The 50,815-nt window shown below is 44.3% G+C and overlaps 1 non-coding gene and 1 pseudogene across 1 annotated transcript; one reads left to right on the forward strand and one right to left on the reverse strand.

Annotated features, from left to right (window-relative positions):
- Positions 1-40,984: 40,984 nt before the first annotated feature.
- Positions 40,985-44,261, reverse strand: LOC147450779 (25S ribosomal RNA). The gene has a single exon (XR_015189330.1). It is a non-coding gene; the product is annotated as a 25S ribosomal RNA (ribosomal RNA).
- A 4,568-nt stretch (positions 44,262-48,829) lies between these two features.
- Positions 48,830-50,240, forward strand: LOC147450780 (uncharacterized; annotated as a pseudogene).
- The last annotated feature ends 575 nt before the right edge of the window (positions 50,241-50,815 follow it).

Here is a 50,815-nt window from a genome sequence, read left to right on the forward strand (position 1 = left end):
TTGTTTTGTGTTGATCCTCTATTGCAATTGCCAATTGTTTATACCCTGAAAACCCATCTAAAAAGAAATAAGCTCATTTTCCAGCCATCCTCTCAAGCACATGTTCTGTGATCGGCAAGGAATAATTATCCCTTATTGTGGCTACGTTCACTTTTTTGAGGTTCACACACACACACACACGCAGCTTTTCATTCTTTTTGGGGACAACCACAATGGGTGACACCCAATCTGTATGCTCGATTTCATAGATGAATTCAACATCCATCAACTTTTCAATCTCTTCTTTGATTCGTTTAGCGAATGTGTCATTATATGTGTAAAGATGATGTTTGCTAGGTTTGGCATCTGATTTCAAAGGAATTGTATGTTGGCATATCGATGGATCAACTCCTTTGAGGTCTTTGTAGGACCATGCAAACACATCTTTATACTTTTTGAGAAGTTGTGTTAGCCGTTCTTTTTCTTCAAGCTCTAAATCAGTTGCTATATAGACAGGCTGAGGCTCTTAGCATGGCGCAGTGAGGTCTATCCGTTTTTCATTTTCCAGCCCATCGTAAGATTCCTGGTTTATTCTTTCCCTTATTGGTGATGTCATTATGATTTTTCTATCTTGGATGGTGAATTTTCGATAGTGGGATGGTACATTCATGTTTCCTTTTTCTGAATCCTCCTTACCGTCACTTTCTCCCTCAGTAGTCCATACCTCTCGTAACGACCGTTTTAGTTCTTGGTATTTCTTTTTACGCTCCATTTTGGTCCACTCTGGCTCTTTTGTCTTTTTTCGCTTTGATTGTTGAGATTCTCTTGATTTTGTTTCTGTTTTAGTCTTCCGTGCTTGTTTTATTTCCTCATGTGTTTGTTCCCTTCGAACTCTTTAGAATCTTCCTGATATTTGGTCTTTTACACAATCCTCTGCCTTGACAAGCATTAAATAGTGAGTTTTATCTTTTATCCTGGGCATCAGGTTCTTTCTAGTTTTGTTTTCTGCTCTTTTTTTCTATAGCCTTCCTGGCGTCTAGGGTGTTCATTTGCAAAATCATAAAACTTGATATTCGCTGTTGTCTCCCCATGCTCACTTGAACTGTCTGAACACTCGTTATCTGCATCGTTACTTAATTCCAGATGCTCAGAGGAGTCATAAAACTCTGCTTGTTTTGGTGAGTCTACATACTCATCTCCTGCTGGTATAAGGTTTACCATGTAATAGGGTAGCACATCATAGCCATCCTTATCGCAAACCTTTATCGTTGGACTATCTGTAATGGTACAAACATTCAATGTTGCTAGTATGTGTTCCCATTCCAGAGGTTCTAAGGCATCTTCGGGAAAAGGTTCCGAAATTTAGTCCTTGTCCTCAATAGCTCTTTCTAAGATGCATTCCTCTCTTTTTAAGCTCCCACAATGTGAAGCTCCGCACATCCATAGCTCTTTTTTCTGCCCTAACCATGTTGGGAGTTCGGACCCTGCCAATGTTGCTGAATCAAACTCTTCCACTGGTGTCTGGTTCACATCCTTGTAACTATGGTTTTTTAGGTATATTTTGGTTTTCGTCTCCCCATGTCTGAGGTATATGAGGTCGTAACCCCAATCCTGGACCATCTTTAATTGTTTCATGAATGGTCTTCCCAAGATGATCTCGTAATTGTTCTTTTTGTCGAAATCAACTATTGCAAATGTATGCTCATACTCGATTCCGTAAGAGGTGACAATTAATTTTTCTAAAAGCCCTAGAGGCTTTTCCATGAACCCATCTGCTAGTTGCAATTTCATTCTTGTAGCTCTCAAAGCCGGTTTTTCCCATTTTTTCCAGATTTCTTTGGTGGCGATAGCGACTCCCGCTCCACTGTCAAGAATAGCTTTGGAAACTACTCCCTGGAATTCTACTGGTAGTGTGGTATTTCCATCTTCTCCCTTGCAATATTCTCCAACCTTGTTTAAAGGTACTGGCCTAGTGTTTAGTTGAGTCTTGTCCAATTCTCTGATCCCTTCTTGAAGCTTCGAGGTAGGGTCTTTTACTCCAAATTTTTCTAAGCATTTGCCTACGGTGGTCCACATGTTTGGTCGTAACCTCAGGAGTTCGACTAACGTGATTGTGCATGCCATAAGTGTGGACAATAACTCAATCAACCCTTGTGAATCCATCACTCTATTGGAAGAAAGTCTTTGAGATGGGATTGCTCTCACCTTAGACTTAGCTTCATACTCCCCTAGGTAGGAGGGTAGAGTTTTTAGTGAGTCTGGTTGGCTGTGCCCCGAACTAATTGAACCCTCGTCTCCCCCTTGTGAATGCATATCAAAGTTCATTTGTGATCTTGCCTCGAACTCTTCAATGGGAGGTAAGATCTCATTTTCCTCCTCTCTCGTGCTATTTATTTGGTGGTTCACCTTGTTAGCTTCATTTGCTTCCCGGATTTGCTTCCACAAGTCATCTAGACTGTTACAATCCTTACCTATTTCTACCAATGTTTTAGGCTGGAAGCCATCAATTGTCTCATCTGTTGTATTTGACACTATGATAGGTTCTCTCCTAGACTCAGAGGCAGTCATGAGTCTCTCCTTCGTGTCTACTTGTTTCTCTAGAGTTGGTTTGATAGGGGTTGGAGCTGGTACCTCGTGCCAACTTGCAGGTTTACCAAGAGGATTTTCTATCAAGGATTGGGCCGTTTCAATCATCTTTCGACACATTTCCAACATCTGTTTTTCTATTTCTGCATATGGATAAGTCATCCATCTTTGCTCTTGGGTTTGGTTGTTTTTGAGTCTAGCTTTGTAAACTTTTAAAAGTGCGTCCAACTGCTCAATTACTTTTTCTACCAGCACTGATCCTCCTGATCCTGCACTTTGGGGTTCCTCTACTTCCTTGGGCCCTATTGTTGCCACAGTGTGTGAGCTTAGTTAGATCCTCTAACCGTGCCAATCTATCCTTTGTGTGTTTTAACTCCGCGGATAGAGCCGTTTGCTCTCGTTCTCTCTTGGCTTTCATACGTGCCTTTCTAGCTTTCCAAGTGTTTCTCTGATTTTTCATTTCTGCACTTGGGGCATCGGTCTTTGGCTCTTCAATTATGGGTTCATTTGTCATTCGTTGAGCTTGTGCTCATGTCCCTGCCTGAATAGGTATTACTGTCTCGTTTTCTGACCCTCCATTGGAAGGCACTGGTTCGAGCATGTTCAAAGTAGTTTTTTCTCCTTTGCTCGGGTTCTTAGGGCAATCAAGAATCAAGTGAGTAATTCCACACTCGGTGCAATACGTATTGACTCTAATGATTTCATCATGAGGGCAACTCCTTAGCCAATGATCTCCACCACACTTGTAGTAGGGACCCTTAGGCTGTTGAGGTGCTCCTTGAGTTCCTCTTTGTTGGGTATGCATGCCTCTGCCCGCGCATGCCTCCCTTGGCTATGAACAACAGTTTTCGTTCATCCAAGCTGTATCTTCCTTCTCCTGCTGCTTGTGCAGCTGTTTGGTGGTCCTGTACTTCCAATCATGCTCCAAGGTTCTGGTGTTGGGGATTCTTCTGATGGATAATAGAAAAGATTTGCTGCATATCCATTGGAATCTTCATAATATGCATGCATAGGTACCAAAGCCTTCTCTTCTGGTTCGTTTACCGTTGGTGTGTATTTTATGCAGACCGATCGTAATCCTGGTAGGGGTGGTTGTTGCCCCAATACTGGTTGTGGTCTTTCAACACCTACAGGTCCTGGTAGGTTGCCTCCTTGATACCTAGGCATCGAGGTGGAAGTTGAGGAGATGCTACATGAGCTTGGGGAGCATAAGGTCGCTCTCTCACATATCTCTTGTTATGATAACATTCCTCTGTCACATGGTTTGTCCATTTTTGTTCAATAGCACACCACTTTGGCTGCTTAGCCTGAGGCTTGGCATACATATTAATTTTTTTTAGCACTTCCTCCACAAGCTGCTCCTGACTTACAGGTACCTCTCCTTTCGGTGTTGTCTTAGCAGACTTGCTTCCACTTTGTTGTGAGGATGAATCGTCATCAAGATCCTTCAATTCACCCTCCTTGTAGACCGCACAATTGTCTACAAGGTAAAGAGCCTCCTTAATTAACTCATTTAACGTCGTGCTCCTCTTCATATGTAAGTCCTTCTGGAGATCTGCGTTCCTTAGTCCTTGAATAAATATAAGCATAAGTCTGGATTGAGTTGGCAGTCCTTCCACAAGGCAGAACTTCACATATCTTTTTAGTCGTAGGGCTGCCTTTCGCACATATTCCCCTTCTTTCTGTTTGAATTTATGGATTTGTGAGACTGTATTATGAGCTACCCCCCTTTGTGAGAATTCCTCAATAAACTCGTCAAACACCTCCTCCATAGACTCAAAGTCTCTACGCTCCACAGAGTCAAACCAAGTAGTGGAATCCTCTTCTAGGGTAAGCCCAAACCCTACAAACTGAGTAGGGAAGTCCAACACTTCTTCAGCTCTAATTACACGCACAAAGGCTGCTAGATGATCCTAGGATCCTGTTTCCCGTGTATTTCTTGTTTACCCATTTTTGCACATGAGAAGGTCTAATTCTACGATGGTCTACAAATCTCATCATTGGTTCTCCTCGTCTTACTCGATATACCTCCTGTGGCCTTCGGTAGTTGGAAGTTCCTCTCCTAGAGGTGCCCCTAAGCCATAATTTCTAATGGTCTTGCAAGAGGTGGTTCATCTCTTCTAACTCGTTTTATGGGTTGTCTTCCGGGCTCTGTCGATTCTTGAGTTTTTGGCTTACTCTCGCTTTGATACTGTGAATAGAGTGGTGGTTCTTGTAAATCTCTTAGCCCTTGTGCGGCTGGATAACCATCTCTATTTTGTTCTTGCTCTAATGTCGCACTTTGTTGAAGCCATGCCTGCAATGATGGTTGGGTTGCTTGTTGGTTATGGTAGTTGAACGTCTGTTGTCGGTAAGAATGTGATGTTGCGTCGTACTCTTCTAAAAACGGGTTTGTTGACTTGCTAGGGGTATAGGTGGACCTTGGTACTTCTTCGGGGGCATATGTTGATGTTTCCGCAACTGTTGCCTTTTTTACCTCCTCTGGGAGAATTCGTTTGTATTCTCGTCCGTACTTGTCAACAAAAATGATATCCTCCCCCATAGCAATTTCATAAGAGAATAAGTAAAGAACCTTGTCTTTGCTTAATTCATTTGGGTAGGGTTCTTTGCATTGAAACTAAGAGACTACTCCCTCGCTCTCATGCTTGTAAATTCCCACATTTTCATTATAGGTAGAGACCCTGGTTGTTTTTTTATCATGCATAAAAAGAGCTCCATGTCGATCAATTTTTGGAGGCGGCTCTTGAGCCTTTGAGACCATTTTTCCTTTTGCCACATTATCTCCATATCTGTTGTAATCCTCAAGGTTACTAACTATTAGATAGTGGTTCCCCTTTTCGTCTCGGAATCTATCTCCATCATCATAGACTCGAATTATCTCCAGTCTCTGAGAAGGTCTTTCCTCTATACAAATACACTTGCGTCCCTGATAGTCAGAATAAAGTAGGGCTTCCCTAGAGTTTGTTCCTTCTAAGAAGATTATAGTGAACTTGGCATCGTTCAAAGGGTTTTGGGAGGTACTTCCTCCTAGCATTGGTCCTTCACCGGAGAAACCTCCAGGCTATTGACTACCCATCATGAAGAAGGACTTATCTAATGAAGTGACAGTATCAATACCCTCCTCAATGATCGGTGCTAATGGATCTAGCCTTGCCCGAGTTACACTCTCCTCAGTGGACACTAAGCTACCCTGATCACCTGCCACTTTTTGGTCTCTAGGAATGTGTCTTCCTAATCTTAAATTCATCAAACTCAGCAATGCAATTTATCACAAATCCAACCACTCACCTGGCAAGGGATCAATTTTCGCACAACTTCTTGCCTTGTCGCTGAATATACTGTATACAAGCGTTTAATTTCAACAATCGAATCAAGCATTTAACCGTTAGAGGTGGTCTTAGTAATGATTGGTATAACTGGAGGGTTAACCTCAACCACTACAATACTCTATACACTTCGGATGTTCTTGATTAGGTCTGCTAATCTGGAACTGTACTTTACTCGAGTATTTATCAGTCTAGAGGTAAAGTCTTAATTCCATCTTTGCCCCATCAAAAGGTCAAACAAGGTCCAATTTCACTTCTGAAAGAAGTTCTGGAACTCTTAAGTCAATTGGAACATCACTTTATGTCCACCGTCAGATTTTGACTTCAATAAGACCCTGTAGACATCCTACGCGTAGGATGTCTACCTGCTCTGTTTTGGCTAAAATTTGCACTATAGATTCCCCTTGATGTGCTGAGTCCACAGCTGTTCTCACTTTTTGATTTGGACACCTATAAGCTGGTCAACTGATCAAAAATCTGTTCCAGCAGCCTGATGTTGATCTGACCAATCAAATCAACTCCAATTTGGACCAAAATTGACTAGGAGGCTTGCCTAAGGCTATACAACACCCTGCTATGTCCATAGTCAGATTTTGACTTCCATAGCATGCCTTAGACATACTACGCGTAGCGTTTCTAACTGCTCAAAATTGCTCCAAATTAAAACCACAGACTCCTCTTAAGGTGTTGATCACTGTGATATGCTCACAGTTGGATTTGGAGTGCTAAATCACTGTGAACACATCCTATGCGTAGGATGTATAAGTACTCCCTTTCACTCCAAACTTGAGCCATAGCTTCCCCTTGATGTCAGCGACCCAATGCTATGCTTAGATTTGAGTTTGGATTTCAAAAGACCCCAAATTTAGCTGTTCTAGCCTTTTTTAGTAAAAAATGCTAAAGTCTGCTTAAAACCCAATTTTCTCACCCAATCTTTCTCATGCACTCAATAAATCATGTAGATCATGCTCATGAAGACATCCTATGGTTTTGGTCTTAAAAATTATGCCTTGAGCCCAATTTGGGTAAGATGTCTAGCGATTTCCGTCTTTTGGCCTTATCCTGTCAAGATATGGTCAAGTTCCCCCTTCCAAGTGAATATAGGGTAATTGCTACCTTCAAAACACACTGGTCAACTCATATTTTCAAAATTCTCACCAGAACACCCTGTAGACATCCTACGCGTAGGATGTCTACTGCTCCTTTTCTCAGACTAAAGTGCTACTTTGACTTCCCTATGCTCTCAGAAAGTGTCAATATGCCTTACAAGTGCAAAAATATGCAAATTTCTCTCAATTTAACCCTTTTCTGAACTTCTACGTTTTCTGAGTCCACCTTTTAGCTTTTGGGCAATCCAATAAGGGAAAAACACTCAAGTCTATATGTTACTAGGGTGAAACCCACCCTCTGAACACACACGTGACCTCAGTTTTGCCAAATTCCCTGCTAAAAATCCCCTAGAGACATGCTACGCGTAGGATGTCTACTATCTTAAATTTTAATTTTTTTCTAACAGAAGTACTCCCTATGCTCTGCAGCTCTCTCAGAAATACTCACAGAAACTTTTGAACTTCAATTCAACTTCTAAACACTCTTTTTCGTCTTTTACAGCTCTTTGATGAGCCTAACAGCAGATATAACATGCATGAAGTGCTCAAGATCATAAATCATGATGTCCTTCTTACCCTACTCCTACTCATCATGTGAGATGGTGATTTTGGTGTCTCTGTTGCTTCTTGGTCTCCCCGGACTCTCAAGCTATCCTTCACCACCTATACCACTCCAACTCCTACTCTCCTACCTAATACTACCTAAGTCGAAGGATCTAGGCTAGACACTCGCTCCCTAGACTCCTCCTAAGACCTAGAGAGTCCCCCACCCTCTGATTCTACCTAAATGTAAAATAAGACTCTCGCAAGGCAGAGAATCCCTATCCTCAAGGACTAGTCTCGGTCACCTACCGAGGGTTTTTGTCCCCGGCAGTGGCGCCAATGTTGGCGGATACGACGCGACGGACGTCAGCATAGCGAGAACTCACATAACAAGATTTGTCAGCTAGGACGAAGCTCGACCCGCAGGCGCGTGGAAGCAAGCATAGGGTGTCAACCTACACTCGACCGACTATTGACTACTTCCTACAGAGGTCTCTACCCAATGTCTAAGTTACTGCCTTCAAGAGTACACAAGAGGAGATTTCCTACAACGTTTTCAAGAGCTAAATACCCATCAAACGTTCTCAAAACGCTACGAAACTTGAGGGAAATCCTATTAACACCAATAGGTCGCTCTCCCTAAGGTCCGTGACGCAAAACCCCAACCCTAAACACCCGGTGCAGAATCACGTAGGATGTCTGACAGGTTTTTGCAAGTCGTCGTTTCTGAAAACTAAAGTGCCTAATGTGTAGCTCTACTCATTGCGAACGCGTGGATATGTTGAAATGCAAAAAGGGACAACGTATGCTCACCGAATCACTAGATAAGCTCGTGGGTCGATCTCGCAAAGCCAAGTCATACACCTGCAATGTAGGTGTTGGCACGTAGCTCTCTTCGGGGGCAACACGCTGCACTTCTCTGCACTTGATTCCGACCACTGGTGCGCGCGTAGCGTCAAGATAAACTCTTACTCTCTCTCGTACACAGACTACGCTTAACTCACACAGACAAAACTTATAAAAATGACAAAGGGTTTTTTGCATTAAGGTCAAAAGTGGTATAAATACCTTACAATCTTAAGCCCTAATGTTCCAATTTAACCATTTGCTAAGTCTAAATGTCAAAAATGGGATACAATTTGGAAGCTTCGGCAAGCCCCACTATTTACAAAGGTGAAATGACGGTTTCTTTTCAATTAAGGAATGATTACAAAGGAAATTAGTATACCGACGGGCAATCATCCTCCGTTGAGTGTATCCAGCCGCTAATAAAGGACATTGCGGTTCATTATGAATAGAGGCTTAGCTAGGTCAGAGCCTATTTACAGCCAAGAGGAAATGCAAGAAGAAGCTCCTCAACCAGAGGCAAGCTGTCACAAAAGCTGTGACAGCCACTCAGTCAAATAATGTCCTCAGACGAAGATCACACAAGTAAATGCCTATTGTTTTGACTGTGGCGTCATTCAGTTGATCTCCAACCGTCCAAAAAACCAAACTGAGTAAGAAAGATCACAATGAATGTCTCAAGAATTGTTCAGCTACCCAGTAGCTCATAAAATAAAAAGTTGTACCAGTTGAAGTAGTTACGAGAGTGCAAGCTCAATAGGAAGCTGGGAAGAATCTAGAGACAGAGAAAACGAAAACTAATGCGAGTCCAGAGACGGGTTACCCAAAGATCTATACACCTAGTCAAAAAACCAAGAGCAAACGGAATAGTTGGAAAGCTAGAAAGGCTAGGATGAAAGCACGTAAGGAATGATAGAAAAAATCCCTAGCTCAAGCGCTTACCCAAGCTAAAGAGAAGATAAGACATCATGAGGAAAGTGTTGCACCTTCTCTTACGCAATGGTCTCAACCTCTAGAAGAACCATCCGCATAGAGGAGAAACCAAGAAGTGCTAGCTTAAGAGGATCAATGTTGGTTGAGACGATCTCCTAAAAGCCTATGAAACACTGCTAAAAAACAACCAAACCCAAGAACAGAGATGGATGACATATCCATATGCGGAACTAGAAAAGGAGAGACTTGAAATGTGCCAAAAAATGATTCAAACAACCCAAGATTTACGAGAACCACCAGTTGGAAAATCTAAGGAGGTGATCCATGTCCCACCTACACCAATAATCCCACCAAGCCACTGTCAAGGCTAGGGACTTGCTACGCGCCGTGTGCGAGCCACAAAGGCTCCTAGCACACAGTCATACAACAGACAAGCTCACAAGGAAGAACGGTGTGTCACTCACCTTCCTGCGTAGTTGCGAATGAAGGATTCCCACGCCGCGAAGAAGAGGGAGACGCCGCTACGCCGCGCTCAACCGCCTCGCCGCCGTTGTGCCGCCGCAACGCTCGATCGCACACACACTCTCACATTCTCTCTCTCTCTCTCTCTCTCTCACGCACACACACAAGGAGATGGTGAAGGAGAAGGTGGAGATGGAGCAAGAGCAGCTTCTATTGCACAATGAGAGAATGACTCAATTTTAGGTTTAATTGGCTTTTATGTGAGCTCACCCCATTCACACTTGGGCGCCCATGCTTAGCCAACTAACCCTAGCATGTTCGTGTTAGAGTGCGCCTCTCATCGGCGATCACTCTACCTTTCCCTATTGGACCGACAAGCCCGGTGCCTGACTTTACTTAAATAAATAATACGGTTACGGTGTCCGTCGTAGGCGATAGGGTGTCCGTGAGCCACGAGGGTTAACATTGCCCCCCTTCCAAATGTAGATTCCGTCCTTGGAAGCTATTGAGTTGAAGCTTGGTATGTCCATGTTGTAGAGCATCTAGATTTGAATCTGCAAGGCAAAGTCAGTGTTTTAGCAAGCGGAATTATATTGCCATAAATCATGAGGGGAATGTAAAGTACATGTGGAAATGAGTAAATGTAAGATTTATGAAATGTTAGACTGCCATTAAGGACAAATAAATTGCACTTTGAGTAAATTAATTAATCAAGAGTTTTGAGCTTATGGGTGAGTCTATCAATTAGTTAGCTATGACTAAGGTTAAAACAACTACTCTAGTACTAGCTAAGCTAAGAAGATTATCTAAATGCAAGATTCCCTAATTATGCTTTTCAGCTTTGATTAGCCAACTCGCTCTCACAACTGCAAACAAAAGCTTGAAATGTTAACTGTAAGCTCAATGGAAGTTTTTTAATTTTTCTTTATTTATTTATTTATTATTATTATTAATTTATTTTTAATACTTTTTTACTTTGGGTCACAATCATGTGACGTGTGTGCTTATTTTGTATGTCCGGGGTTTTTTGCTTCTCAAGGAAAAGCGCCCACACTGGGAACCTCTAGGGCTCTAGTACCATAGACAATACATGTGAGTGAAGTACCAATTCAACCCAGGATTTCTCTTCCAGCGTAAGATTTTTCATTTGTGGCACTTATGTTTTTTTTTTTTTTTGCTTCCATTTCCTTGGTATTCGCACTAGTGTTTTTTGTTGTTTAAGTGAGCAAGACTTTCTCTGCCTAAAACATTCCTAAGGTCTCAAATACTCGGATAATTTTATTAGCTAGGCCTAGTGGTCAAGTAAATGAGTTAACCTAAAGTCACGGTCTCCTAACCTCCAGGCTCATCCATAAGATTAAACTGGAGTTCAATCAACTTAAGCAAGTACAAATTTATACATCTATAATGGCAGATAACAATCATAACTATTGCACTCAAACAAAGCATGAAAAATCATTATTAGAAATTACACATATCCACCAACATGAATCATGGAAAGTAGTACACCTGGAGGTATGGAGTGGCTCATTTCGTTGAAGCAGATGTCCTCAGCCATGTGGATGGAGATCCATATAAGTCCTACCTAACACATCCAAAAACAGGCACTATACCTCTAGGAGGCATGTCAGTGTGAAAAATTAAAACTCCTAAAAAACAAACTCAAAACACAATCTAGACCCCTAACCTACCTATCTGTCACCCCTTTTAGAATCAAGGAAAGAGGATATTATATAAACCGGGTGGCCACCCTAAGGCTAGGCCTCTATCCTCGTAATCTAGATAAATAAAATCGTTGTCCGTGAGGCCATAGTCTTCCTCGGTCTCTATTAGTTCCTCTTCATCATCCTCTTGTGCAAGCATGCTAATCAAGAACCTCGCGATGCGTGGATACTCATCTTGTGCAAAAGAATAAGCATGTGCCTCTGGAGACACATTCGCTACTGGGTAGGGATCACTAGTTAGCCATAGACGTATCAGCCATTCTAACTCCTCAAAATTTCTCTCACATGCAAGGCTCTCTATCAAATCCCATTCGCAAGAAAGTATAGGGTAGCATACGTAGAACACTTGAGGAAAAGACAAAGGGTACCTTTCATCAAAAATAGAAGTGCATGCCTCTGGTGAAGTAGCCATTTCTGACAATACATATAGATTTGGTTAGGCCTTTAAAACATAAGAGTTGTTTTTGTGTGTTGCTTGAATTGACACGGTGAATTTGGACTTATATGTAAGATCTGATAGGGTGCTCTCTCGTTGCTAGTCGCTCTTGCTCTTTACTATTTTTGTTTTTTGTGCGTATAAAGCTATATATATATATAATTCCCTAAGATTGGAATTGAGAGGTCAGGGAGGAAGGTTGAGAGGGGAGTGAATGATTGATGTTAGCAAAACTCCCCCCTTCCTTGGGTAGATCATACCTTTTGGAATGAGGTCGCCACCTTTTGAAACCAATTGTTCCAAGTTGTTATGGGTGAAGGTTTTAACCAATAGTTTTCGACCGCCCTATGCGTTTCATCTAGTTGCAAGAGTGGTAAGGTACTCTCCCATGATTTTATTTGCAACATTGTTGTAGGTGGTGAACTTACCCCGGGAGGTGCAAACTCTTTCGTGCTTGTATGGATATGTACAGTGGTAGGTGGAGGTTGTGTCGAAGCTTCTATTTGCGTATAGGAACTACATGAAGAGCAAGAAGCTTCATTTGATTTCCGTGTTCCTGAGCTAGGTGGAACAAATCGTTCTTTCTTTGGTACCCAAACTAGCTCTAGAGCGGGTGTGTAACATTCCATGATTTTTTCCTTTCCGCGATTTTCAATTTGTTTTGGAGCCACAAGATTGGGTTTACATGGGCCAGGTGACAGGTAAGAGTACACTTTATGTTTGGGCACCCAGATTTGATCATTTCCTTCATAGTATCCTTGGGCTTCCAATAGTCGTTTAGGAATCCAACGCAACGTTTCTTTACATTTCTTGGAGTGAGTGGGACGGTTCTTACGAGGTTTCCGTTTTTTTGCATCAACCATGCTCACTACAGAAGCTTTAGGAACCCACTTGTATGTTTTCTCTGTTATATTAGAATGGTTCTTGTGTGTCTCAAGCTTTCTTTCAACTACATCAGTTGAAGCTCTAGAGAGTTGGGCTATGGGGACGTATGGTTCAACCTCCTGGACATGCAATGTCTTGGGTTTTATTTCCTTAGGCAATATCTCAGGGACTATGGCTTGAGTGGTAGGGCTAAGAGTTGGTTTTTGCGTTGTAACACCCCTAGTCCCCCAATCAACAGTGCATTTGGTGGCTATCATCCACGTGCGACCTAGGTTTATATTACCCTCCATAGTTCGAGTAGGCATGACCAAAAAGTCTTGAGCTACAATTCCATTGTCATAACTGACAGAAGTGTGCCAGATTCCAAAAACCGTAGTTTTTTTCTTGTTGACACCCTTGACTTGGATAATACTCTCAGATAGAGGTGGCTTCCCTAACTGACACCACACCCCATAGGATAGCAGATTATATTTAGCACCCGTGTCCAATAAGGCGTTATATAGCACTTTTCCATAGGCACTATTTAACTCAATAGGGTATCGTAGAGGTGTGTCAGAGTCCAACCAATCCTCTTTGATTTCCACGTGAAATGCATTTGTGACTCCAAGGTTAGCCTATCGTTTTTGTCTTATTCGTTGTTGTCGCTCCTTAGCCTCAGCTTGAGCTTGTATCTTCTTTAACTCGGTTTGTGCTTTGGCGGCCTTCTTTTTATGCATGGCCCGTAGTTCTTCCTGGCTTAAAGGATCATAATATCTTTTGAATTTACTCCCATTGAGGAATCCAATGGTTTCAACTCCATCAAGAGTTTCCACACGAAGGGTACCTTGTGGGGTAATTTCACATACTCTATATGGTCCTTTACCAGCATATTTCAACTTTTTCTTCTCTTTACGTACTCCATACATAAGGACTTTATCACCAACTTTGATGTCCTTGTCCTTCACATGGCGATCAAACCACTTCTTTCTCCTATCCTTTTCCACAAGAGCATTTTGCACAGCCAACTGTCTCTCTTCGTTTAGTTTTTCTAAGATATACAAACGCTCGGTTAAGGGGTTACCATTCCATCCTTCTTGCGAAGCTACCCTAAGACTAGGAATGACAAACTCCCAAGGCATAACCGCTTCTTGGCCGTATACCATTTTGAATGCCGTACAATTAATAGCCACTTTATAAGCAGTACGATAAGCCCATAGAGCAGATGTCAACTTCAAATCCCAATCAGTGCGATGAGCTTCTACCATCTTGGTTAAAATAGAGATTAGAGTCTTGTTGGTGCTCTCGGCTTGTCCATTAGCTTGCGGGTAATAAGGTGTAGACTTATGGTGGGATATCATAAAGGTCGTGGTAAGCTCTCTTATTACCTCATTTATAAAATGGGTACCATTATCACTAACAATTTCAAAAGGGCAACCAAATCTTGTGATAATGTTCTCAAAAAGAAACTTAGCTGTTGTCCTCACGTCAGCTTTTTGTGAAGCCTTAGCTTCAGCCCACTTTGTTACATAGTCCGTAGCAACTAGAATATATCGAGATTGAGTGTTGCGAGCTGCGGGACTAATTGGACCTACAAAGTTTAAGCCCCATTTTTCAAATGGTTGGGTTACTTTAATAGGATGTAAGGGCATTCTGTCTTTGCGCTGTGTGGTCTTGTAACGTTGGCACTCATCACACCCTTTTGTAAAAAGTGATGCATCCTTAAATAAAGTTGGCCACCAATAGCCTGATTGCAGCACCTTTCTAGCAGTCAGGTCTCCTGAAAAATTTCCTCCTGCTATGCCCATATGTGCTTCTTGCAAGATATACAAATATTCATCCTCGCGGGCACAACGCCTAAGAATATCGTCCTTGCCTAGTCTATACAGAGTTCCGTCAATCAAACAATAGGGTTCACATTCTTTTACTAGCCTTCGAGCGATATCCTTACGAAGTTCCTTGGGTGGAAAACCATTAACTAAAAAGTTAACAATGTTCTCACTCTATTCAGGCATAGTCTCAACTATGAATAGGGAAGTATCGGGTAATTCATCATCAACTCCTGTAGGGGCTTCACCATTGGGTATGCAAGACAAATGATCAGCCATGACGTGCCTTTTACTGGGTCTCACTACAATCGTGAAATCAAACTCCAGAAGAATTAACAACCATCGTGTGATTCTTCCTGTGGAGCATGGCTTGTTTACCAGATACAGCAACGCTTGATGATCCACATAAAATACAAACTTGTTTGCTAGAAGGTAGTAGCGAAATTTCTTTACTGCATAAACCATTGCCAAACCTTCTCGCTCTGTAGTGGTGTAGTTCCTTTCAGCATCGTTCAATTGACGGTTTGCAAAGCTAATGGGATAGTCCAATTTATGTTCTCCTGGTTGAGTGAGAACACACCCAATAGCAAAGTTTGATGCATCAATATGCACATGGAAAATGACATCCCAGTTAGGTGTCCTTAAAATCGGAGCACTTGCTAGTGTTTTCTTCAATTGTTCATAGGCCTGGTCACACTCTTCAGTCCATTTAAATTCAATGAGAAGCTTGTACAAAGGACGTGCTATCTCAGCGAAAAATAAAATAAACCGTCGATAATAACCCGCGTGTCCCATGAACCTTTGAACTCCCTTGTAATTGGTTGGTGGTGGTAACTCTAGAATCACTTTAATTTTGCTCTCATCGGTTGAGATACCATTCTTAGATACTATATGCCCTAAAATAACTCCATGCTTGACCCAAAATTGGCATTTGAACGGGTTCAATGAGATACGATATAACCTACACTTTTCAAACACCTTCCGCAAACATGATAGATGTTCTTTCCAAGAAGAGTAAACACAAAGGTCTTCTAAGAAAGCTTCACAAAACTCTCTCAAATGTTCTTTAAAAGGAGTGTTTATTAATCGTTGGAATGTAGCAGGGGCATTTGTTAAGCCAAAAGCCATCACACGAAATGCAAACACGCCAAATTCTATGATGAAGGCAGTTTTAGCTTGGTCCTCTAGCGCTATCGTGATTTGGTTGTAGCCTGAGTACCCATCTAGAAAGCTATAAGCTTCCTCGCCTGCAACTCTTTCGAGTACATGTTCGGAATATGGTAGGGGGTAATGGTCTCTTCTAGTAGCTGCATTAACTTTTTTGAGGTCCACGCACACCCTGAGTTTCCCATTCTTTTTTGGCACGATAACTATTGGAGACACCCATTCAGAGTGTTCAATAGGATATATGAACCCACATTTGATAAGCTTTTCTAGTTCTTCTTGAATGATCTTTGCGTACTTAGGATTCATCGGGTAGGGTCTTTGTTGTACGGGCTTCGTAGTGCTAATCATAGGGATTGTATGTTGGACCACAGAAGGTGGAACACCTTTCATATCATGGTATGTCCAAGTGAATACGTCCTTGAATTCCTTGAGAAGCTCTTTGAGGACCGCCTCTTCAACTTCTGTGAGGTCTTGGGCAATAAAAAGAGGTTTTGATTCTTCACCGGGGTCAGCTAATTCTATTTCTTTAACTATTGCCGGACCATCATAGATTCCATTATTCCCATCGATAGGTATTATTTGGGCTTTTGTGTACACAACCTTTGCTTCCCCTGTGGTGTAAGATTTGAAATGTTCTGGTGCAGGATGCAAGTTTGTGGATTCTGGTTGTGCTTTGGTTTGTGCTTCCATTTCTGCTTTCTTGTGTTGTCGAGCTAACTCTTGGTTTTGACGCCTCCTTGCAGTGCGGCTCAACTTTGTCTTGTCTATGATCTCTAATTGGGCTATGTCATGGGGTCATGGTCTACACCACATAACATTTTGGAGATATTCACCCCAATCGTCTACCAATTTTCGATGAGCATCACATTCTCCTATATAACTGAGCCATTCTACTGAGGATCTCTTCTTTTTTATCCTAGCACATACATTGGCTCAATATCGACGCCTCTTAAAGTTTTTCTTTTTCTTATTTGAGACCTGCTTTTGATTTGCATTTAGATCTGGCTCACTAAAGGAGTCCTCGCTGGTGTCCTCTTCATTCTCGGAGGAGCTATCATCGGTTGATGTGCTCGGTCCTTCTGAATGTTTTGACTCTGAACTTGCTCCACTCTCTAATTCATGAGATTCAGAATCCGTTTCACTCTGGAAGTCAGTGTCTGAGTCGTGTTGGTTAAAGTCTTCTATTGAGCTATCGGTGTCACTGTCAGATTGGTCCACAATTGCCTTGCCCTTAGAAGATTCATGTATGGCACTTATCATGTTTAGAGGTGCAATTTGTGGTACCTCTTCCCCCTCTGGTGTGACCCAAGTGGTTCCTCTATTTCCCCAGGTATCTATGGTTGCAGCTAGGTGTACCCAGTCTACGTTGTCTGATTCCGTCATACCCGGTAACACATCCATGTAAGGATAATCTTGGCCAATGTCTGTATCCTTCTTAAAAGTGTAACAATATTGTAGTGGGGCCGAGTGAACTGTGGTGTCAGAGCGATGATCAATAATGGTTTTACTCCCTAAGGGGTGTACCTTACCAGTCACCAAATCCACTCTAAGGACAGAGTCTTGGAATTGCAAATAGACATGATTTTTAGACCAATCATGAACCATTTGTGCTTCCCTCATGAATGGTCGTCCTAAAATCATTTCATATGACATAAGGTGTTTAGAGAAATCCATTACAATGAACGTATGTCGTACCTTGTGTCCTAGAACTTTGATCTTAATATCCTTGAGCATCCCCATAGGTTTGGCTATGGTACCGTTTGCCATCTTTACCACAATGTTAGTAACACTAAGGCGGGGTTTTCCCATGGATTCCCAACAATCTTTTGTAACGATGCTAACTCCCGCACCACCATCAAGAATTCCCTTTATAGTTAATCCCTTGGTAGTGATGAGTAGGGTCGCATTAGACTCGTCGCCTTCAAAATACTGCCCTAATTCGTTAATGGGTACCTCGATCACGGACTCGTGTCCATCTAAGTCAAGTGATTGCACATGATTTTCCTCATCAATCATAATCGAGTCAGGCATATTTGGTTGCGCAAACTGCGGTAATCCCGTTCGTAGCTCTCCGTTAAGGAATGCTCGAAGTGCAAGGAGTAACTCAGGATCTCCATACAGCTTTGCTATGATTGTGGTTCAGACCTCAGAAGACATGAAGTCCACTAGTTTGGCAACATTCATTGGCATTTTGCAAGGTGTAGGTCCTTGACTAGGAACTGGTGAGGATGGAATCTCATATTCCTCAATGGGATCAGGTATTCCTTTGTTAAACATCCTTTCCAACAAGAAAGGTGTATGCTGACTTTCTGATGTCCCGTCCTCACTCCCTTCTTGGATGATACTAGATATGGCTAACGGTCTATGGTTCATGTGGGGTGGATGAACTTGCGTGGGAAACACTGTGTCATGAATTTTGACATGCATGGGTTCTGGTTCTAGTTTCCTTTGAGTCTCCTCCACTAAACCTCTTAGATGTTTCACTTGCTCAATCTCGTCTACTGGGTTTGGGTACGTCCCAATCTTCTTTTTACGATTCTTCCCTTTTTGCCCCTGCGGTTTATCTTGGGGGTCTTGGATTGGATTTGGAAACACTTGTGGTGTTTTCAGAGGCTCTTTATGGTTTTCTCTTATGCGGTTTTCATTTGGTTCCATGTTACGGTTTTCTTTGTCGGTCTTTCCCTTTGTGGTATTGGTTCTAGTCTCCATTGTCTCGATTGAATCTGAATCATCCTCGAGGTCATTCATATACACGGGGTCATCTCCTTTTCCTATGTTTGTTTTGGAACTTGGCTTTGAATTTCCCGTATTTTGCGACCTCTTCCTTCGTGTCTTCTTTTTCTTTGCTTGGATAACTGACGCGGTATCTCTCTCTTCGAGGATATGGCCTGGCCCTTGAAGCATGGACCGTGTAATCGCATAAGCGGGTGCGACGGGTGGTATTGGCGATGTCACACTAGAAATTTCGACCAAATTTAGGGGTGTGATTTTAGGCGCATTTGGGTTATAGGGGCATTGGGCAATCAAGTGATCTATGCCACAACGATTACATGTGAGTATTGGCATTGCATACGTGCTCCCTTGATTCATTTGCATCTGTGCAGCATTCTTTTGCAGCCTAATAGGGCACTCCGCTGCTCGATGTGGCCCACCACACTCGTAGCATTGAAGAGGTGGCCTCCTAGCCTGGGTGTTGATATTTTGACCTCTGGATGCGAGAGCAGCAGCTTGATAAACCGGCTTGACTTGCCCCCAACAATCTTCCATGTAGTATATTGGACACTCTTCCAATGTATCAAGTCCGTAGGCAATACTAGTGTCTATTTCCTCCTCACAGCCATCTGCATAAGCATTAGATGTCTCGCAACCCACTTGGTTCATAGGGGTGACTCTTGGATGCGGGGGCTGCGGTCCTAGCACAGGAGGTGGTAGCGGTGTAGCTTGTACAACATTTTGAGATCTAGGGACCATGTGTTGCGGTAGTTGCTCAACAGGTGGAGCAGGCATCAATACAAGAGCTCGAGGCGCATCCCTCCAGGCTACAGGTGGTCTATTTGCCATCATACGTTTGATCATTAAACAATCCTTAGCTTGGTGACCATACCTACCACATGCGTTGCAAGTTCCATTAAATTTTACTCTAAAGGGCACTCACTACTGCTATGTGGACCTAAGCAAATGGAACACCATTGTTGCTCCCTTCTTGGATACATGTGACTATTTTGAGGGGGTCGATTATCCTTAAGAGACTCTTGGATTGCCTTGGTGAGGTCTGTCAAGAATGTCTCAAATACCTTTGGCTCATTGGCAATGGGCTTTGCAGTCATGGATTCATACTCAATGGCTTGTGAGCTAGTGGATCTCGTGTCAGTAGACACCCTCATGCCTGCTATCATCAAGTTGTCCTCTAATTGGATTGCATTGGCAGTGACATCTTCCCAGGTTGTGATACCTCTAATCACTAGTCCATTATAGATTCCTTCATTCCTCAACCCTCGAATGAATTGATCAAGCAGTTGGTTATTGTTGAAGCGCTCATTTACAGGGCAGCGAGAGTTTAAGTGCTTTAGACGACTAATGAAGTCCCTTACTGACTCTCCTTCCTTACGTTCGGCCTTCTGTAGCTGAGATGCTACACCCCAAAGCACACCTTCTCGTATGTACTCCTTTAGAAACAACCTTCGAAGGGTAGGGTAGATTGTTTTCTCGTCCACCCTTAGGGTTCTATACCAATCTCCTGCCTTCCCACTTAATGTCAAGCTTAAGGCATTGCACTTATGTAGTTCGTTGCGTTCCCCTAAGGAATCACATACTTGTTCAAACACTTCAATGTGTTTTCTAGCATCTTCGTCCCCATTGAATTTTTGCGTGAGTTTGGCAATTTGTACTGCCTTACTTCTAGGCTCTCTATCAGATGCATGACGCATATTTTTCGCGATAGATCGACCTATGGTTTGAGCAAACGCTGCCAAGTCACCTATGTGAGGAGGCAGGGCCGGTGGAGGTACTCTTGGAATCATATGTGGGAGAGGGACGGGTACCGGTCTTGGCATATGTGTGGATGATGCAGGATATGGAACATAACCGGGCATAGGTCCACTCGGATAAGGGCTAGGGAGCGGCACTCGAGGAGCATAAACAAGTGGTACAATTGGAGGTGTGGGGGCCATGTGTGCATAAGGGGCTAGAGGCACATACGGTCGAGGCCCCATATTAGGTACTACGACACTAGGTAGTGGCACTGCGCTAACCGTAGATGTCATCGGTACATTCTCTGTCAGGCTTATCCCTGGAGTGAGCACTGTGTTTTCCTTAATAGAGGGTTGAGCCAAGTTAGGGAAGCTAAAGTTGTCGCTCGGAGGCTCAGATTGCATAGAGACCCCAGGTGAAATGACGTAAGATGGGTCCATGGGGCTAATTAGAGGAGTCTCCATTTGTGATAGAGTAGGCTGTTGAGCCTTGCTCGTATCCAGAAATCTCATGGGGCCAGTTGAGAGTATATTTACCCCTCGGTTTTGCCTTTCTGATTGAATAATGCCATGGATAACATTACAGATCATTTTCTGTTGATCTTCGAGGCTCGTTGCACTAGCGGTGGATCGTACAATCTCTATCCATCCTACATGGTAGGCGTGGCCAGAGTGTAGATCCGTCAACACCTCAGTGTGGAGGTCCTATGTCCAATGATCATTAATGAACAATCCTTCTAGAGTCGACGTGTTAACGGTTTCTTGTGAGGTAGAAGCAATGTTGCTCCCCGTGGTTTTACTTGTCAGCAACGGTACTCTAGAGGGAACTTCTGAAGGAGGTAGCTCAACAGGGCCTTCTTGGTAAGAAGTTGGCAGGATATCCACATGGACACTCTTTGGGGGTGTGGGGTCCATGTGCGATGTGAAAGGAGAGTCCACTTCCCCACCCCCTTCGTGTGCTTCATTTGCATCAGGTTCCGAGCGAGTAGCTCTACCTAATGTTTCCATGAAACGGCTAAACATACTAGTACTAGGCTGTGGAGCTTCGGGAGGTGCATGGCCTTCTCTCTCAGTGTTTTGGGTAGGGTATGCTTCCATGATTTCTGAGTCGGAGGAGGAATCACTAGCGGCTATTTTAGGGTCTTGGGTGGTGCTACCTTGTGTCCCCGCTGAGGGTCTAGAGCCTATCGTGGATGGGTAATGGGTGTCCGTATGAACAGAGGCACCCTCAATATGCTCGTGTTCTAGCACCCGCCCAGAGCGTAAGTGCATGTGCTTTTGATACCCTAAGGTGTCAAAAAGCTGCTCTAGGAGGCCTTGTGACTAGTTTTTTGCGTGTTTTTTTGTTTGTTTTTTTGCTAGATTTTTTAGAGCCTGTCGTGGAATGGGCCGTGTGATAGTTCGAAACGAGCGTATCGCTAGGAGGGACGCGCTGTGCTTTACAGCCCACCGTTTGGTTCTATTTTGCTCCAGAAAAGCCCGAAACAGTCTTTTCCTAGTTTGGGAACTAGGCTCCAAATAGCAAGTCTAAGGGTGCAAGTGGGAAGAGAAGGGAGGAGAGTGGAGGACTTGTCCCACATGCTCTCATTCCCTCTTGAGGGGGTAGGGTATATATATAAGAGTGAGTCTAGTATATATCATAAGACTGAGGACTGAGGCCTGGGCTTGGGCTCGGGCTCGGGGAGACGATCCCGATCTAACTTTTATACAAACCAACCCGTCCGTTTTTATAACTCACGTTTTTTATTTTCGAAAATCTAACCTCCCCCTCACTCACGTTTTTATTTTTCGATTTTTTAGTCATCTTTTGTGATAGATATCTGCAGGAGCAACCAAGGATCAGGCCAAATTCTGGTCATCATCATTGATTCTACATGTGTTTGGCAGTCAAAAGGTGCCAGAGATGCCCATCAATCATTTTTTAGACTGAAGTCCAAAAACTGTCAAATGCAAGTCCAAATCAAGCTAAACTTTGTCAGGAGGCTATGCATAGAGAGTATAAGCTAAGGGTTTCCACAAAAAAAAAAAAAACCCTAGCTAGCCAAAGATGCAATTTTTATAAATCTAAAGCCATGATAGCCATCTGCATACGTTGTACATCATGTATATGAGCTTTGGGGACACATGGACAATGATAGCTCTTAATGGTCATCTCTCGCAAATGATGTCGGATGAGCCCTTTTGATGCAAGTTACTAACTTGGGGAACTAACTGGGGTTTGTTAGGCTAAAATTAAGTCTTGTATCGAGTAGAAGCAGAGTAATGATTTACAAAGCACACAAAAGCTAACAATGGCAAATGTGACTTTGGTCACCTTGATGCAAGAACAAAGGAGTCACCAAAATGAAGAAGAGCAAACACAAGTGGTAGACAAACCAACCTTTGCAAGGTTACATATCTTGTCCTTGATGAGGCAAATCAAATAATGGACATGGGTTTTGAACCTCAAATCAGCAAAATCATCTCCCAGATTCAGCTTGCCAAACAAACTTTGTATTGAAGTGCAACTTGGCCAAAAATAGTTGAAGGTTTAGCTAGACAATTTCTACAAAAACCAATCATTCAATTCTACAGATTGTGGAAGCTGTTTCTGAGTATCACAAATACTCAAAATTAATAGATTTGTTAGAGCAAGTGAAGGATGGATCTTTCTCTATCCATGATGATAAGAGTCAAGCTGAATGATTAGATTTGGAACTAGCCCTATAATGACAGCAACTGATGTTGCAGCTCGAGGCTTGGCAGTGAAGGACATAAAGTTTGTCATCAATTATGATTTTCATGGATCATAGTTGTTGTTGTGGTTTAACAAAAGTACAAGCAATGGAGCACAACAAATCAAAACAACAACAAAGAATGCACTGACATTGACCACCAGGTCATGTTAGGGACGACATGAATTCGGAGGGGGGAGTGTTGACTGGCTCAACAGCACAACATAACTCAATTTTTATACCAAAGTCTTATTTCTTGAGAGTTATGAAATACTACGGCTTATGGCTAAAAAAATCATTTGTAATGAGTAGCTAGTCTAGTTGCAGAAGCCGAAGTGGAATGGCACTTCCAGATTGTACATACGAAGCCATTTTACCCCTTGAACTCTATTTTACTTTTCACCTATGGTAGCCTTAGTATATCAGGTACCTAGGTCATTTTGCAAAGAGAACTTTTATCATAATCAAGTTTTAAGTTGTTGTCAACTGTGTGTGAGAGAGGAAAAGAGAGACCGTGAGCTTCACCCTGGTGCTACTCCCCGCTTGCTCATCGCATTGGAGAATCAACAACACCATTGTGCTAGGCTTGGTGAGAGCTACGCAGCAATGCTAAGCATTCCACGCAAGACAGAGTTGAAGGGGATCGGGGAGCACCACAGACGGAGAGTAAGAGAGACAAGGAGACACATGACACACAGATATGGGTGGGGAGACTGTGAAGTGGCAGCTCCCCCTATACAGTATACTCACTATAAGTATAGGGTAACAGTGGGCGGGCGCCCATGACCTGGGCGACCGGTCAAGGCACATAGGCCTTAACCCCAACAACCTCCCACTTAAAGGCCAATGTGCCTTTAAGCAAGATCTACTAGTGTACAACTAATAGAAGGTGAGATATTCTCTCAACCTATGCCCATTGACTCTCGATGAGCTAGTGCATCCGGCTCTGCTGATAGACAAACATCCCGCTGAGGAAGCCACACAGAGCTAGCTCCAAGCTCTGCAAAGAGTCTACAAGAGCTCATGCACTTCTGCAAGTATCGGTCCAATACCTGCAAACCTCCCCTATGCTCTATGCCGAGATCAGTCATCCAATAACTAATCAACCCTACTGCAAATGCTCTCACTGCAGCTGCTATGTCAGGCCTCGAGATCAGCATCTCGTACATGAGGACACCGAACGTTGATGCAACCTTGGCAATCTCTGCCACCTCCAACTCAGAACTCAATTCATGGCAATCATGTCCCCTATCATAGAGACCATGGCACTCTGACTCCGAGCTCTGGAGTGACTCCTCGTGCCCACCACATATCACATGTGTACCAAGAGTATCCATCTGTTCTGAATTTGCATCAAGCTCTGGCATAAGCATATTAAGAAATGACTCCACAATAGCTGACATCTCAGCATCCATGTGAGTCATCTCTGTCATCACCTCTGAAAACTCATCCTGATGTGACTCACTAGAGCTGTCCCGCTCTACCTATGCATCCGTAGACGCAACCTGCACAACAAGGTCACTGCTCTGCACTCCATGCAAAGCATCCTGCAACCCACAAGCAAAAGAGACTCGCTTGCTCTCTCGCTCTCTACCTGGCTGCATGATCATAGAGACAACACCGTCTCGCACCAGTACTACGTGCAATGGGTACCATGTGCCAACTCTAGCACCTCTCGCAATCACTAGCGAACCCAAATGCAACGCAAAAGATCACTCAAGTAGCGATACCCGACATCCACTATCCCGTAACTCTCTGACTGAGATCAAATCCCGTCTCAGATCTGGCACATAACACACATGACGCAGGGTAAATCTCATACCACTGGGCAAGGACAAACATACGTCTCATGCACCCTCAATGTCGTACACAATACCATCAGCCATGTGCACACAACCAAGTCTCCCACTAGAAAACGTGCTAAACCACTCACAATGCGACGTGACATGGAAAGTAGCATCTGAATCTAGTAACCAATGTGAAGACAATGTGCAATCGGATATGCAATCCGTAGACATAAGATCGTCTGAAGACAAGCTAGATGTAAATGTGACATCATCGTCACAAGCATACTCAGTAACCACCGTACTGATCTCACTAGCATCTGTCATGCCCAAATCTGCATCACGCATTTGTCACCTCCGTTGTCTCAAACACCTGAAACATCGACACCTAATGTGCCCTCAATGACCACAATGCCAATATGTCAAGTCTCTATGCCGTCGAGACTTGCGTGTGGGACCAATCTCTCCCATGGACATAGAAGTGGGACTAGACTCCCCTGTAGACATGGATGTCGCGTATATAGCATGTAAACTCTGCCATAAAGCATGAGTTGTAGTCTCCCTCGAGACCTGCCAGTAAAAAGACTCAACCAGATGCAAATGAATCGTAGACATGGCTAACTCATCAAGATCCTACCAATCATCATCACTCATAGACTTGGGCTTCGCCGATAAACCACGCAAGGGTTTATCCTGCCCCAAATCCGCCAATGCAACAAGCATATGCTCCTTCCAAGCAACAAAATCTACACCATCAAACTGTGTCAGACCATAACGCTGGAAGTCAAATGAAAAATCATCCATAATGCTCGCAAAAGAGCAACCAACAATCAGTAGCAAATGTCACCAAATCAGCCTTAAACTGGCTCGAATCGCATCAACAAAAGTTTGCAAATATGGCTGTAAAATATGGTTGCAAATCAGCCCCAAAACAGCCCCAAAATTCAGCTCTTAAACAGCTGCATAAACAAGTCACAAACGTGTCCCAGATCAACCTACAACTGAGCCATACATGGACACCTGCAAAGAGGAAACAATGGCTGAAAATTCAGCGCCCAAATAAACCCTCAAATCTTCCTGTAAACTCGTAAACCTGTAGCTGAAACCTGCTGAAAAATCTCAAGCCATTAGTGCTCGAATCCGGCTACCTAGCTCGTAGCCACACAAGCATACATCACAATACTCACTCTTGTGAGTGTGCCAAGATAACTGTACGCCTGTCAAACCGTGAGCTAATTACCAAGCCCACATTGTGCGGTTATCACCAAGCCCACATTGTGCGGTTATCACCAAGCCCACACTATGTGGTATCGATGCATACACACGCACAAATCTCTCACCTGCAGAGAACACCGTACGCAAATGCTAAGTGCAACCGCCAATCTCTACCTAGATCGCATAAATGATGCACATAAAACTCCTCGGAAAATTTCGCCAGAGTTTCGTCAGTAAAACGGCCACAAAACCAGTAACAAACTGACTGCACGCTCAAAACCATGAGCAACCAAAGCGCATCAAACCGCACTTCAAATGCATGCACCAATCTCCACACTTTGCATACATCATTGCAAACACCTACAAATCTAGTACACAAATATCTGCTCTACCTGTGATTGCCAAAAAACATGCTCGAGGCATACATTGCGGAGCTCAAAATGCAATCACATTAGTCTCCCTGAGCATCAAACCACATAAGACATACATCGTATCCTCCCACCTGTGAGGAAACTTGCAGCCAATATCACTCTCACATCTGAGAGCAAACCATGTGTGGAATCCTCGACACACAATAAACAACTGTTGCTGTAAAAAATTCAGCGTTCAGAATTTTAAAATTTTGATATGACGAGCGCGTCCGGAGCATGCCAAAACCCCAAGGTAGACTCCTGAATCACATGTATCTGAGTCCGGGTGTGAAAGCTATGCCAAAAAACGCTGTTTTCGGCCGAAAAACGCAGCAAAAACTTGCTGCTGCTGCAAAAATTTCAGAGGTCAAAATCAGCTCAAATGGACATCACATTGCGTCCGGAGCGTGCCAAAACCGTAGGTTACACCTTAACCTTGCATAAATCGCATTCCGTATGCAAAAGTTATGCAAAAAACACTGTTTTTGGGGCCCAAAAATTGACCTGCGAAAATGAAAATTTGCATTCTTCCTGCAAGTATGGCTGCAAATAACCATACACACTTGCAATACACTCTTCCCTCAAGCTTGGGAATGCCCCTCAAGCTTCCATGAGCACAGATCTGGTGGTTGCTCACCGATCTCAAGCTTCCACCAAAAGCGAACTCACCATAGCCGAAAGCTCACTTCTCTGTAGCACTCCATCTGTCGCGAAGCCAAAGCTCTGATACCAATTGAAGGGGATCGGGGAGCACCACAGACGGAGAGTGAGAGAGAGAAGGAGACACACGACACACAGATATGGGTGGGGAGACTGTGAAGTGGCAGCTCCCCCTATATAGTATACTCACTATAAGTATAGGGTGACAGTGGACGGGCGCCCATGACCTGGGCGACCGGTCAAGGCACATAGGCCTTAACCCCAACAAGAGTGCACACATCGACGCATCTACGAGCTAATTGTGGTTGTAAGTATATCTAATGATGTCCATTTGTTGCGTGCAACTAGTCGTTAGGATCAAGACAACATAAGCTACACATAGGTACTTGTAGATTTTAGTTTCGGGCACTTTCAAAATTTTGCTCTGTCTTTATACGCGTTTTTTGTAGATGGGTCTAGAGTGAGGGTTTGAGTGTAGAGTCTTTGGGACAGGTGTATCCTAGTGAGGGGATAGTGTTGGTAATGTTTCGTATGATTCTGGTATGGTTTACTGAGTTTCCTTCCATCCGTGTGTATGTGGTTGGGTGGTGTAGTTGAGAGGAGTGAGATTCTTGACTGTGGTTTAGTTAGCCTTCCAAAGTGTTGTATGCATGGGAAAGTCTCAGCTTGACAAGCTAAAGAGATTTCCTCTGTGCGCCTATTGTGTCATCTGTGTCCTCAATTGACATTATGTTGATCTAGGTTGTGTTGCATGCACTTTATGGGTGGTGTGATTCACTTCCCCAACAATAACCAAGGTGAACACCAAGGACCATAGTTACAAGGACATAAACCAAACTTTGATAGAATACTTTGAAGTAACTACGGATAAAGGAATGCAATTACCAGATTGTCTAGTGAAGGACTCTCACATTGAATGTGTGAAGCATCAGAATGGGGGAGTCTTAAAAAAGAGGAATGCATTCTAGAGCGTACAGTAGAAGATGACTATTATATGAAGGAACCATTTCCATAGGAATTGTTTGAACCCTTTGGATGGGATCAAATACTGGCAACTCTTGATATTTGTGTGAATGAAGTGACTTACACCATATTTTGCAACCAAAATGGCTATGCTATAAGACCCTTTCAAATGGTTTTCACGGTCCAAGAAACTGGAAACCTTTCTGAATCTATTGAAACAAACCTAGTAAGCGATTGTAAATGAATAGTGGATGAGGTTTCTATATGTCACCTTTCACACGATGAGGAAGACAAATACCACAATTTGAGGAGCAAGGAATTAGGAAACAATGCAGAATACAAACTCTTGGGTGATTCTAAACACGAAATTGTGAAAAGAGAGGATGAGCCCATTTTCTACAAGTTTCGTCACCAAAAAACAGGGGGAGACAAGAGAGATATTAGAGAAGACGAACGAAGAAACAACAAAATAAAATTGAGAAACAAATGCCAATGTTGATGACCAAAACGCAATATCTTAGGTTTGTGGGAGCAGATGATTGTGCCCGAGACAAAATAACGTAAAAACCATTGATTTTAACAAGTTTTTGGTCTAGGTAAGAGCAACAAAACAAAAAACGACAAAAGGATGAAAGCAAAAATCCACCCAAAATGTTAAAATTTGAATGCAAAAATGAATACCAAAAATTAAAAGGGACATTGAAAGTAGTTTGGACTACAAAAATGGAAACTGAGGGAGACTCTAGTTTATAAAAATTTGACACTCTCTCATTACAAAAAATATACATTCAAGACACACGTATTGTGGTGGACCAATGCAAGAGTGAAAAGAATCGAAAACATTGTATGTTGGACTTGAAAACGCAAAGAAGATCGGTTTGGTGGAACCAAGAGAAGAACGGCAACCAGCATACATAACCACATATCTCACTGAGGAGAAGGAACAAATGTTGATAGCTACCCTCAAACAATATAAAGATGTGCTTGCTTGGTCTTACAAAGATCTAAAAGGGGTGGATCTTAGCATTTGTCAGCAGCAGACGATGATCTCAGAAAAGTGATGCAAAACCTTACCGACATCAATACACTTACAATGAAACCTTTGCAAAGAAAATAAAGGAAGAGATAGACAAACTGAAAGGGTCGGAAATCCTATATGAGATCGAGTATATGGAGTGAGTGTCACCAATTATCATGGTGCCTAAGAAAAATGGCACATTACGAGTGTGTGTAAATCTCAAACAAATAAATGCTTCCATGATCAGAGACAACTATCCCTTATCCATCACTAATCATGTGATTGATAGAGTTGCTAAAAAGGAAGCTTAAAACTTTCCAAATGGGTTTTCAGGCTATAACCAACTCACAATCAAGTTGGAGGATCAACACAAAATTGCCTTTTCTACAGAATGGGACATGTTCACGTATCGGGTTGGAAAGGCTAATGAGTCATGCATTCAAGGAATATCTAAGACAATTCTTGAGTTGTGTGTACATTCTCTTCACAGAAATGGACATGGAAATCACTTAAAGAAAGCCTTTGAGAAATGCAAAACGTATCGTATCTGTTTAAACCTTGGAAAAAATGTTTTCAAGGAAGACAGGGAAAGATTCTGAGACATATTGTATCCAAAAATGACATTTCCACTAACCTTAAGATACAAGTGATTGTTTCTCTTCTGAGACCAACAAAAGCTAGAGAGGTACAAGTTTTCATGGGCCATTGTGGGTATTGTTGTAAATTCATTTACATGTACGTGATCATTGCAAAACATCTCTACACAATTATCACTAAATTTGAGTGGAATTAGGAATGTGAGAAAGCATTTCAACAACTAAAGTAGAAACTCATTTTTTCTCTGATTTTGAGAGCTCTTGATCGGGACAAGATTTTCCATGTCCATGTAGATGCATTGATTTTTGTTATTGGTTGTATCTTGGCTCAGTCTAGAGAAAACAACATGGATTTCTCAACTTGTTACTCTAGTAGACAGCTTAATAGCGAAGAACGAAAGTATACGAACACAGAAAGAGAGGGATTGGGAATGTTCTACTCCGTAAAAAGGTTTTGACATTACTTGCTCGCAAACAAATTCATGTCCTTTGTAGACCATCAAGCATTGTTATACCTAGTGAAAAAACCATGCAACATAGGTCGCATCGTTCGATGCGACCCGTGTTGCATCTTCAATGGTTCCCAATATTGCTTGAGTTTGATTTCACGGTAGTGGTAAAAAAAGGGACTACACATCAGAGAGCAGACCATTTGTTGTGAATGCTACATGGGGAAGCTCCAATAGGGGTTGAAGATGATTTGCAAGACTCTTATCTCTTCAACATCTAGATGGTACCAAGGTGGAGTGAACAAATCATACTCTTGCTCACCATAGGTTCACTGCAGATTGAGAGACAACCATCAATTATCAAATACTTTTGCAACTTAGTGCTGATTGGAGGGAGGTTATATCAAAGAGGACGCGATGGCATACTCAGGTTATGCATCAAGCCATGCAAAAAAGAGTTGCATGTGCAACAAGCTCATGTACAAATCACGGGCGTATATAATACCAACATGCAAACATATTAGTGACTGATGCTACTTGGCATATATTGGCCTCACATACAAAAAAACATGCACAACTCTGTTTGTTCATGTATGTTTGCGTAATGAAAAGGCCAATTGAGCATGCTACATTGTTCAAGATAGCCATAGCACCCAAGTGGGTGAAGTACGTTGTGGAGGACTTAGAACAAGGAGTTGCACGAGAGAACTTGACCAGAGCTACAATATGATCGAACAACATAAAGCCAAAAAATATGCTATTATAGAAAATCAACTTTATCTAAGAGGAATGGATTTTATTTATTTTCATTCTTTCCTTTGCATCCAGGTTTTCCGGATTGGTCCCCCCTTGTCCACAATTTGACTCGCCTTCGACCATCTTTCTCTCTCTCTTATGAGTACCCGAGGGGCACTAGCAAGGCCGCTAGTGCTCCCTCCTCTATGCCTTCAAAAGTTTTGTGCCCCCACGAGTGCAAGAACCGCCTTTACAGGCTTTTGCCAAGTCATCATGTCAAAGAGAAACCCTTGTCGCTCTTCATTTGCTATTGCATCACCAAAATGGACCAGTAATGCTACCCAGCACCGTCGTGCACCCAACAGGCCACCACGGCCACATACGCATCGCCCATCCACTTGCGCCATGGCTACGAGCTCCCAGCTCCAAAGGAGTACTCTCCAATTGTGATACCCAAGGGCTCTCACCCCACAAGGTCTTATATCCCGCATCCCAATTTTGCCGGTTCGCATGTGGGTCTTTTTGGCCACCACGTGTCTTCTCCAGAGCGCTCCAATTTCCCAAGCTTTCAACCATTCATAAAAAAAACCCCATAAAGCACAAAAAAAGCCTTTTTTGTCCCCACCTTCCCCATGCTCCCATATCCTCTCCGATTGTCCAAATCTCAAGCCGCCAAGCTGTGCTAGAGGTTCTCACACCCGGCATTGATCCACTTGGCCCGTGCCTCATTTTAACTCCTCCAGCCCCTCCGCTCGGAGCCATGAAAATGAAAAAAAATCATGTGAGATCGCACTATTGGCAATTGACACCATCTTCTACCTAGCACATCACGAACACCGAGAATCTGATTCACAAGCTGTGACTTTTTGCTTACCTCCCATGAGGCATACTGCCCTCTAGAACCTGGTCAAACTCAGAACAGTGCCAAATGGCACAATTTCCAATGCAGTCAACCTAGCCTATAACTGGCCCTTGACAAATCTTCCACTGGCCATAGCTTTCCCTCTAGAGCTCTGATTGATGATTGCAAAGACCGGCACGCTCCACAACTTAAGCACTCCAATCCTATCCATTGAAATTAGCTCTGGCCACCTCTCCCGAGTTGCTCGATCGATCCGGGATATGCAAAACCTTCTAACTTTGACCTTTGATATCTTTCACACCGGGGCTTTTTTTGAGGAGCTGTCTCGACCAGCTTCTACAGCACCTTGAACACTACAGTCCAGGACATTGATAGAGCACTTTGGAAACTTGGAACCACTATCCCAATTGGCCCATTGTTGAGCCTTTTTGACCCCAAAAGTCACCTTAAGCATACATTTCTCCCACCTTTTGTCTGCCCAAGACCTTTATACCTGCTTAAACCCTTTGCCTTGCACTTGTGCACACCTCTGGCACTACTTAGCACCCCTTCTAGCCTCGACCAACTTTGTCTATACCATCATTGCCCAGCCCCCTCATCAAACATTCACGTTCAACCAAAAGAATATTTACAAAACTTTAAAACTACCATACCAAACTGACAACCCAAAGCACTTGCAAAACCACAACCTTATGTACAGGCTATGTACAAACGCTTCATTTCCTTTGCACACTGCATACTTAGGTGGCTTTCCCACCCCCCTTGGCTACAATCTGATGCACCTCAGACACTAGACTCCTTTCAAAATACAACTTGAGTTGCACACCATTCACCCTCTGCCTAAGAGGCTTACCATTTTCTCTAACCAGCTGATAGGTCTCATTTGGAAAAGCCTTCTGCACTTTGTACGGAATCGTCCATTTCTTTTTAAAACTCTTCTAGAAAGTAAAATCCAAGTAACTCCTCTACTTCATCAGCAGGTCTCCTTCTTCCATCTTCTTGTTTGCAAGTTCTTATTGAACTTGGCAATCTGCTTCTCTCTCTACTTCTTATAGTAGTCCGCCACCACCTCTTTATCCATCCTCAATGCTTGAAGGCCGGCTATCCAATCCTGTAGAATATCCCATTGAGTGGCATTGACTTGCCATATACATTTAAAGCTCCTAACTATGGATGTATCAATAATACTACCTCCTTACCATAAACAAGCTCATGAAATCAGTAGCTGCCTTGTATGATGTCCTATACGCCCACATACACTTCTCTAGATTTGTTTCCCACTCAATCTTCTGCGTGTACACGTACTTTGTTAGCATCTTGATGATTTGCCCATTGGCACTCTCTACTAGACCATTTCATTGGGGTGATAGGGTGAAGAAAATAGATGCCGAATCTTTAGCTTCTTTACTAATGCACGCATTAGCTTGCTTCTAAAACACTGACCCCTATCAAAAACTAGCACCCATGGTAATTCAAATCAACAACGAATGTTATCGAATACAAACTAGGCTACCACATGAGCATTCACTTCCTTCATAGCTTTGGCATCAACCCACCTTGTGAGATAGTCAATGGCTACCACAACATACTTCTTACCATTTGTAGACTTTGGGAGTGGACCTATGGCATCCAAACTCCACTTCTCAAAAGCACTTTGTGCATTGATGGCACCCTGCGACTCTGCTACCAACCATCTTTCACCTATGGTTTGACATTCGTGGTGGCAGATTTTGCACTAATAATGCACATCCTTCACTATGAAAGGTCACCAAAAGCCTGCTCTCAGCACTCAAAATAACACTTGTTCTTTACCCTAATGTTCTCTTTCTTCATGGCATTGCTCTAGAACCATGCTTATCTCTTTCTTGTACCGCACCCTCCTTAACACTCCGTCTTGTCCATAGCTCATCAGGTCTTCACCTACCAAGGTAAACTTGCTGGCCTTCTGCACCATCCTTCTTCTTTGCAACTTGGACAGACCATTTGGACATTGCCCCATGCTTAAAAGGTTTTCATCTCTTTTAGAGTCTCCCTACCTGTATAAGTGGTTGGGGACACATCTCGAGGGGGGGGTCACTATATGTAAACTCTATATATCACGTGCGTTCAAGCACTATTTATAAAACCCCTTATCTGTAAATTTCTCACCAATAAAAGGGGTCTTTTTCCTATTTAATCTATTAAAAAAATCAAGGAAATTTTTTCAACACACTTTTGTATGTGAAAATGTGAAAAAATATAGAATACTATAATCCTTAATGTTGAACCCACGTGATAGGCATTTTTTTTATTGTAGTGACCCCCCTCAAGGGCCACATATAGGCATGCAACATGTACTTGTACTCTGCTATTTGCTAGTTTCTCTACCTTTTGGTTCTACTCTCTCTTCACATGATTGAATTGAATCACCTCAAATAACTTTAGCATCTTCTTAATGGCAAAGAACCAATGCTTCAAAGAATCTTGCTTTACCTGCCATTGGCCTAACAATTGCTTGATGACTAGCAATGCATCACCCTTACCACCAACCTAGAACTTCCAAACTCTATACACTGCTTCAAACCCAAATGCAGAGTAAGATACTCCGCCTCTTTGTTGGTGTGGAAATCCTCCAAATCATAAACCTTTGAAAATATCATTTTGTTGTGTGGGTCTTCTATCACCACACCTCCACCTGCCTTCTTACTACCCTTCGGTACGTCCCATCGAAGCACATTGTAAAAGCTTCCTCCAAATTGGGCTCTTCTTTAGCTTCATCTCACACCACCTTGGATAGACAAAAAAATCAACATCCTTATTGACCAAAATGTTTGCTAGGTGGGACTGACTCGTATGGTCTAATTTGAACTCAAATTTGGACTCTTGCAGCTCTAAAACCCACTTCATAATCGTTTTTCTTGGCTTCAAATGCAGCACTACCCTAGGCAACAAATTGTTAGCTATCAACACAAAAAACTTGTGCACAATTAAATGCACTTTAAACTTCCTACAAGCCAAGTCCAAAGCCATTACCCACTGCTCTGTATTGGTGTAGGTATTCTCTCCAGGATTAATCACCCTGCTCCCAATGTAGATAGATTTACAGCTTTTCGCTACCTTCTATAGCAAAACCACTCCAATGGCAATTGTGCCTACCGTCATAGACACATAGAAACTATCCTCTTGATTGGGAGGACACACCATTGGCAACTGACACAAAATCTATTTAACCCCATCAAAAGCCGCTTGAGCTTCTTCATCCCACTCATAATCATGCACCTGTTGGGCCCTCCTTTGAAGAGGATACACATATTGTGACAACATCCAAAAGACCAGATTGATACTTTAGCTTATGGACAAACGTAGCCAAAACTTCAGCATTTGATGGTGGCTCCATCAACACCAATGCTTTCACCTTTTCTGGATCTGCTTCTATACCATTTTGTGACACCACCTAACCTAACAATTGTGCTTGAGGATGTGCTAGCTTGCACTTCTTGGGGTTCAATTGACCTCCTTCTTCATCAAGCCTTTGGAAACATAACTGCAACTTCGATAGGTACTCCACTCTAGAGCTATAGAAGACTATATCATCCACAAAACTATGATAAAATGGTCCAAGTAGGGACCAAATACCATGTTCATCCAATCCTAGAAAGTGTCATTTGCATTCAACAATGCAAAATGGCATCATGCAGTAAGCAAAACAACCCCATTGAGAGATAAGTGTGGTCTTTAGCCGGTCCTTGAGTGCAATCCTTATCTAAAAATACCCCAAAATCCCATCCATAATTGAGTATCTTTCAGGCCTGCTACCTGATTTAGAATCTCATCTTGAAACGACAACGAGTAGTGATTTATTTTGGTTGTTGCATTCAATGTCTTGTAGTCAACACACACCCTCCATTTCCCATTCTTCTTTGGGGTGATAACCACTAGTGAGACCCACTCTGACTCCTGTACAAGGTATATGATACCTGCATCTAGTAGCTTATTGAACTCCTTCCAAAGGGCTTTGTTTTGAATCTCCCCTAACCTTCTCAGCTTCTGTGCTTTAGGCTTGTAACCTTCTTTGAGAAAAATCTTGTGATCTACCCCTTTTGGACCTTTCAACTCTTTGTACTCTGTCACAAATAGGTTTGGATAAGATGCACATAGTTGAACATTAATCTCCTTCTCACCTTTGGTTAGATATTCACTTAACATGCTAGATATCTCCTCTACACTTAAACCATGAGCTTGAGGTTGCATACCTTCTTCTTTTTGAGTGTCATCTATGGTGACTCCAAAAAAATACACATCTATTTGCAGCATGTTGTCTTCGCTCCCCTCTTCCTCACTATCAGTGTAGCCCTCATCTTAGGCCATATCAGTCTTGTATTGGTAGCTTGTTGTGTTGTCTTCATCTTTATCTACCATAGGATGAGAACTGCTCTCCTTGGTCTTCAAATCTAGCACAATCTATCTCCCTTTCTCTTTGTCAAGCAAAGTAAACACTTTGCTCTCCTAGTCCTTCTTAGCACCTATTGCCAAAATCCATGGCCTACTGAAGATGATTAGATAAGCATTATCACCTACCTTCATCACAAAAATCTATCAAGCACTCTACTCCCATCACCTTGACTTTCACATCCTGGGCCACACCCAAACACCTAGCTTTGGAAGGGTTGGTCATCCTCATGTGCCCATTCAACTTGGCTATTGCCTTAACTCCTATCTCTTGCATGGTTGCTTCCATCATGATACAAACCTGCGCTCCACCGTCTATATAGTCATGGAAATACATCCTCATCTTGATGATAGCATCCACCAATGGAAGAACATCAGCCCAAGATACCTACCCTCAAGGTCTTGTTCTGCACCGTATGCACATTGTCCTTAGCTCTTGGCAGCCTCATTCTAACACTCATAGACCACCTATAGCTAACCAAAAGTAATGTTTGCTTTTTTATTTTGAACATCACTTTCCAAGTCATACTCTGGGTAGCCACGTCCTAGCTGGAAATTCGCTTGCTTGATTCTGTGGATTCTTCTCCTTTGCTAGTCTCAGGTTGCTCTCTACCTTTGTACAATTTCTCTTTACCCTTGCAAGCTCTAGTTTCACATTCCATCTCTGTTTCCCTTTCTACCCTTGCCCATTTATTGCCCAAAACTTTGAGATTCTGCTTAACCACCCCTACAATATTCACCCTTGGGACTTCACCTCCATTTGGCGTAGCCGATTGAACAGGATTCTCTAGTTCTTTCTCTCTTGCACCATTGAATTTCCCTTTACCTTGGCCTCTACCAAACAACAGGTATATACCTCCCCTTTCTCTTGGCGGTTGGGGAAAATCAGGCACATAATGTCCTTATTCTCCACAATTGTAGCATCTACCAAGTAGAGGCCTTGCGCTGCCCCTTGGCTATCCTCTATCCATCATGCTTAGCCGCAATTCTTTCATTTTCTCGGACAAATCTTGCAATATGTGCACCCAATTCTATGGCACAATGACTACCCTTTGATTTCCATGATTCTCCTCATGATTAGCCTCTCTCAGACCCTGTGGTTGAGGGGGGGCCATTGTCTTTTAGCCCAACACGCCCTACTCTATCTTCTTCTTTATCTTCCTACTCTTCGATCTTACAATTGCCACAACATCATTGTAATTCTATGGGCTTTCAAAATCAACCTTCTCTCTCACTTTAGGGTGCACACACTCCATGAACTTATCCAGCTTAAAGAAATTCCCATTAGCCAATTGTATGGTTGCCACTAATTCTACCCAACACTCTTCAAAACAACCCAAAAACAAATTGAACTTTTCACTTATATCTTGTTTAAGTGCCTTCAACTTTTCATCCATCTCGATCGATGCCTCCTTTCAAAAGTCATGAGGAAAACACACCCGTAGAGCCAGCCAAGCCTGTCTGGGTTCAGCTTCCAGAGATTTGTACCAAACTTTAGCTTCTCCATGCATCACCAATAGAAATGTTTGCATTTTGCTATCCTCCTTTGGCATACGTAGTGATAGCATATACAACTCAAAATCTGACATCCACTTGTCGAGATTCTCCTCGGCTTTGAAAATTGGTCCATAATTTCTTATCACCATGACTTTCAACGCTAAACACTGCTTCTTCTCGTCAAACTGTGATCGTCAAACTGTGAGCAATCAATATGCTCCTCAATAGGGGCACCAAAATATGGACAGGGGGAGTGGAGAAACACACCTAGCACACAAACAATTTCCTCTCTATATCTCTGGGTATCCACAACACCCCTATCCTCTCAGAAACACCTTCAAAAAACACACTTTACACTAGCGGACAACCAACTGCTCTCTTCCCAATTCTGACACTCTCCATAAGACCACAACACAATACACACCTACTTCCACAATCTATCTCAACCCTTGCACATGCACATAGCCACTCAATCTCACTCTCTCACACAAAGCACCACCAGTCTGGGGGGACATACACATCCACACTATCGGCACCGCAAGGAAACACAAGAGCAGGAGACAGAGAAGGGGCAAAGGGGAAATGACACCAAAATTGGGAAATGGAAGCTTTATTACACTTCAAGAGGCACATAAAAGGCTTGCACTACCACCACAAAATCCATTTTCATGAAAAGATACAAAGGGGATTGTCAAGTACACTCCTCTGCCAAAAAACTCCACTTTGCATGCTTCAAGCGGCACCAAAAAACCCATTTTTCATAATCAAAGATCTATGGAGGAGGCTCAAGACCAAAGGGAGGAGCTCCGTAGAAAGATAGCAGAAGAAAGGAGAAATATAAGCGGTCTTACAAGAATGTTGGCTACAAGAATCACTCATCCTCAAGGTCAAAATTGGCAGGCTCCACTCACCATGGTGCACCAATGAGGATACCCTTAAAGAAAAAATCACCAAGCTCAACGAAATTCTTCAATATTTAAGCCCGGAATTGTCTCTTGGATCAAGAACACTCATAGGCATGTGCGCCTGAGCATTGCATACTCACTTTCAAGGACGAAGATAAACGGATGAAGTTGTTATGCCAATTTCAACTTCTTAAGGGATAAAAGTTTTGGATCACTGAGGAATTGACCACAAATCAACTTTAGTCAAAAGCAAATGGCTACTAAAACAATGCAAAGCGGAAGCATTAGAAAAAATGAAAAAATGCAAAAGAAGACCGGCCAAGGAGAATCTGGAAATTGCCGGCGACATGCGGCAAAGGATTCAGAATGAACTTAAAAGAAAAGCTACTCAAAGGGAGCAACAAGACTATGTGGGGACAGGGTCCTAGGCACCCGACAACTGAAGGCTCGCTTGCCTTCCCGCGGACGCGGCTTCGCCTCCCGACACCGGACCAGTGGCGCTATGGCGCTTCCAACACCGTTCCACGTCGTCTTGCATGCAACGTCCCGGGGTCAGGCCGAGGTGAGGGATGGAGGCTGTCGCCGAAGCGACGCCGTCAGCTCGCACTGAGCACCTCCCCATCGAGGGAAACGCACTGCACCAACCGGGAACAAAAGCCCGTCGGCTTGGCCGTGCCCCATCTCACGTCTAGGCACACGAATTTGGGACCTTCCATATCGATACAAGCCTCACATAGCTCTTGCATTCCCAAACAGCCCAACTCGTCGACGACGCCTCGTGGAGCGATAGGGTCCGAGGTCTACGGGGCTCTCACCCTATCTGACACCCCTTTCCAAGGGACTTGGGCCCGGTCCGTTGCAGAGGACGCCTCAATTTGCACGGCGGGTCCACGCGATTCTCAAGTTGGGCTCTTTTCGGTTCGCTCGCCGCTACTAGGGAAGTCCTCGTTAGTTTCTTTTCCTCCGCTTAGTGATATGCTTAAACTCAGCGGGTAGCCTTGCTTGATATGAGGTCCGTGCGTTCGTTTCGGGCCTCGGTGAGAGGGGGGATGGGTGCTCGTCCCCTTCCCCCCTACTCCTTGCCCACGGAGCCCTTTCTCGACACAGCGGCACCGGCCACGCCCCGGCTGCAGAAGCCGATCCCCGCGGAGGGCGTACCTCGTACTGGCGGAGCGTAACCACCCTTGTGGCGGGGGTCGTCGCACGGTGCCATCGATGCATTTCATTCGACCACGGTGATGCGCTCGCCCCTCGGCCTTTGCCCCCCCCCCACCCCCGGGGGGGCGACGCGTAAGCCATCCTAGTATTGTTCTGGCCCAAGCACGATTAACTGTAGAGTTCTCATGGGATCCGGTCTATTGGCGGTCCTGATCACAAGAGGGGGGGGGGGGGGGGGGGGGGGGCTTTTGGGCCAAATGCATCATGGCAAAAGGAAGGGTGCAGCACCAAGACTTCTTGGGAGGTCACCATCCTAGTACCGTTCTGGCCCAAGCATGCTTAACTGCAGATTTCTGATGGGATCCGGTGTATTTAGCGCTGGTATTACCGCACCATATTTATTGAGGTCAAGCCATACATACTTATACGTTTGTATGTACGATTCTTTGTGTGTGTGTGTGTGTGTGTGTGTGTGTGTGGTGGCTGACTGGCATCGGCCGAATCTGGAGACGGGGCCATCGATGACATCGTGACTCGACACGATTTACACGCGTAGGTGCGACCGCAAAAGGACCGATGGACCATGTGCGGTTCTGACAAGGGGACGGCGAGAGGAAAGAAGAGCCGGGCGCGTTGATGGGGGCCGATGCATGTGTGAATCCCGAAGACAACAACACAACCTCTACAATGACACAGAAATTGGCCCGACCGTTTGATGTCGGGTGCATCGACAAGCCGTGCATGGCTACAAAACGGGACGGCATGGGTCTTTTGCATCGGGGTGGGCTGACGATCCGGGTGTCTCCCCTCCTATCGACACCGTGACCCGATCGATCTACACAAGACGCGACATGAAAAAGGGATCAATTATGTGGACGAGATCAATGGGATGTGCATGGGTGTGATGACGGGACGCATAAACCGACGGGCCCATGGAGCACGGAGCTGACAACACGACCTTCGACGATCTCGTGACTGGACCGATTGACGCCATGTTATCTAAAGTCATGTTTGTATGTGTGTTGGGAGAGAAGGGATGGGCAGTTTTGGCTTTGATAGCAGTATGAGACAAGTCCTCCAACCTTACTTCTGATCGGAGCCAGAAGCTGCCAAACAAAGAAGCACACCCTAACTTTTTGTACGTGGTCTTCGTCTCTCCCATCGTCGGCAAGGTTCAACCACATGGTGCAATGTGGAGGGGGAACACCTCAAAAAAATGATAGTTTGGTGCACCTTGAGCCCACGGGGGGGGGGGGGACTTAGCAAAATTCACGTAGCCCAAGGGAAAGGCCGAACCCCATGGTGCAATGTGGAGAGGGGACAAATCAGTGCGGCAGCGGGCTGAATCTCAGTGGATCATAGCAGCAAGGCTACTTTGCCACTTACAATACCCGGTCACATATTTAAGTCGTCTGCAAAGGATTCATCTCCCCAATCGTCTGAAATTTCCATTCAGAGCCCCCAAGGTGGCGCTTCCACCACCTCGGGGGAGGCTCTCGACACATGCTCTAAGGGACACACAGGTGCCCCTACTATAAGTCAGGTAACAACCGGGGAGGTAGAGAGCGCCACTTCTAGCATGGATTCTGACCTAGAGGCGTTCAGCCATAATCCTACACATGGTAGCTTCGTGCCATTGGCTTTTCAACCAAGCACAAAGACCAATTATGTGAATCAACGGTTCCTCTTGTACTAAGTTGAATTGCTATTGCGGCACCGCTCATCATTAGGGTAAAACTAACCTGTCTCACGACGGTCTAAACCCAACTCATGTTCTCTATTGGTGGGTGAACAATCTAACACTTGGCAAATTCTGCTTCGCAATGATAGGAAGAGATGACATCAAAGGATAAAAAAGCAACATCACTATGAACACTTGGCTGCCACAAGCCAGTTATCCCTGTGGTAACTTTTCTGACACCTCTAGCTTCAGATTCTGAAAGACTAAAGGATCAATAGGCCATGCTTTCACAGTTTGTATTCGTACTGAAATTCAAAATTAAATGAGCTTTTACCCTTTTGTTCCACACGAGATTTCTGTGCTCGTTGAGCTCATCTTCGGAAACTTGCATTATCTTTTAACAGATGTTCCACCCCAGCCAAACTCCCCACTTGACAATGTGTTTCGCCTGGATCGGCACGCGAGCGCGCCTTAAGACCAAAAGCAGGGGGAGAGCCCCGCCTCCACCTCACGCAATAAGAAAAATAACGTTAAAAGTAGTGGTATTTCACTTGCACCAAAGTCTCCCACTTATTCTACACCTCTCAAGTCATTTCACAAAGTCGAACTAGAGCCAAGCTCAACAGGGTCTTCTTTCCCCGCTGATTTTTCCAAGCCCATTTCCTTGGCTGTGGTTTCACTAGATAGTTGATAGGGACAGTGGGAATCTCAGTAACCCATTCATGCGAGTCACTAATTAGATGACGAGGCATTTGGCTACCTTAAGAGTCATAGTTACTCCCGCCGTTTACCCACGCTTGGTTGAATTTCTTCACTTTGATATTCAGAGCACTGGGCAGAAATCACATTTCGTCAACATCCGTAGGGACCATCGCAATGCTTTGTTTTAATTAAACAGTCGGATTCCCCTTGTCTGTACCAGTTCTGAGATGATTTTTCACCTCCTAGGGAGGGCCGCCTCGTGAGGGGCGATGTTCTACGGCCGTCGGCCAGCTTGGGCAGACCCTTGACAGCCTTCGGTGTCGGACCGCAGACCCCTAGATCCAGCCCTCAAAGCCAATCCTTATTCCAAATTATGGATCCATTTTGCCGACTTCCCTTACCTACATTGTTCTACATTGTTCTACCTTGGAGACCTGATGCGGTTATGAGTAGGACCGGGCGTGATCGGCATTTGCTCCTCCAGATTTTCACGAGCTGTCGAGGGTGCACCAGACATCGCAAGACGTGCGGTGCTTTACCAGCCGTTGGCCCCTATCTCCGGGTGATCCGATTTTAGGGTGGGCGGGCTATTAAAACGAAAAGAGAACTCTTCCAGGGGGCCTCGCCGGTGTCTCCAGATTCGGCCACGTTGCCGTCCTCACCACCACATCCCAGTTTGGGAATATTAACCCGATTCCCTTTCAATGAATGGCGCGCATTGCGCCCTTGACACAGGACTACCTCATCTCTTAGGAACGACTAACCCTTGTCCAATTGCTGTCCAGATGGAACCTTTTCCCACTTCGGGCTTCAAAGTTCTCAATTGAATATTTGCTACTACCACCAAGATCTGCACTGGGGGCCGTTTCTCTCGGGCTCACGCCCAGAGCTGCGCCACGACCCCCACGCCCTCCTACTCATTGGGGCCTCTCACTCGCCCCAATGGCTGGGTATAGGTCGCGCGCTTCAACACCATCCATTTTCGGGGCTAGTTGATTCGGCAGGTGAGTTGTTACACACTCCTAAACGAATTTCGACTTCCATGACCACTGTCCTGCTGTCTTAATCAATCAACACCCTTTGTGGGATCTAGATTAGCATGTAGTTTGGCACCGTAACCCGGCTTTTGGTTTATCTTGCATTGCCAGTTCTGCTTACCAAAAATGGTCCACTTAGAGCTCACATTCTGCACCGGGGTTCAACAGAGCAACTCCGGCCGCTTACCTATTTAAAGTTTGAGAATAGGTCAACGGTGTTTCACCCCCGATGCCTCTAATCATTCACTTTACCTGATAAAACTGCGAAGAGCTCCAGCTATCCTGAGGGAAACTTTGGAGGGAACCAGCTACTAGATGGTTCGATTAGTCGCCCCTATTCCCAACTCTGACGAACGATTTTCACGTCAGTATCGCTATGAGCCTCCACCAGAGTTCCCTCTGGCTTCGCCCTGCTCAGGCATAGTTCACCATCTTTTGGGTCCCAACACGTACGCTCCCACTCAAATCTTCCACAAAAGATTATGGTTGGTCGATGGTGCACCCCCGAGGGGGATCCCACCTGTCAGGTTACTTGCATCTCTGTGGGTTTGCCACCCACCAGCTCGCATACATTTTAGACTCCTTGGTTCGTGTTTCAAGACGGGTAGGATAGAAAGCCCAGAGCAATAGCGTCTTGAGCGCGCAGGTGTGTAAAGCCCGCCATGAGTGGCGTATGCTTCGTGCCCTAGCCGGCGCGACGGCATTGACGGGCCCACGAACCGCTCTTGTCCCGCCGCACCAGACCACACTGACCAACGCCCGTGTCGAGCGGCGGACGAGCTCTCACGTTTCGCATCCGATAGGGATGCACCCACCACCTCCATTCGCTTCCTCCTAGCAATTTCAAGAAACTTTTTAACTCTCTTTTCAAAGTCCTTTCATCTTTCCCTCGTGGTACTTGTTCGCTATCGGTCTCTTGCCTGTATTTAGCCTTAGATGGAATCTACCACCCACTTAGGGCTGCATTCCCAAACAGCTCGACTCGTCGACGGTGCCTCGTGGAGCGACAGGGTCCGAGCTCAACGGGGCTCTCACCCTCTCTGATGCCCCTTTCCAGGGGACTTGGGCCCAGTCCATCGCAGAGGACACCTCTCTAGACTACAATTTACAAGTTTCAGCCTTGCGACCATACTCCCCCCGGAACCCAAAAACTTTCATTTCTCATAAGGTGTTGGCGGAGTCATGAAAGTAACATCCGCCAATCCCTAGTCGGCATCGTTTTTGGTTGAGATTAGGATGGTATCTGATCGTCTTCGATCCCCCAACTTTCATTCTTGATTAATAAAAACATCCTTGGAAAATGCTTTTGCAGTAGTTTGTCATTCATAAATCCAAGAATTTCACCTCTGACAATGAAATACGAATGCCCCCAGATGTCCCTATTAATCATTACTCCGGTCCCGAAGACCAACCCTATAGGACCAGAGACCTATCGCGTTAATGTATTCAGAGCATAGTCTTGCTTTGAGCATGCTAATTTTTTCAAAGTAACATCACCAAATCCGCGTCCCAGACAATTAGGGCCAGGAGTACGTCTCCGACAGAAAGGGCGGAGCGACTAGTGCACACCAAAAGAGGTGGACCGCTTGCCCCGCTTCGAGATCCAACTATGAGCTTTTTAACTTCAACAACTTAAATACATGCTATTGGAGCTGGAATTACCGCGGCAGCTGGCAGCAGACTTGCCCTCCAATGGATCCTCGTTAAGGGATTTAGATTGTACTCATTCCAATTACCAGATTTGAAAAAGCCCAGTATTGTTATTTATTGTCACTACCTCCATGTCGAGATTGGGTAATTTGCACGTCTGCTGCCTTCCTTGGATGTGGTAGCCGTTTCTCAGGCCACCACGCCCACATACGCATTACCCATCCACTTGCACCATGGCTACGAGCTCCCAACTCCAAAGGAGTACTCTCCCATTGTGATACCCAAGCGCTCTGACCCCACAAGGTCTTATACCCCGCATTCCAATTTTGCTGCTTCGCATGTGGGTCTTTTTGGCCACCACATGTCTTCTCCAGAGCTCTCCAATTTCCCAAGCTTTCAACCCTTCATTAAAAAACCCCCGTAAAGCACAAAAAAATCATTTTTTATTCGCACCTTCCCTATGCTCCCATATCCTGTCCGATTGTCCAAATCTTGAGCCGCCAAGCTGTGCTAGAGGTTCTCATACCCGGCTTTGATCCACTTGGGCCGAGCCGCATTTTAACTCCTCCAGCCCCTGCGCTCGAGGCCATGAAAATGAAAAAAAAAATCATATGAGATCACACTATTGGCAATTGACACCATCTTCTACTTAGCACATCACGAACACCGGGAATCTGATTCACAAGCTGTGACTTTTTGCTTACTTCCCGTGCAGCATACTGCCCTGTAGAACCTGGTCAAACCCAAAACAATGCCAGATGACACAATTTCCAATGCAATCAACCTAGCCTATAACTGGCCCTCGACAAATCTTCCATTGGCCATAGCTTTCCTTCTAGAGCTTTGATTGATGATTGCAAAGATTGGCACGCTCCACAACTTGAGCACTCCAATCCTATCCATTGACATCAGCTCTTGCCACATGTCCCGAGCTACTCGATCAATCGGAGATATGCAGAACCTTCTAACTTTGAACTTTGATATCTTTCACACCGAGGCTTTGTTTGAGGAGCCGTTGGTGCACCCAGTTTCTGTCGACACATGGAAGTGCCAGTAGCAGCTGTGTGGACATCAGTAGCATGATGGGGGAGTGCTTGAACAAATGCTAGATGCAGTTTGCAGCAAATGTGATTATGATGTGTATGCCAACTGTTTCTTTAAGCAGATCAAAGGGGGTTTTCAAGCTCATCCACTCGGGTCTCTTAAAGTGGTTCGATATTCTTGCACGGGATGGGACCATGCTATGTATGTTGAGTGCTTGCACTGCTTGGACAAGGTCCGAGTTTTGATGATTCTTGGAGATGGATGGATAACAGTTAACGATCATGAGGCCAACAACACGAAAAGTGATTCTTTTGGGTGGAGTTTTAGGGTATATAAAGTTTGAGACAGATGGTCAGTCTTGCTTCTAATCATTGGCAACGTGACAGGACGCTAGACACATTTTTTATGAGGGGGTGGAGCTCAAGCTTCGAAGGGTGTGTAGGAGGAGAAGATGAAGGAGGTTTTTTCAACAACCATCGAGCGTCACTAGTCGATGGCGTGGGACCGGTCGCCAAGCAAAGCCTAAAAAAGAATGCGGCTTTGAGCTATTAAAAAAAAAAAAACATCTGTCTGTCTGCAGTAGATGACCAGTGCGAGGAGGGAAAGTGTGCCATCTGTGTGTGGGTCCGAATGAATGGAGGAGGCCAGGTGGAGGGGCTCGCCATAGGGAGTCAAGGGCGGCCTTCGAAGTGCAGTAGGGGGAGGATGTTAGGAAATAAGACGTAGCTAAATAGATAATTGAGTAGATTACTTAATGGAGAGAGACAGAGTTATATACACGAGATTATAGAGTAGAGAGAGAGAGAGAGAGAGAGAGAGAGAGAGAGAGAGAGAGAGAGAGAGAGAGTACACACGATATACGTGGTTCACCCAATGTGGGCTACGTCCACGGGAAAGCAGCCACTCAATGGCTTTAGTACTTCAAAACAAGAAGTAGTTTACAAAGGGATTATACCCTTAATGGAGCTCCCGCCTTGCTTCACTCTCACCACCTCACACTCACCTTGTTGCATCAACTTCACACTATGAAATGTGTGTAGAAATGGCCTCCTTTTATAGGCCAAAAGGGCTGCCCTCTCTTATGAGAGACAACCATGTGTAGCCGCCCTTGTGCGAATAAGTCCAAATCGGACCCTCCAATCCGCCCATGTCTGGCCGCCCTTGAGAAGACAAGTCCGCTTTTGAATTCGGCCACCGGCCACCGGCCATTGACTTCCGACCACCAGCCAACCGACCGGTTGTTTTCTGACCACTTTTCGGCCGCCGGCCGGCCATAATATTTCGGCGAAAAAAAAAGTCTCGGGGGCCTCCGTCCCTGAGGCCTTTAAAGTTGCCCTTGATTCTTGTCCGTCAAAATTTTGGTTTCCGGTGAGTGATTTTCCTTCACGCACGATGGCTTCTCCTCATAATGGGGGCCTTACAAATGTGTGCTTTTACCACAGAAAATTACAAGGGTAAATCAAGCTCCATACTTAACAGAGGAGTTGGAGCCGCCAAGGGGCAGGCCAAACCAGAGAAGGCGAGGGAGCGCTGCAGAGGCCGAGGGCTGCCTTGAGATGAAGGTGGCGCTGTTTTGGGAGGGGTTGCCTGCAGGTCGGGACGACAAAGAGAGGGCCAATGATTGAAGGCCGCCAGAGGGCTGATCAGGAGGCCACCATAGGTGGTGGGGGGTTGCATAAAGCAGTGGACGGGCCAAGGGAGACGAGGTGAGAGCCAAGCCAGGCGAGCTTCCCTTGGGGAGAGGCGAGAGCTATAGTGGGTGGTGGCCGACTACATCAAAGAGCAAGTTTTGAAGGGCTAGCTGAGGGGTTGGCCGTCAGGGCGGTGAAGAGGAGAATAGGTCCAAGAAGGTGGCCAAGGCAGGAGAGAGGGGTTCATACATGGTCACACTATAAAGGGGAGGAAAGGGGTTGAACGAGTTTTCCATATCCAGTGTGCTCGACAGTGATCAAGGGCGGTATGAGATGTGCATGGCCGTGGGGAGTGACCTGAAGAGTCAAGAGGTTGGTACCGAGAGGGTTGGCACTATAGAAGCAAGCAGGTGACGAGCCGCATGCTAAGAGGCTTTGCAAAAAAAGGCTTTGATGTTGACTTCAATTATTCTCCATCTTTCCCCTTCTCCCATGTCTACATATGTAAAGGTCTATGGTTATTAGATGCATGTGAGTTTCCCGTGTGGTTGTGGCATGTGCAAAGAAGATATTGGTTTGTAGTAAAGTGGATGCCTACCAGGGATTGTGCAAGGTTATGTGTGTTGTTGGATATTGAGTTGTGTATTTGTGGGTGAAGGTGCTCTAAAAGGTCATAGATTGAAGCAAATTTGGTATGCTTTGCGACAAGATGTATATAGACGGGGTTGGCCGAGTTCAGGCTTGGTCAATAATTGCCTCCAGATTGTGAGTCAAGGTGTGTGTTTACTAGGGGATAGGGGTGTTGTGAGATCATTGGGCTATAGAGAGGCTATCACTAAGTGTGTTGGTGGTTTTCTAACTCCCCCCTTTCCATCTTGTGGTGCCCCGATCCACTGATTGCTTGCTAACAAAGTGTTTGTGAGTCAAGATGTAGCAGGACTTTGGTCCAGTGTTCAAAGGAGATGAAGATGCAGACGATTGGATTGCCAATTTTGAGCTATTTATGCTGGCAGTATTGTAGATGCCAGGTGATGAAGCAAAGCTCCGGACTCTACCTTTGGTGCTGCGAGGTAAAGCAAAAGTTTGGTTCGATGGCTTAGAAGATGTGCACAAGCAGAATTGGGTCGGATTTTGAGAGCACTTTCTACAAAGGTATCAAAAGGTGGTGTTGGCTTCGGAAGCAAATGCAAAGCTCAAAGGCTTGCAACAGGAAGTAAGTGAAAATTTTGATGCTTTTGTTGATAAAATTGAAGCTTATTGGGGGGATTTTGCGGCTGCTACCCAAGCAACCAATGCGGGATACTTTAAGCTAGAAAGGTTTCTTTCTTGCTTGCATCCCTATGTTCGTGAGAAAGTAGACTATGAAGATCCATAGACTTATGACGAAGCTGTCAGTGTCACCAGAGCAAAGAGTCGAAACATGAAGAAGAAGATGGAGGCAGGATTGCTACAGTCAGCAATCATGGTAGCCAGTGGACCTAGGCCCAAGAAGATTGATGAGCATCAAGAGGTAACAGCTCTTTTTTTTATTGATATGAATGTGATCAAAGCACGTGAAGCTGATGCCAGGGTAGACACGATAGAACAAGTGCCAACCAGGTCTCAAAAGATACAGAGAGGCATTTTCAGAGTGCCACCCAGTTTGCTTCCTCAAGAGGGAGGTGATAGAAGATCTTAAAGAAGAGGTGTCATTTCTAGAGCCAGCAATGAGGAAGGTAGCAGTGGTACAAGAATTGGCAAGTTCAAAAGAGGAGTCCGATAGTTCTCAAAGCTCTAGCGGTGCTTTGGACACAGATAGCATGTGGGAAACGGAGTCCCTGTCTTCTAGGTATGAGACTTATAATGTTTTTTATGTGGATGAAGTGATGAAAAATGTATGCGAGTTGCCTGCCATCCATTTGAAGATCGAAGAGAAGTATAGTGTTACACCTTGTGTGAACCGACCAGTCGAGCAGCCCTATCAAATATCGTGTGATGGTGAGTCCCTATTGGAGGAAGAGGTATGGTTTGATTGTGCATCCAGTTTGATTGAAGAGTAGGCTCTTGAGGATGATTTGCAGGAGCTAGAAGCAGAAACAGAGGTATGGCAAAGTGATTTGTCTATGCAGGGGGTGGGGCAACCTTGCCTTGGTGAGCATGTAGAGGTGTACTTTGAAGTTTCAGAGTTTGTGTGTAGCCATGGAGAGTTAGCTCCGGCAGATGACTCTATGGAAGCTGATACAGGTGCAACCTATGAGAGTGAGGCTCCATGGAGAGAGGAAGGTGACACCAACCTTGCAGGTAATGAGGTATTTGATGAACAGGTTGAAGCTTGAGTAGGTCATCCTCTTGAGTATGAAAAGGTGGCCTTGGATCCATTTACAGAGGGTTTGGATACAGGTTTGCAAAGGGAACAGGTTTTCTTTACTATGCAACAGGAGGAGGCAAATGGCAGGGTCTTGCTATTTTATGTGATGCTATGGATACATGTGTTATTGGAGGTTGCTTTACATGTATTTTTGTGTCAGCGGCGAGGTTTTTTTGAAGTGGACTATACCATGGAGGGTTCTGTAGTAGCAGATGACATGATAGCTGCTTATGGTACTGATGCTTCAAGTGGTCGAAAGTATGCTTATGGTTGGCAGAAAGACTTATGGATGCAGGAAGACAAAGCTCCATGCTATAAAGAGCTGGAGGGGTGGCGAGTTTATTGGCCTACAAGTGCAAAGGAAGGCTTGGATATGCATGTTTTACAGGTGGATGGCCACAACCAATGCTTTATATTTAATCCAGGTGGACTCTATGCCATGCTTGGGGAAGCTTCGAGCTTTCCATTTGATCCTGGAGGATGATGCAACAGATGATTTTCTCTCTATCTCTAGTCTATCTATATAGCCATTATTATCATTTTTCTTATGCAGCCTATGTAGATGTTTTATATCAGTCTCTCTATACATACTTATTTTACCTAAATAATACTGTGGTTGAGCATGAATTCTCAACGAGGGGTTGGGCAATGATGGTGCACCCAGTTTCTGTCGACACATGGAAGTGCCAGTAGCAGTGGTGTGGACATCAGTAGCATGACGGGGGAGTGCTTGAACAGATGCTAGATGCACTTTGCAGAAAATGTGATTATGATGTGTATGCCAGCTGTTTCTTTTAGCAAATCAAAGGGGGTTTTCAAGCTCAGCCACTCGGGTCTCTTAAAGTGGTTGGATATTCTTGCACGGGATGGGACCATGCTATGTATGTTGAGTGCTTGCATTGCTTGGACAAGGTCTGAGTTTTGATGATGCTTGGAGATGGATGGATAACAGTTTACGATCATGAGGCCGGCGGCACAAAAAGTGATTCTTTTGGGTGGAGTTTTAGGGTATATAAAGTTGGAGACAGATGGTCGGTCTTGCTTCTGATCATTGGCAAT

Source organism: Adiantum capillus-veneris, chromosome 9 (assembly GCF_014529385.1).
Source record: "Adiantum capillus-veneris isolate H3 chromosome 9, ASM1452938v2, whole genome shotgun sequence".
NCBI classification, from domain to species: Eukaryota; Viridiplantae; Streptophyta; class Polypodiopsida; order Polypodiales; family Pteridaceae; genus Adiantum; species Adiantum capillus-veneris.